We start from the raw sequence: 72,089 nt of genomic DNA on the forward strand, positions 1-72,089 counted from the left end.
GAGAGAGGATAGACCCGACCCCTGGGAGGAGTCTTGCCAGGTAGAAGGTCGATCGGACAATCCCAAGAACGATGAGGAGGAAGACGTTCAGACTGAGCTTTATCAAACACATCGGCAAATGAAGCATACTGAGGAGGGAGTCCCGGGGAGGACGATGAGATGGAAGATTGCTGTACTTTAAGAGGAATAACTTGAGAGAGACAACGATGATGACATTCAGGCCCCCAAGACGTAACTTGAGGGGTGCGCCAGTCAATCTGGGGAGAGTGACATTGAAGCCATGGAAGGCCTAAGACAATCGGACTTGTCGTAACAGGAAGAATTAAAAACGAAATTTCTTCATGGTGTAGTACACCAATCTGAAGGGTTACTGGAGACGTACTCTGGGTGATGAGACCATTGATGAGACGTGATCCATCTATAGCCGTCACAGTAATGGGTGTTTTTAAAGTGATCACTGGTAGGGACCATTGATTCACTAGTGATTTAGAAATGAAATTTCCTGCTGCTCCGGAATCAATCAATGCCTGTGACTCAAAGGATTTGGTAGCAAAGGAAATCGTAACATCGAAAGCGCAGACTTTAGATTTCATAGACAATGGAGAGGACTCCAGGGACCCTAACTTCACCTCTCCAGAACTAGTTAGGGCCTGGCATTTCCCGATTTCTTAGGGCAAGAACTGAGCATATGTGTGGAATCAGCACAATAGATACAGAGTCTATTCTTTACTCTTCGTTTCCTCTCTTCTAAAGATAATTTGGAACGTCCTATCTCCATGGGAATCACAGAAGGTGAAACTGGACGAAATTGAGGGTTTAAACGAAGAGGTGCTTTAGCAGAAGTTGTTTTCTCAGATTCTCTTTCACGAAATCTCATGTCTACACGATGGCAAAGAGAGATCAAATCTTCTAGTGACGAAGGAAGCTCTTGGGTAGTCAGTGCATCTTTAATTTTATCGGAGAGCCCCTGCCAGAAGGCGGCAACTAATGCTTCAGTGTTCCACTGAAGTTCAGAGGCTAAGATCCTAAATTGAATGACATACTGTCCTACTGTATGGGAGCCTTGTCGCAAACGAAGAATGCTGGAAGCAGCGGAGGTCACACGACCTGGTTCATCGAACACACTTCGGAACGTGGAAATGAATTTGGCACTATCTTGTAGAATTGGATCGTTTCTTTCCCACAGAGGGGAGGCCCAAGCCAGGGCTTGTCCAGAAAACAATGAGATAAGATAGGCCACTCTGGAACGATGGGTAGAAAAATTTTGAGGTTGGAGTTCAAAATGGACTGAACATTGGTTAAGGAAACCTCTACAAGTTTTGGGGTCCCCGTCATATTTTGACGGAGTAGGCAGGTGAAGCGTAGGAGCTGTAGACACCTGGGATGGCACTGGGGAAACGGAGGAAAGCACAGGAGCTTCAATACTAGCTGTAACAGTCTGTCCAGATGTTCCTTGGGAGGTTAACGATTGGTAACATTGAAGTAACAGCTGTTGGCGAGCATCCTGTTGCTCCACACGGCTGACCAGATGCTGCAGCATCTCTTTAGCAGTAGGTTCCGTATCTGGGTCTGTCATGGCCTGATCTTACTGTCACGGGCACTAGGAGTCTTTACCCAGGGATCACCAGGTGATAGGCTTACCAGAGCAGTATAGGTGGTAATATGGTACTCTGGTAGCAGGGTGATCACGGAACAGGAAATAGCAGATGATGAGATGCTCAGGAAAGTCTATGACTAGCAGCACTGGCAATATGGAGGTAGTAATACACGAGGAACTGTATGGACAAAGGACACGTGAAGGTAGTCAGTGGTCTGCGGTAGCAAGTTGTACCACTGCTATAGTGAGGAGGAATGTCCAACAGAAACGAGGAGGTGATGAGAGTCAGCGGTCTGCGGATAGCAAGTTGTACCGCTGTCTGAGTGAAGGAATGGAATCCAAGTGGAGGTATCCGGGGAGTCAGTGGTCTGCGTTAGCAAGTTGTACCACTGCTATGTGAGAGGATACTGGAACAGGTGAAACTGTAAACAGGAGTCAGTGGTCTGCCACTAGCAAGTTGTACTACTGAATATAAATGTGAGGAGGTGCACGGGGAGAGACTGCAACACAATATATACACGGGCACCTTGACTTTGATCCACAGTAATATGCACAATATAAATGTATAAATGACTGAACAACACTGCCAATATAGAAAGTCTCTTGAAGTAATCCGGCATGAGATAACACAGTCAATGATGGCAGTAGAGTCAGCAGATAGTACACTCCAGAGGAGAACCAACACAGTCAATGATGGCAATAGACTCAGCGGATAGTACACTCCAGAGGAGAACCAACACAGTCCAGCAAGGTATGCAATACACAGCACAGTCAATGGGAAGTATGCATACCGTGGTTCAGGAGAAGGCAGTCAGACAGGAGTGCAGAGATACCTGAAGGGCAGGAGGCCAGCAGGATACAAGTCCCTGGATGGGTGAAGCAGGGGTCTAGCAGGTGCAGCGCACAGGTAGGTAGACCAGCAGGGAACACAGGAAGGCGTGGAGAGCGGATCAGCAGTAGATGGATGAGTAGCGCTGAGAAGTAACAGCAGCGGGTCTCTGCGGGAACACGGAGGTAACCAATAGCAACCAGCAGGTGCAGTAACGATGGGACACCGGAGCAGAGTTGAACTGGAACAGATGATCACGGAGAGTAGCGGGTAGCAATAGTGGCAGCAGACTCAAGGAAACACGGTAGAGTAGACAAGGACTGAAGACTGAAGCGCACAGAGGCAGCGGATAGGAATCAGCTAAACAGTCACGATGAAACACAGACGGGTTGCAGGTTGAAGACTGTAGTGCACGGAGGCAGCGGATAGGAATCAGCTAGCAGTCACGATGATGAAACACAGACGAGTTGCAGGTTGAAGCCTGTAGTGCACGGAGGCAGCGGATAGGAATCAGCTGGCAGTCACAATCATGAACAGGTGAGTGGATGTGGTTGAAGCCTGTAATGCACGGAGGCAGCGGATAGGCATCAGCTAACAGTCCCAATGATACATGGTAGAGTTGAAGTGATTAGAAGACTGTAGTGCACGGAGGCAGCGGATAGGAATCAGCTCACAGTCACGATGATATAGTAGATGGTAGAAGTGGTATGGGAACCACAGTAGCAGAAGTGGTTTGGAAACCACAGAGGTAGAAGTGGTTGGAAACCACAGGAATCAGCAGGGCTGAATGAACAAGGAAACACAGGAACACCTTCAGAGACTCATGGGGAATGAGACTCCAAGATCAGGCAACGTGGTGTTGACCACAGGTGCTTAATATAGGGAGGTTGCCTGATCTGCCAATTAAGTTAAAGGAACATACACTGAAGGTTTGGAAAGGGCTGCGCATGCGCAGTCCCTCAGGATAGAGGACGTCCACGGTTCCTAATAGTCCGGGAAGAAGCACTCACAGTCCGGTGAGTGACAGGGACATTCATTGTACTGCAACAGCAATTCCAGCAACTAGTTCAGGATTTCGTGATTTGGTTGGTCTGCATCCTGTCCGCACAACAGCAGTTCCCAATAGGAAAGTGGACAGAGATGGTGAAGTTCCCTTAAAACATGTAGCAAAGCATGATCCATGGACTAGGTCTGAAATGTTTTTTAATTTTGTCTGATTTCCCTGATCCTAGAAAAGATTTGGCCAAATGTCAGAAGTTTATTAGATATTATGGTAATGTGTACGAGCCAACTAATAATGATTGGTGAGTATTATTGAAGACCTGTCTTCCTCTCAATACTGATATACAAAAGTTTATTAAGGATTGTATGTTGGAGGAGGATAGATCCTAAACAGAGGGTGATAACCATGAAAATATTAAACGCATAATTTCTTAGTTGGCCATATACTTTCCTACAATAGTGGACTGGAGTAAAATTTTTACTATGAAACAAAAGGATAGTGAAAATGCAGCAGGGCTCTGATAGCGATGGCCAAATACACTGGGGTATCAGACATAAAAGATAATGTACACTACAGGGAGGTTGCTGTTTCGGTTCTAATGGATGGCCTCAGGGAAAATTTGAAAACAAGGGTGCAAACTTCATTACCACACTGGAGAGGAATACCGTAAATGTTCTCAGGGAGTCAGCTAGTGGACATGATAGAAGTATAAATAAACAGAAAGAGACACTAAGTGATAGGGTAATGATGGTAAGTATCCCAGCACTAGAGGGACTGCACACACGACCACCAGCAGACAACCCACATAACAAGAAACCTAGAATATCGAGGTGTTACAACTGCCATAAAGAGGGACACATAAGGAGATACTGTAAAGAGAAACAATCATAGCCACCCACAAAGAAAGCGTACACAAGTCTCAGAGGTTTTTCCAACAGTCACCTGCATACCTCACAGCAGAAAATGTTTTGAGGAAGAACTATAGTCAACCCTATAAGTCAGGTCACACCTATAGTCCTACAACCAGTCGTGGTAAATGTTAAACTGTGGTAAGTATTACCGTGCAGGTTACTGATTTAAAAGTATACTTTGGTGATTTTGCTTGTTTGTTTTATGTTATCACATGTTTGCTTTCCTGATCGCTGGCCGATGGTAAAGAATGAAAATGTTTGTTTTGTTTGCTGTTTTAAGATAACTATCTTGTTTTTTCTTCTCACAGATAAGGGTACACAAAAGGAATATAGACTTAGTGCTTAATGGGGTGGGATAGAGAAATAGAAAAATTACTCTTGAAAGACAAATTAACAATGGATCATTGGAACACTCTTTGATTTAGGCTGCAGTGACTCGTGATAATTTGTTTGGCTGAGAATCATTATCCAAAAATGAAGTATGTACATACTTTGCTCCAAAATATTGTTTTATGTATCTCAGATGAGTTACCAAGAGTTAATTTTTTTTCCATTTCTCTGTTATAAGTCAGGAAGTCCGTTGCAAAGGTATATAGTTATGGTGATACCGAGTTCTTAATGAACAAATGACGGACGACACTGGATTGCACGGTTGATGTAAGACCCCCTAGTCAAGTATGGGGAGAGGTCATAGTTTGGTGAAAAGCTAAGGGGATTAGAGGAATGAATACAGCCATTGTCCCATAGTGTCCAATCCAGCTGTCTTGTTTGCTGTAAAATCTACCTTTTGCATGTCTGTTTGTTTTCAAACCCTTGTATTCAAAATCTTTGTATTCTTATTACTCATTGCTTTCTTACTTCTCATTTTTTTACATCTATGCTAGTATCTCTCTATCTTTCTCTCTCTTTCTCTCTTGTCTTGTATAGTGATATGAAAAGACATAGACACAGTCTCATTAATGGGGCTAAGACATTTTTTTTTTAACATAAGACGAACTCAGGGAGATACACACTAGATTGACATGAGTTACAGAAACAGTTAGGGGTTTGGTGTTATGTGTATAGAAGCTGCTAATGTTAAGCAAAAAGTTTTTTGTTGTGGAAATATGATTCATGCTTTTTATATTGCATATCTGCTTTTTGCCTCCTGTATAAAATGTGCCTTTATATTTATGCACAAAAGGTGGAGAGATCGCTAGAGGTTAAACATACAGATATGCATTTCTGTGTAGAACATTGGAGTAGGATTTTTGCCACAAGATACGACATAATGTGAAACTCTAGAAAATGTAGAATTTTCGTGTTTTATATTTTTTCACTGTTCGACAGACATGTAATGGATGCTGTTATATTTGAAGAAAGTGTTATAGAAATAGACCCCTTTGCCCTTCTCACTTAGTCAAGAAGCTAAATATAGAGTACTGAAAATGATATGTGAGTTGGCAGAGGGAAAATCGATTGCTATACATTGGTCTTCAGCATTTTTCTAGTCATGGGGGCGATGTTGAGGTGACTGAAAAATCCTTTATAGCAATACCAGCACATGAGTAGGACACTACATAGAGGACTTTATACAGTGACACAGTTACCAACTGAAGTAGCTGCTAGTAAAGTCCACACTTACACACACACGACTATACATGGCTGTCACACCAGGGTAAACATAGCTGTCAAATAGACAGCAGGGTTGTATGTGACAGCTGACAAATCTATGTTTGTTTTGTTTTTCGTTGTATTGTTTTAAAATGTGAACACACACACACAAACATGCACACATACACATATTAGTTAATATATGATGATTTGGGTTACCTGAAGAATTTCTCCAGGTGAAACGAATCCATGTCATCCAATTACCACCTTGCAGGATCCTGAAGTATAAACGGGTCTACTGATAAAATATGTCTAGGTAAAGGTGTATTGAAATGTGTCTAATGTATTACTATGTCAAGCTTTTGTTATTCAATGTGATAGCCCTAGAGTTATAATAGGTGATAGGGGTATTCATGTTATTGATAATAAATGTATAATGTATGAATAGTGGTAACAAATAACATACTTTTGATTAGCCACAAACCAGTGTGAACATAAAGTAACGGTACTAGGTAGAATGAATTGAATAGAATGAGAGTTAGAACTTGATTGAAGTGGCTGATAGCTTTGGCCACTAGTCCTTCCCCGCTATCAAGATCACTCCTAGGCTGCCTCTTAACCTGTTGACTTTTGAAAAGTTCTTGACCCCTCTTGGGATGAGTTCGTAACTGAGAGACAGTTTAGACCTTGAGAGTGAAGGTAAGCAGTAAGATGGCAACCGAGAACGTTCAAAACACTGTTTCCTGAAAAGTTACACTAACTGTCAGGATGTTGGACCAGGAGAGTAAGTTGTGGAACAGTAATTTCCTAGGCTCAGGTTATTTGACAGACAGGTACCAGGTGTAGGCTACCAGCATCACGACTTCAAAGGTAGCAGAGACACGCTGGTGCCCATTTCACCCACTGCAGAGAAGTCATCACCAAGAGAAGGGTCCAAGTGCACTCATGAATCTGTTCTGGAAGGCCTCGAATGCAGTTAGTAGCACCTGAGCCAAAGGCTAAGACAGTTGTCCAGCATGAAGTTGTAGTTTTTCCTGTTTTGTGTTTCTCTCATTTCATTCTCTTCTCAGGACGGTCAATTCTTTAAATTATTGACAGGTGACAGAGGCTGGTTCAGGTAATGATATTGAGAAATTGGGGATGAAGGATAAGTTAGTAGCACAATCGGTCCAGCTAATTACTCTATTCAATTCAGGGGAAAAAGGAAAATCTGGAAACCTTGGAGCTTGGAGAAAGTGTGAGGGGCTATTGTCTGAGTAGCATTACGTCCGTAAGTGTGTTGACCCCATAATTGAAGAGAGGTACATCCAGCGATGCCAGTCCAGTAATATTCGGACTACAGCAGGCATCCTTGAGAATGATTATCATTCTTGGGTGGTAAAGTTGTAGACCAACAAGTGCTGGGGGTGCTCTCATGTGCCTCAGTGATTATAACAAGCAGGACTAGTTCTCTTTCCACTAAATATTCCTAAGGTACTCAAATTATAGGTGGGAGGTCGCTAGGGGAAAAGTACGACACCTAGGTCCCTTAATCTGGAGTCTCCCAATGTTTGGCAAGCCAACCGCTATTTCACGTACAAAGAAACCTGAGTATTGGGAGACTGGGAAGAACGAACAGACAATAGCCCGCCCACAAGTGTTGATGGAAAGAACTGATGACATTATTAGAAGTGTGTATATTAACTCAAGCTGAAGGAGATTGTATATGACATTATTGATAGACATAGGATGATGTAATTGATGAACATGAAGTGTTTAAATGTATTCTGAGCTTAAAGACATGCGTTGGTCGGATGAACCTGTTAAACATGAAGAACTGTAGTAGAGTATGCTGTATTACTCATACAAGTTCTATTGTACTCTGTACCATTCCAAATAATGTGTTACATGTTTTATTGCACCCTTGAAGGGCATACAAAAGGTTATCTCCAAGCTCCAGAAGTATACGGTCTATAGTAAAAGAAGAAATCGTTTTGAGGATTAAGACTCTCTCTTATGATAACTTATTTAGATCTACAGACAGCATGGTCATACACCAAGGGGGACTTGCATTACATAGCAATGAAACGTGGTACTGAGATCCTGCATATAAAATATTTAAGATGGTAGTTTATTATACTATCAAACGGTGGAACTGTCGAAGTCGTATAATTGGATGAACGAAAGTATATTGGTTAATATTGTTTTATTGTGCGATTGCACTACACGTGGCATACTGCGATCGCACGGTAAAATACGCACGCACACCCTCGCATTACAACATTTAGTTATTTATATAATTCATATTCATGTTGGTTCCGTTATACAGTGATTTATGAGCAGATAGTATTTAGTTTATTATTAGTTTATATATTATGATTATATGTACACTTCAGTGTTATTTAAGAATCAGATTATAGGAAATGTGTAATGTCTGTTATCATTTTAATCCTCTATTCATCAGCAGCTGTCCGGTTTATTCGACGAAGATAACGCACAATTCATACTCTAGTTATTGATATTAGGGAATAAACCTTTAGAGTGATACCAACTGTAAAATGCTAATGGACTAGTTGTAACTGGTTTCTGAGCGGGAGAATCATCTGGAATGTTGACCCTCAGCCTTGGAGGGGGTTGTTTGAACTAGCCTATGACCTGTTTACAATGGACCCACCTGAAGTCTTGACCTATAGAAGCAAGCCACGTCATCTGCATTGTTCTCTCTGTAAGACTGAATGTATATAATCATAGATGTGCTCCCACTAGCCTCAGTCTACTCTGACCACAGTATTCTAGAGTGAAATACTGTCCACTGGTACCTGTGGGAGCGCCGTTAGCGCATGCGAGCGCGGTATGTATTTATCTCTTTTTGGTATTGGCTGTACTGTATAATAATCATGTATTGAACTGTTAAATTATTACATCTGCTAAAATAAATTACTTTGTGCATTGGAAACACAAAACAATCGCTTGGGCAATGCTTATCTGAAAACAATAGAATTACTTTAATAATATATATATATATATATATTTCTCTCTCTGTGTTTGGACACAAGGTCCAACACCTGAGAGAGGACGTAGCTAAAAATGTATTAGCTAGTAACCAGACGGCTAGGATTTTGTTTACGTTTTATTTTGTTTGAAAGCTGGTGAATAAACTAGCTGTGGCTGTTAACGTAAAACCTCTGTATTTGTGTGGTTTACTGCTGCTGTTCGTGGCTCATCCCCCAAGAGATGGCAATGAGCCCTGATGGTGTCACAATATATATATATATATATATATATATATATATATATATATAATTTAATTATGTCTTAATTTATAATGCTAATATCATAATATTAATACTAATGGGACCAACAAATAAACATTCATGTTATGCCACAAAGTAGAGCCCCAGTTGAAATTATGCCACATAGTAGTACCCTCAAGTCAAATTATGACACAGTAGTGCCAATCTGTATTATGCCACATGCTTGTGGCCACAATTCATTTTATGCCTCATTGTTGTACCCCAACTTCATATGCCGCATAATTGTGCCCTCAATTCATATTATACCTCATAGAAGAGCTCCCAGTTTATATTAAGCCACATAGTTGTGCCCCAAATTCATTCCATGCCCCATAGTTGTGCCCTTAACTTCTGGTATGCCACATAGACGTGCCCCAAATTCTTAGTTTGCCACATAGTTGTGCCCCCAAGTCTTAGTATGACACATAGTTGTACCCGCAAATCATAGTGTGCGTCATACTTGTCTTTGGAGTCAGCACACATGTCTTTCATTCCACAACGAAACCTGGGAGCTGCGTCACTAAAACAGCTGAAGATTGCCATCTTCGGCTCCATTAGTGAGGCAGCTGCGGAACTCCGACGTGCCAGATAAAAGTGGTCCATGTGCCACGTCTGACACGCGTGCCGGGGGTTGCAGACCCCTATATTACACCCTAATTACAACACACTGACAGCCACAGTACACAATTGCTTTCTGTATTTGTCAATAGCGTTTGGTGTAAAAATAGAAATGACAAATTATTGTAAACACAACCAGTGTATTTGTTAAAATGCACGAACTGGCACAAATCAAAATTTATTTTTTTCTGTATTTGAACTTGTAGCGTACAAATCCAAGACAATTAATTGTGATATCAACTGCTGTATCTCTTGAAACTAGAGATAAACGAAGTTGCAGCGAAATTTCATGCAAGTCAAATTAAGAGTGATTGATTCACAGTGGTGTGAAGTTCCATTTATATAATCTACGTTCAAAGTTCTGCTTGTTCCTTAGCATTATATGAAATAGCATATTACATTGTATTTGTACATTTTCTGGGACAATGTAGGTTAAATTATTCAGCTTTATGGTGTGATTAGAATAGAACTAAAAACACTTCCACCAATGAAGCATGCAAAATTTTACAACCAAAAGTAGAATCATGCAAATATTCAGCAGAACAGTTTGGTAAATTAAGTTCATCTTTAGTTGAAATGTGTTGGTCAATGTAAAAGCAATATTTTATTTTGTGAAATAATTATTAAAATGAGATAAAGGTTAGAGAGTTAGCATTTTGCAAGAGAGTTTCTTATTTCCAAAAACAGTTGAATTTTGTAACAGTTCAGAGTGGGCAGAACTTATAATGGAACTCACTTTGCCCAGTGTAATAAATAGCTTCAAACACTCAAAAATGCCAAATATAATGAATACAGCCATTTGTGATTAATCTAAGCTATAAGTAAGGCTAAACCAAGTATAATTTTAAGATAAAAACAGAAAATGTTTTATATAATGAAATGAATTGTTCACTGTTGTAAAAATTGCATATGCAAATTCTCCAGCCTGCCCACAAACCTAAGTGCGCCTATGGTTTGCGGAGACCAGAAAATAGTTGCAAAGACCAGAAAGTAGGCATGCACCATGAAGTGATAATCCAGATAGGTGCACTATTGCAAGTCCAAAGCTTCATTTTGGTTCACATTCTGTACAAGTCGCCAAATACTTTATTCTTTCTGGGTTTTCGTAATATTCCTAGGTGAGGACAAAATGCAGTTCACCAGAGACTCCGACCAAATGCTTTACTGGTATATATCGTGATCTATTAATTTTATTTTCAGGTAAAACGGACCAAATAGAATTTCTGGGGTTTCATATATCTCCGTGAGAAAACAATGCTCAACACCTATCAATAGGTAGAATACTCAAAGAATGTGAGTTTGAGTTTGTAATTAAAAAGAGTAACTCACGTCCAAAGAGGGGACTTTTAAGTTTCCGTCAGATTGTATTTCAATTCAAGTTTGAGACTGCAATCTGTTTTGAAGGCTGCAAGTAAATTTGATCATCAGCTTGAGTTTAGTTTGTTTATGTTACTGATCAAAATCAATGCTGTTAATTTCAGGAGTGCCTGAGCTGACAGAGCAATGATACATAATGCAGGAAGATGCTTAAGGGCATATTCAATTAAGTTCTGTGATCACGGTAATGTGTAGAGTGCGCATTACCAAAGGTAATACTGTATCGCAATAATGCGGATTTTCCTTCTCACCCTATGGGGTGCAAAGGAAAATCAGACTAATTGCAGTACCGTGGATGACCTTTTCGCCCCATTCCAGCGCGTTACCGCGATCCTGGGACCTAATTGAATATGCCCCTTAGAGTGATCAGGCAGAGTGTGAGGACAGAACACAATGCTGCTGGCATGGCCTGTATGTGAGCCAAGTATTGTCAGCATGGGTGCTTATTCTGAGAGACGCCCAAAGGGATCTGAGGCTGCATTTATCTGTGCCCCAAGTGTAAATGATGTTAAGAGAGGGTCAAAGCCATAGGCGAGTAAGCCTGCTAATGTCCATACTTCAAAAGTAGCAGCATGCTAGAGAGAGACAGTCACACGATGCATAAGTGTCAGCTCTTCAATCATGTGAGTTCAACAGAATGTAGAAATAGATAATGTGATTATTATTGCACTCCATATGTGATGAAATAGTGTAATGTGTATTACCAAGTAACCTACTGCAATTAAGCGATTTGTGTTAGAGTAGAGACATGTTAAGGACTATAAAAAAAGCATTTATTTTATTCAATCAACATGGCCTGGTATCCAATCCAGTGGACTAAGTGGGGGTGTATACCCTGGTATGCCATACTGCCACTTCTCCTACTGCCTTCATTGTAAAACTATCAAATTCCATTCACTTACATTCCAATTACATTTTTCTTAGCGCCACATCTAAATGTTCACTTTAATCAATAATGCCATGAGTAACAAAAGCTTATGAATACTAAATTTAAATACTAAAAGTGTAACATTATATCCACTGGGAGAAAAAAAATAAGATTATTTTAAGTTACTGAACATTGATTGAAGACTTTACCCAGTCTGTCCCTCTAAGCCAGCTGCTAGACAATTCTGAATTTCAAGTACCGTAGGTGGAAATCACTATGTAAATAATGAAACCATTAAGAATTATTGCAGATATAAAAATTCTGCAGAGGCGGAAAATTTTTCTTTTATAGCTTCAGTTCTGTAACCTCTCTATATAATTTATTAAAATGTATTTAAAATTACTAGCATAAATTTTTTGTGGTTTAGATCTATTATTCCATGCCTCATTTTATTTTTATATGCTGACACTGGCTGGTTTATTAGTTAAAATAATCAGGAGATTCTGCCAATAATAAAGCTAGGGGTCATCTCCAATAAGTCTTTGATAAGCTGGTCTAGCAAAGGCATTCCTCTGCATGGTAGTTGAGCTGGAAAGAGGTGCAGCAGGACTCTGCTTCTAAAGTAAACTGAAAGTAAAGTCAACTTTGGACTTGTCTTAATCATAGCCAGGTATCTACTAGAGAAAGGGCATCCAGCTCTAGATTACTTAATCTATCTGCCAATAAATCCTTTGTGAATTCAAAGAAATACCAGCAACATATTCCAATTAGGACATACAGGAACTTTGTAAAGCTTATAAAATGACTATTTTCATTTAGGCTCACCATATTGCACACAAAACAATGTTGTATTTTATTTGTATGTAGCACATAGCATGACTCATGTTATTAACTCAGAGAAACTTAGGGCTTTGTATGTTAGAAGTAGAGATGATAGACTTCTATCAAACATAGTTTCTTAAACCGGTTCAGTGAATTAGAACAAAAATTTGAACATTCAACAGAATTTCTGTAATATTAAATCTATTTACAAAATCAAGCTGATTTCAAGTAGAACATGGTTCAACTATATTTAGGCTAACTATATTCACCCCAAATGTAAATAAATCAATGTTTAATAGATTGGAGAGTTTGGGAAATGAATTAATGATTTATGACAATTTTGGCAATTTTACCTTCTGTAAAGAAAAATCACCCATTGATAGGTCTCCCCCATAGAGTGATATTGATTGGATATTGACCAAACTGAAGCATAGTGAGGAGAAGTAGTTTTAAGTAAAATTATATAAGGCTATGTGCTACTGAATTCTACAATAGATATTTTATGTATTAAAGGAGGACTATGTAGTGATAGCAGACAGTAATATCCACAACACTCTCTATCATAAGTACTTAAGCAGAGCCATAGACAAACTGTTTAAGGATTTGATTCAAGATTGCTTGCATACTCAGTCAATGTTCAGAAATCACAGGAGAATGGGGTATGTTCAAACAATATGGAGTTTATTGAAGAAATCAAAAGCAGACGGGAAAAATTCAGTAATATGACAATCTGTTTCAATGTACAATATGAACAGGAACACTGAAGATATTTCTGGTGCAAGAATTCACAGTCTTAGTCAATGTGAGGTAGCAAATAATATCTCTTGTAGCAAGGCTGGAGTCCACTAATAACTGTGAAGCTCTACTGGAGAGCAAAGAATCGTTGCCACAGTCCGCATCTGGGAATTTGAGTTGATGCACACCAGAATACAGGCAACAACAAAAGTAATGCCAGGAAGTAACAAAGTTGAATGAAGCAACCAGGCTTCAGGTGTCCAAAATGAACAGAGCCAGACCCAGAAAAACCGTATGGTGCAGTCCAGAAATCAGAAACAAATAAATGTTGAAATAGAGTAGGGAGCTACAGGAGCCAAGAAGCATGTATGTCAAGCACTATCACTGGGAGTGCATTTCAAATGAGGGCTAAAATAGTGAAGCCTATTAATCAGCTCCAAGGGGAAAGCACATCTGCACTGCAGCTCAAAACTAATTGAAAGCAGAAAACTGTTCTCAGAGGGAGACACCCCTGTGTAACTGAAGTGTATGGCAGATTTGAGTGCCCACAGTATGCCAGACAAATTTAACCCTAACACCCATAAGCACATATTTTAGGTAACTTGGAGAGACTTACCTCTACCCTCTTTCCACTTGAAGTTCAGATAAACAATTTAAAAATGATTGCAAAGTGGCTTGTGTCTTATTCTACACTACGATCCGCTGCCGAATGACGCGCAATCAGAAGAGATTTATACATTTGTACATTTGCAGCTGCTAGTTTCTGCACCAGTTGGATATAGTGCCGATTAAGGGGTTTCTATTTATTATTTTAATAATCCATTAACATCAATATAAGAATACTTGAGAATATGAATAAGCACAAGGTTCTCACATGATTTGTTGTAGCTATGTTGATAAATGTTCTTTTCTGTTCTCATAGAACATTTCTTTATATATGGAGATGTCTTCTCATTTATCACATACAGTAGCAGCTCCGGTAACACATTCAGTGGCTGCTGTGTATTTATAGATCCATTTACTACTTAAATATTGTTCCCAAGAGTAATTGTGTTCCCACTGTTAAAGCAAAGAACATTACATGTAAAATCTTTTACTGCTGAGTCTACCATATATAACACTATATTGGGATACCTATTCCAGCAGTGCAGATATGATAAATAGTTGTAATTTAGATAGCTAATAGAGTCCTCCACATCCACCTCTGTACCTGCCGGTGAGGTCAAATGTATGTAGTTCTTTCTTATCAGCAGCGCCCCTTCTTGATATAGAGTTCATATGTAATTTTCTGCAGTGACATAAGAAAAGACATAGGGGATTGTCCTGGCAAAACTAATTTGACAGTTACAGAGGAACAATTTATGTAATAAATTTCTTCTTACAGGCGCTGCAAATATTGACTATTGAATCATCTAAAAATGTATAGGGTTTTTTTTTTGCAGAGAATCCCTTAGTGTTTTTGGACAACTCTTTGCATAAATTGTTTGCAAATTATTTATTTTGAGTCATTACTTACACTATATAATTGCAAATATTTTACAAGAGCTTGATTCCTCGTCCTTACTTGCACCCCTGGGTGAGGACCAGTTGGCCAAGCATTCTCCTATTTTTTCTATTATGTGGGGAAAAAAAATCAGCCGCTCCAATAAGGCAGAAAACTAGAAACATCTCTAGCAAATGATATGTACATAGGCAAGCTGTCATCGCAGTCAGTACGCTTCATCACTGGATTCATGATAGCACTATCCAACTTTGTCACCTTCCCGCTCGTCATATTATAGTGGTGACAGAGTGAATTAATTATGTAATATTTTATCACATATTTATGCCTAGGGCATAGTCTCTAATAATGATAATTGTAGATCTACATTTATGCTTATTAATTTTTTGAGTAGAAAAGATGATATTGGCACAATGACAGATAGCAAGTGTTTTCAATCACTGTATCACAATGACTGAGTAACACTTTCAACTATCCCTCCTCCCTGATGAAAACTTTTAATTCTATAAAATAAGGGATTCCTAACAAAAAGCAGTTTTGATGTCTGTTAAAAAGCAAAATAAAATAAAAGATAATCTTTGTTTTAATTTTGATTTATGTTGGAAAAGTAATGGTGCCTGGGAATTTTGCAGTGACATGAATCCACATAATTCCTCATAGTTAAAGGGCATCCGTTCTATAGGTAGCCTGTTGGCCAGATTACCCTTCAATAACATTGCTTTGACAGGTGTTAGTGTAAACTTTCTGCTGCTGCTGAATATTAACTAGGGATGTGCACCGGCGACTTTTGAGGTCTCGTGTTTTGTGTTTTGGATCCGGATTTTCGTTATTTTTGAGGTTCGGATTTGTCTCGCAAAACACTTGACGAAAGGTCTCGGTTCGGATTTAAGGTATTGGATTCGGATTTTTTTTGAAAAAAACATAAAAAGTTTAAAAATCAAGTTTTTGGGCTTATTTTCACTCCTAGGCTATTATTAACCTCAATAACATTCAATAACAAGCATTTCCACTAATTTACAGTGTATTCTGAACACCTAACAATATAGTTATTAGTCCAAAACGTTGCAAAAAGGTATCTTTCTGGACTGCGTAGAGGAGTGGGTCACCACAATATCTTAAAAACCCTGAACTTTTATGATTCGCACCAATAATTGTACCTGGACTGCGTAGAGGAGTGGGTCACCACAATATATTAAAAACCCTGAACTTTTATGAATCGCACCAATAAATGTACCTGGACTGCGTAGAGGAGTGGGTCACCACAATATATTAAAAACCCTGAACTTTTATGAATCGCACCAATAAATGTACCAGGACTGCGTAGAGGAGTGGGTCACCACAATATATTAAAAACCCTGAACTTTTATGAATCGCACCAATAATTGTACCTGGACTGCGTAGAGGAGTGGGTCACCACAATATCTTAAAAACCCTGAACTTTTATGAATCGCACCAATAAATGTACCTGGACTGCGTAGAGGAGTGGGTCACCACAATATATATAATAAGAAAACCATCAACTTGTTTGATTCGCACCAATAAATGTACCTGGACTGCGTAGAGGAGTGGGTCACCACAATATATTAAAAACCCTGAACTTTTATGAATCGCACCAATAAATGTACCTGGACTGCGTAGAGGAGTGGGTCACCACAATATATTAAAAACCCTGAACTTTTATGAATCGCACCAATAAATGTACCTGGACTGCGTAGAGGAGTGGGTCACCACAATATATTAAAAACCCTGAACTTTTATGAATCGCACCAATAAATGTACCTGGACTGCGTAGAGGAGTGGGTCACCACAATATATTAAAAACCCTGAACTTTTATGAATCGCACCAATAAATGTACCTGGACTGCGTAGAGGAGTGGGTCACCACAATATATATAATAAGAAAACCATCAACTTGTTTGATTCGCACCAATAAATGTACCTGGACTGCGTAGAGGAGTGGGTCACCACAATATATTAAAAACCCTGAACTTTTATGAATCGCACCAATAATTGTACCTGGACTGCGTAGAGGAGTGGGTCACCACAATATCTTAAAAACCCTGAACTTTTATGAATCGCACCAATAAATGTACCTGGACTGCGTAGAGGAGTGGGTCACCACAATATATATAATAAGAAAACCATCAACTTGTTTGATTCGCACCAATAAATGTACCTGGACTGCGTAGAGGAGTGGGTCACCACAATATATTAAAAACCCTGAACTTTTATGAATCGCACCAATAATTGTACCTGGACTGCGTAGAGGAGTGGGTCACCACAATATCTTAAAAACCCTGAACTTTTATGAATCGCACCAATAAATGTACCTGGACTGCGTAGAGGAGTGGGTCACCACAATATATATAATAAGAAAACCATCAACTTGTTTGATTCGCACCAATAAATGTACCTGGACTGCGTAGAGGAGTGGGTCACCACAATATATTAAAAACCCTGAACTTTTATGAATCGCACCAATAAATGTACCTGGACTGCGTAGAGGAGTGGGTCACCACAAGATATATAATAAGAAAACCATCAACTTGTATGATTCGCACCAATAAATGTACCTGGACTGCGTAGAGGAGTGGGTCACCACAATATATATTAAAAACCCTGAACTTTTATGAATCGCACCAATAAATGTACCTGGACTGCGTAGAGGAGTGGATCACCACAATATATATTAAAAACCCTGAACTTTTATGAATCGCACCAATAAATGTACCTGGACTGCGTAGAGGAGTGGGCACTGGGCACCACAATAAAATATATAAAAAACCTTCAACAGGTCTGCATTACACTACACATACGGCTGCTCCTCCATCCTCTCCATCATATACATGTTGGAGTTTTAGCGTGTGACAACCTCTTGTTTTTGATAATGTCAGTGCATTTTGAATATTTTTCAATTTGCCCCACACCACTGAATGTACTTTATCTATGATACGCATCTATCTATCTTGACTGCGTAGTGTGGTGGCCCCGGTACACAATTTGGTACCGAGGCCACAATATAATTAAAAAACCCTCCACGTGTCAGAATTCCACCAAACAAGTATCTGGACTGCGTAGTGGGGTGGCCCCGGTACCCAACTTGATACCGGGGCCACAATAAAATAAATACACCCTCCACGTGTCAGAATTCCACCAAACAAGTATCTGGACTGCGTAGTGGGGTGGCCCCGGTACCCAATTTGATACCGGGGCCACAATAAAATAAATACACCCTCCACGTGTCAGAATTCCACCAAACAAGTATCTGGACTGCGTAGTGGGGTGGCCCCGGTACCCAACTTGATACCGGGGCCACAATACCTCCTCCAAACATGCTACAGACAATTCGTCATTGAGATCCCATCAAGTATGTTAAAGACAGACAGGGTCCAAGTGTTATTAGTTGACTTTGTAAAGAAAAAAACTGTCCCTGTTGCACATAGTCGTGCAATGAAGACTTACTTTTTCATTTAAAGGCACGATCTTTCAAGTGTAGTGTTTGTAAGTCTAAGTCATATTATACTTTTGGTAAAATTGGTTTTTTTTGTTCCTCTTTATGTTAATTAATTAGTAATAGAATTAAAGTAGGAAATAGAATTAAATAGAATTAAAGTAGGAAATAGAGTGGTATAGAGTTGTAGTGTGGTATAGATAGAGTGGTCCACACAATATAATAATAAAACCCTCAACTGGTCTGAATTCCACCAAACAAGTATCTTGACTGCGTAGTGTGGTGGCCCCGGTACACAATTTGGTACCGAGGCCACAATATAATTTAAAAACCCTCCACGTGTCGGAATTCCACCAAACAAGTATCTGGACTGCATAGTGGGGTGGCCCCGGTACCCAATTTGATACCGGGGCCACAATACCTCCTCCAAACATGCTCCAGACAATTCGTCATTGACAGACCCCAGACAGACAGGGTCGTAGTGTTATTGTTTGACTTTGTAAACCCAAAAAAATGTCCCTGTTGCACTTGCACATAGTCGTGCAATGAAGACTGACTTTTTCATTTAAAGGCACGATCTTTAAAGTGTCAGAAAGAGAGAGAAGACACAGGAGAGGAGAGTTGTAGCTGGGGACCTGGGGTGGAAGCTCCCAGGCTCCCCCAGCATTGCCTGGAAGTCTGAGCGTGGTGACTGAGCCAGGGCAAGGAATGTGTGCCCTGGATGAGGGGGAGAACTCCATGCCACTATAGTGAACCCAAGAGAGAGGGGGACACTGCACATGGAAGAGGCCCTGGAGTGAGGGCTGCTACAAGAGGCATGGTAGCTGTAGTGTCAGATCCTGAGGCTGAGAGTACACAGAGTGACGTGTCAGAGCACAGGAGACATTATCCCCGCAGAGGAGGGATGAGCTGCAGTTGAGAGGTCTGTTGTTGAAATAGGACATGCACACTTTAACAAACCAATCATTTCAGCGACAGGGCCTACCAAACAACTTTGACTGAAATGATTGGTTTGTTTGGGCCCCCACACCAAAAAAGCTATTCATCTCTCCCTGTACAGACTAAACAGGCTCTACTGAGGCAAGATGTCGTCCTCATCCTCAACCTCTGATTCCTCTCCCCCTACAGTGTGTACTTCCTCCTCATCACACATTATCAATTCGTCCCCGCTGGACTCCACAACCACAGGTCCCTCTGTAGTATCTGGAGGGCAGTGCTGTACTTCATTGAGGAATTGATTATTCATTTTTATAAACATCATTTTTTCAACGTTGTGAGGAAGCAACCTCCTTCGCCGCTCACTGACCAGGTTCCCCGCTGCACTAAAAACTCTTTCCGAGTACACACTGGAGGGGGGACAACTCAGGTAAAATAGAGCCAGTTTGTACAGGGGCTTCCAAACTGCCTTTTTTTCCTGCCAGTAACAATATGGACTGTCTGACATGTCTACTTGGATGGTGTCAGCAAAGTAATCATCCACAATTTTTTCTATTGTGACAGCATCCAATGCAGCGAGAGTAGACATGTCTGCAATGGTTGGCAGGTCCTTCAGTCCGGACCAGATGTTATCAGCATCCCCGCCAGTGCCTCTTTTGGGAAAACTGAGCTTTTTCCTCGCAGCCATAGATGTGGAAGAAAATGAGGGTGGAGCTGTTGGCATGTCACGGTCCTCTTCAGAGGACAATCTCCTGACCAGCAGGTCTTTGCACCGCTGTAGATTTGTGTCCGCCGGAAACAGAGACACAACATACGCTTTAAACCGAGGATCGAGCACGGTGGCCAGAATGTATTCCTCTGACTTTAAAAGAGTGACCACCCTCGGATCCTGGCAAAGCGTACGAAGGGCTACATCCACAAGAGCTACATGCTTGGTGTAATCGCAATGGCTTACCAGCTCCTCCCTCACTTTCTCCAGCTGCTTCTGCAACAGCCTGATCAGGGGAATGACCTGACTCAAGCTGGCAGTGTCGGAACTGACTTCTCGTGTGGCAAGTTCAAATGGCTGCAGAACCTTGCACAACACGGAAATCAGTCTCCACTGCGCTTGACTCAGGCGCATCCCCACTCCTTTGCCTATGTCGTAGGTGGCTGTGTAGGCCTGAATGGCCTTTTGCTGCTCCTCCATCCTCTGCAGCATATAGAGGGTGGAGTTCCAGCGCGTCACAACCTCTTGTTTGAGGTGATGGCAGGGCAGGTTCAAGCTTTTTTGATGTGCCTCTAGTCTGCGGTAGGCACTGGCTGAATGCCGAAAGTGTCCAGCAATTTTGCGGGCCACCGCAAGCATCTCCTGCACACCCCTGTCACTCTTGAGGTAATGCTGCACCACCAAATTAATGGTGTGGGCAAAACATGGGACGTGCTGGAAATTGCCCATATTTAATGCCCGCACAATGTTACTGGCATTGTCTGACACCACAAATCCCCATGAGAGTCTAAGTGGGGTAAGCCACTGGGAGATAATTTCCCTCATTTTCTCTAATATGTTGTCAGCGTTGTGCCTCTTATTAAAGCCTGTAATGCACAATGTTGCCTGCCTTTGCATGAGCAGCCATTTTGTAGATGCTGCTACTGATGCAGCTGTTGCTGTTGCTGCGGAAGGGGATGCATCTACCCAGTGGGCTGTCACAGTCATATAGTCCTTCGTTTGCCCAGAACCACTTGTCCACATGTCCGTGGTTAAGTGGACAGTGGGTACAACCGCATTTTTAAGAGCACTGAGGACACTTGATCGTACTTCTCTGTACATTTTTGGTATCGCCTGCCTAGTGAAGTGGAATCTCGAGGGGATTTGGTACCGGGGACACAATACCTCCATCAACCCTCTAAATCCCACTCCACTGATGGCGGACACCGGGCGCACGTCCAACACCAACATTGCAGTTACAGCCGCAGTTATACGCTTTGCAATAGGGTGACTACTATCGTATTTGGTGGTCATGGCAAACGACTGTTGGACGGTCAATTGTTTGGTGAAAGACTTAGCGGTCTTACGACTTCCCCTCTGGGAAGATGACCGACTAACAGCAGCAACAGCAGCAGTGGCAGTAGTAGGCGTACCGCTGCAGGATTCCTCGGATGAATCCCGTATTGAGGAGGACTCAGTCTGGCTGGTGACTTGGGCTGCAGGACTGAATCTGATGGAGATTGTGGAGGAAGTTGACGAGGAGGGTGTTGCTGGTGTGTATCCAACTGGACCACGGGATTTAGGTGTCCCTGTACCGATGAGGGTCCTAGCCCCAGTTCCTGAACTAACCACTGAACTATGAAGGTTATTCAGGTGACGTATAAGGGAGGATGTTCCTAGGTGGGCAAGATCCTTACCCCTGCTTATTTGAGCTTTACATAAGCTACATATTGCCATACATTGGTTGTCTGGATTTGGATAAAAATAACTCCAGACCGAAGAGGTGCATTTTTTGGTCTTCTGACCAGGCATGACGATGGGCTTTTTCATCCCATGGACATCAGCTGTTTCCCCCCCTGGTGCCTCATTTACAATAACCACATCACCATCCTCATCATCAAGTTCCTCCACAGCGCCAGCTACATCATCAATAGCCTCCTCCCGAGCCACCTCTTCCCGTACAGTGATGGGAAGGTCAGGCTTGACAACCACCAACACCCTTGGACTCGCCTTGGGGATTTGTGATAATTTCTCTTTAGAAGGCAGAGTTGTTTGCTGTTTTGTTGCTGACAGCATAACTCTCTTCAATTTTTTGTAGGGGGGGGGAGGAGGAGGAGGGCTAAGATCCGTGGGTGAAGCTGAACCACTAGTCATGAACACGGGCCAGGGCCTAAGCCGTTCCTTGCCACTCCGTGTCGTAAATGGCATATTGGCAACTTTACGTTTCTCCTCAGATGATTTTAAGTTTCTCTTTTTGCTACTTTTTCTTAACTTGGGCTTTTTGGATTTTACATGCCCGGTACTACGAGATTGGGCATCGGGCTTGGAAGACGACGTTGATGGCATTTCATCATCTATGTCATGACTAGTGGCAGCAGCTTCAGCATTAGGAGGAAGTGGGTCTTGATCTTTCCCTACTTTATCCTCCAAATTTTTGGTCTCCATTATATGTAGCACAAGATACTGCAGAATGTGTGAACTTGGTAATATTGCAGTACCAATGGACTTATAATGCTGGATTGGTTTTGCAAATTTGGTTATAATTATTATATATTTTATTTTTTTTTTAATTTTTTATTTTTTTTTACTTTTTTTTTATTTTTTACAAACTTGGGAATAATGGGGAAATAACTATGCCCTTAGAAGCACAGAGCACAGGACACAGCACCACTGGACTGAACAGGACACGGCACAGGACCCAGCAGCACTACGGAACTCAGCAGGACAGAGCACAGGACACAGCACCACTGGACTGATACTGCAGAATGTGTAAACTTTGTAATATTGCAGTACCACTGGACTTTTACTGCTGAATGTGTGAACTTGGTAATATTGCAGTACCAATGGACTTATAATGCTGGATTGGTTTTGCAAATTTGGTTATAATTATTATATATTTTTTTTTTTTTTAATTTTTTATTTTTTTTTACTTTTTTTTTATTTTTTACAAACTTGGGAATAATGGGGAAATAACTATGCCCTTAGAAGCACAGAGCACAGGACACAGCACCACTGGACTGAACAGGACACGGCACAGGACCCAGCAGCACTACGGAACTCAGCAGGACAGAGCACAGGACACAGCACCACTGGACTGATACTGCAGAATGTGTAAACTTTGTAATATTGCAGTACCACTGGACTTTTACTGCTGAATGTGTGAACTTGGTAATATTGCAGTACCAATGGACTTATAATGCTGGATTGGTTTTGCAAATTTGGTTATAATTATTATATATTTTTTTTTTTTTTTAATTTTTTTTTTTTTTTTACTTTTTTTTTATTTTTTACAAACTTGGGAATAATGGGGAAATAACTATGCCCTTAGAAGCACAGAGCACAGGACACAGCACCACTGGACTGAACAGGACACGGCACAGGACCCAGCAGCACTACGGAACTCAGCAGGACAGAGCACAGGACACAGCACCACTGGACTGATACTGCAGAATGTGTAAACTTTGTAATATTGCAGTACCACTGGACTTTTACTGCTGAATGTGTGAACTTGGTAATATTGCAGTACCAATGGGCTTATACTGCAGGATTGGTTGTGAAAATTTTGTGGTAATTAAAAAATATTAAAGTAGTTTTTGGTATTTTATAAAAAAACTTTTTTTTATTTTTTTAAACACAGGGGAATATTGGGGAAATAACTATGCCCTTAGAAGCACAGAGCACAGGACACAGCACCACTGGACTGAACAGGACACAGCACAGGACCCAGCAGCACCACTGACCTCAGAAGGACAGAGCACAGCACACAGCACCACTGGACTGATACTGCAGAACACAGCACAGCACAGCACAGCACAGCACAGCACAGCACAGCACAGCACAGAACTAAACAGCACAGAACTAAACAGCACAGAACTAAACAGCACAGAGGACCACCTAACACACCCTCCCTCTACCCTGATCAATGCCCGAGTGAAGATGGCGGCGACTAGCGGGGAATTTATAGGATCCGAGTATCGCGAGATCCGACAACGGGATTATGAGTCAGAGCCTCAGTTTCACTTTTGAATTTGGCGCCAATACCCGGATCTGTCTCGGATCCGACTCGGATCCGCAACGTTCGGGTGGGCTCGGATTTCAGAAATCCGAGCGCGCTCATCCCTAATATTAACACAGCAGCAGAGATTGGGTGATCATTCACATCAATCCTGTTCCAGTGGAACGTACAATAAATTTCCCTACCATACCGACACCTACAATAGGGTTAATTTCATCAGAAGCCAATTAATATGCCATAAATGCCTTTGGAGTGTGAGAGGAAACTGCAGCACCTAGAGGTAACCATTGCAAACACAGGAAGTTCATGCAAATTCTACACAGATAAGGTCCTGGTCAGAATCAAACCTATGTACCCAGTACTCTGAAGCAGTGATACTGACCACTGTACCATGGTGCTGCCCAATATTTGAAGGACTACGATGTAATGATAGATGCACTGATGGCACCAAGTGAAAGTGGTGGTAGAAAATAATGTATTGTCCTGGCTGCTGCCCTAGGAGGTGAAAGACTTTGAGCAGACAGAAATGGTAAATTCCTTTTTTTTATAAGTGGAATCAACATTTCTGGAGCTTGGGAAAGAGGTGAAATATTGAAAAAAAAAAAAGAGGAACATCACTGGGATTCTTAATTGACTATCATCCCATGAGGTTGAGCAGGTAAATCACTTGCTTAAACTAAATAGACCCAGACAAAAGACATCACACAACTTTCATGAGGGAAAGGCCCTGTTTGTTTTGTCAAGACTCATTACATTGAACCATAAATTGCCATATTCTGCAAGTGCTTCACGTTATGATTTGTGTCAAAGGGTGCTGTGTCTCTGCATGTAAAAAAAGAAACACCATACAGGCAATTTGTATGATTGTTATTGATGAGTAGGAAGGCGAATAGGTGAATTAAAGCTCTCTTCCTTGGGTGGCAAGAACAGATATGGACCAAACTTGCACTCCTCAGACAGATGAGATGCTAGGAGTCAAGTGCTATTGTATTTTTTTAAAAACCCAATCTCCTCATAGCCAGGTGTGGATTGGGAACTTAAATTGGCCCTGGAAAAAATTCTGAAAGTGGCTCACATGGGCGAGACCAAATCAACTGTATATGGGGCTAACACAAAAGTACGTGCCACATTGTTGTGAGGCTAATATATATTGATAAGAGAGAGTCTCAGGAACACTTCTCAGGATTGTATTCCTTTTTAGCAAGAGTTAGTGGTAACTCTCAGCATGTCAGTGGCCATCAATGGGTTAATCCTGCCCTGTCATGTGTGTTAACAACAAAGTACCTAGCTGTTAGTAAATACCCTTTCTTGCATCAATACTTCTGTGACAGAACGGACTGCCTATGCCACCCTGTCTGCTACGTTGCTGGGGACCGTTTGGGCTTGCTTTGCCACTGTTCCTTTCTTTCTTCCAAATGCGCCCCCTAACCATGGCAGGAGGGGCTAAAGCTGCTGCCACCACTGAACTCCTTTAGCGCCACCCAGAACCGCGTACTTCAGAGTAACTGTCGCTGCTAGTGTACCCCCTCATTGGACACCCGGGCTGGTACCCCTGACATCTTCCTGTAGTTCAGGGATGCTGTGGATGGTTTCCCTCTGGCCTGTCGCACTGTCCAGAGCTGCTGGATAGCAGGCAGAGCAGTGGAATTAGACGCTGGGTCCAAACCTCAGAACAGCCAGAAAACAGATTATATTTGGGTCTAATCTGCAGGTCACAGGAATTACAGCAGGGAAGAAATTGTCATAGCAGGATCTTGAGGCAAATTATGTTTATTAGCTCAAGTGTCCTTATAGGGACAGTTCATACACTAGTGTAAGTGACTAGTGATCTCCTGAAGTACAGATGGTATAATACATTACATGGTCAAACAGCTCTCCTTTTTATACAGATTCTGCCACAAATCCTGCCAGGGGGTAAGCTACCCCCCTGATTCGAGATGGCACCGCAAAGACTGAAATATTTCATTCAAAGATTAACATCAGATTGTGAAATGCTCTTTAAAATTGGATTTTAAATGCAATTTATACTTAACAAAATTTACACTAATCTGTGATATCCTAAATATCATTGGTCAGGGGTTTCCTTTCACTTTAACTAGGCAGAATACAGGTAACGACTCCTTGCTGTGTATTCAAGTGTCGGTCACTGACAGATGACAAAGATCTAATTAGCCTAATTGGGGTTTCCTCTAGAAAGGTTGAAACAAAAAAAAATACTTTCCTGCCCTGGGCTCAAAAATAAATACATTTTCTAAACACATAAATACATTTCCATTTCCATTTCCAAAAAAACCCAATACCTTTCTAATACACAATATAGAAAATAAGTACATTTGTAACTATATAAATTAGCGCTCTGCACTAATAATTTAAATATACTTATGCAATAAGTTATTTTTAAGTGATCCATTCACAACTTCTGGCCTTTTCCAGGGAAGTAGATTCAACCCTACTGTACTGGGGGTCCTTTTAGTGGATTTGATAGTAATTTTAGCCAAATCACAGTGTAGTATGTAATTTAAGCTGATTAATGGTATTCAATTAAAACACAACTTTCAGGTTTAAGATGCTCCATGTTTTCAAATTAAAGCTGCATACAAATCAGATATCATATTTTTCTATATAAAACATAAAAAAACAGAGAGTGTAGGAGCGCTTCTTTCTCCCAGTTTCTCCTCTTATAAATGTCAGCTAAATGATAGAAAAGTAATCATTTATTAAATTTAACAAATTGCTAAACAAAACAAACCCAATCACTTATTAATAAAACAGGATTCACCAAAAAAACACATGTGTTGAAGTATATATATATTGTAGCATTGACACCCAGCAGACATCAGTCATAACACAGCAAACCTTCGTCAGGATGACATCAGGCAACCTGACTCTGGCTAGTGCCAGTTTCCCTCTCTAGTCACCGGCCACTAGCTGACGTTGGTTAAAATGCACAAAACAGGTTTTTATACTTGAGACTCCTCCCACAGCCTTAGTTTGATGGACAGGCAACACTCCCACCTTGCCTTTAAAAAAGGAGTTCCTTGCAAGTGTTCTGTAATTCCTCTTCACTGCAGACACAGACAGTCAACTTTGTTGTTAGCTGTGGAAAAGACACTTTCAAAGCATGTAACATTTTCCGCAAAGCGGAGATTAAAATTAAATATAGAAGCCGGTACTGCCTGGGACTACATATACATAAGATATTGAGCAAACAGACCAGAACTGACAAGGGAGTGTATCAATTACAGTGGAGAGAGGAGGAATAACAGTTTACTGGACACCAGGATGAGGGAGAGAGGAGACAGACCTATGAGAGGAGTAGAGATGCTCAGGCTTGGTTCCTCAAGAACTGAACACACCCGAGCATAGCAGATCCGAGTACTGAGCCAGCTCGGTACTTTTGCGCACCTTCGGAATTGAAAACGACACAAAACGACAATGTTACATCATCCGGTCTCGGATCTCGCAAGATTTTGAATTCTATAAGTACCACCCTTCACAGCAATCCAGCGCCATTTCACAGAAGGACATAGAAGGGTTAGCACAGTTCTTGGCAGTCTCTAGTGCAGTTGGGCAGCGTCACAGGTAGAAAAGAAAAAGGAGGGGTAGCAGTGTTCTTCAAAGTATCCAGTGACATTCAGGAAAGCTCCATTGCTCCATTGCTAATTGTCATTGCTGAAATACAAATAATAGGTCTGGCAGGCTTGGTCTTCTAGATCTGCAGTCACATTGTACTGTGTTATATAGGTAAAAAAACAAAGATGAGAGCTACATTGCTCCATTGCTAATTGTCATTGCTGAAATACAAATAATAGGGCTGGTTGTGTTGTTCTTAATCTGCAGTCACATTGTACTGTGTTATCAAAATAGATTCACAGCAGTACACAGAAGACCAGAAGCACCAAACAGCTGCTGGCACCAGTCATGATGATAATAATCCCTCTACGTCATCTGCTACTGCTAAAGCCTATGTTAAAGTGCATAGTGTTTTTAAGTCAGGGAAACTAAAATGTAAAACACCTTTTACCTTGGTCAAGAAAAAAGGCCTGTAATCCAGGTAAAGTTATCTGCAGAAAAATATAAAATTGCCAACATGCCATTCTACACACGCAGTGGCAAGGAAAGAATGAGGCCTTCGCCTTTCTCTATGAGTGCTAGTTCTGCAACTGTCACTAAGGCTTCTTCTTGTAAGATCAGTCATGACCAAGCAAGACTTTGTCATTCAGACTCCAAGAGTGGTGTCCAAATACTTTTACGTGTGAAAGCTGAGCTGGAGGAAAACACTAAAGCATTAGAGGAAAATGTATGTCCTGATTCAGACATGACACAAATCCCTGAGGAGAGTCTATTCACGAGTGCTATGTGTAATCATGACCCATCTGATAGTGTACAGAAGGCCCCTTTCAGCATTTCTGCAGATGTGTGCATGAACAGCCCAAGTGTAGCCGGTGATACACAAATTGAGGATGCCACTTTGGAATTGCAACAGGATGAGGGGGATATTTGTGTAACTGACAAGGGGGCTAATGAGGATGTTGATGAGGATGATGTTGTTTGTGTAAGTCCTGCACCAGTGGAAGCAGTTCTAGCATGTGATAAGAAGAAGGCCATTGTCATGCCTGGGCATAAGACCAAAAAATCCACCTCTTATGTGTGGAATTATTTTTACCCAAATCCTGACAACAGTTGTCTAGGCATTTGTAGCATTTGTAAAGCCACAGTCAGTAGAGGGACCTTAACCATCTAGGAAACGTATCCATGTTAGGCCATTTGAAGAGAGTTCATGGCAAGCTGAAAATCAGAAACTTATGCTAAAAAAATAATAATAACAAGCAGTCCATCATCAACTAGGTCCCTTCTCTCAGCTAGATTGCGACGCCTTCAATTTAAACCCACAACACCGTCCTCATCAATATCCTCAGTAGCGATCGGAATTAGTCTGGCATCCAAGTTGCTAAGACCAGATGACTCCTCCACTATCCTGGATTCCATAGATGAAATTTTGAGCGTTAGTCCCACTGCTACTGTTGCTGCTGCTGCTGGGAGTGAATCTTCATCCCAGAAGTAGACCAAGAAGAAGACTACTAGTAGTTTACAAGTATTGATTGTTAAACAATCCTTTGCGAGAGGAAGCAAGTATGAAAGCTGTCACCCAGTTGCAAAGCGGATCACAGACGCCATGGCGACTATGCTAGTATTAGATCTACTTTCAATATCCACTATTAATGCAGCTGGTTTTAGACAACTACTTGAGGCCTTGTGTCCCTGTTACCAAATTCCACCATGACACCATTTTACTAGAAAAGCTATTCCTCACCTCTAACAGAAGGTTCGTAAAATTGTAATTATTGGGCTACAAAATGCCACTCTACCGACTGTACACTTAACCACAGATATGTGGACAAGCGGAACTGGGCAATCTAAAGATTATATGACCATGACAGCCCACTGGGTTGGTGATTCGCCTTCACCAGCATCAGCAGCATGTACCCAAGTATGTCACATTTTTCAGAGGCAGGCTACTCTGTGTATCACCGGCTTCACTAAGAGGCATACAGCTGACAATCTGTTACAAAAACGAAGTGATGTCATTGAAACATAGCTTATCCCACTTGGACTCTCCTCAGGATATGTCATTTCTGATAACGCCACCAATATTTTGAGAGCATTACAGCTGGGTGAATTTCATCACATGCCTATTTTGCTCACACAATAAACTTGGCGATGCAGAGCTTTTTAAAAAATGGCCCATAAAATATCTGGACATTTCCGGCATTCGGCAATAGCATGTAGGAGATTGCAACAGCTACAAGAGCAATTTAATTTGCCCTGCCACCAACGGAAGCAAGAGGTGGTGGCAAGGTGGAATTCCACCCTGTACTTGCTTCTGTGGTTGGAGGAAAAGCCGTCCACACTTACTCCAACAGCCATGACATTGGGAAAGGAAGGGGGATGCATTTTATTCAAGCGCAGTGGAGAATGCTTTCCGTGTTGTGCAAGGTGCTGAAACCATTTGAAGTAGTCACCTGTGAAATGAGTTCAGACACTACGAGCTTGAGTCAAGTGATTCCCTTAATTAGACTTTTGAAAAAGCAGCATGAGAAACGGAATGAGGAAATTAAACAAAGCAATTACGCTAAGTATATCGGACTTGTAGATCAAGAACTTTAGTCGCTTCGCCAGGATCCAAGAGTTATCAAAATCTTGAAATGATGCTCAGTTTAAGAGCTATATCTTCTCTTTGTTTCCAACTGACCAAGAGCTGAAGAAGCTCCTGGTGAGCAAGATGACAGCTCAAGTGTTACATGACAGAACGGCATCTCCTCCTTCAGTTTCTCACGGAAATGCTACTAGGAAAAAACTTAGCTTTCCCAAGAGACCCAGGGATGATGCAGATGACTCAGCAGAACATTTTGACATTTGGTCTGGTCTAAAAGAATTGATCAAATAACATGACACCTCTGCTGTAACTCCACCTGTTCCTACTTTCAATTTCCAAAGGATGGTGGAGGATTACTTTCATGACAGCATAGAAATAGACACATCAGACAGTCCCTTTACATACTGGAAGGAAAAAAAGGGAAATTGGAGACCCATGTACCAACTCTCTTTTCACTGCCTAAGGTGCCCAACCTCCAGTGTGTACTCAGAAAGAGTTTTCAGCACAGCCAGGAACCTTGTCAGTGAACGGCGTAGGAGGCTACTTCCTCAAAATGTGGAAAGATGATGTTCATAAAAATGAACTTCAATTTCCACTAGGAAGGCCTTTCCCGCCAATTACATAAAAATACTGAGACTTCTGTAATGGTGGATTCCAGCGGTGATGAATTATTAATGTGTGAGGATGATGTACAAACTGATGAGGGTGAGGATGAGGCTGAGGATGATGACAACAACATCTTGCCACAGTAGAGTTCATTAACAGCACTGTTACCTTAGGTGCCTTAAAGCCATTGTTAGCTTGCATTGTGGGGGCCCAAAATAACCAAGCACATTAGCCTTAAAAGTGGCACTCCTTGTCACTGAAGTGCTTGGTTTGCTAAAGTGTACATTTCCTTTTTAAGATCCAACATAAGGGTGGGTGAGAGGGCCCAAGGGCAATTCCATCTTGCACCACTTTTCCTTTCAGCTACAGCTCTGTGCCAATGTTACCTATATGTGCTATATACTGTTGTGTGCTTTGCAAAAATCTTAGACACCCATTGCTGATGCAGATGACTCAGCACAACATTTTGAGATCTGATCTTGACTACTGTAAAAGAATTGACCAGAATTAGTGACACCTCTGCTGTAACTCCACCTGATCCTACTATCAACATCCAAAGAATGGTGGAGGATTTATTTTTTAATTTTTTTGAACGGTATAAAGACAACAGTTTTATTAACAAAGAACAACATTGCTTGCAGAAGTAATGTAAGCATGGATGTCTAAATAGACGTAAATAGACGTGTATATGTATTACCTTGCACTTTACCTTGCACTTTGCTGCCGTTTCATCAGTATTGCACAAAGTGTTTGTAATCTGCACTTTACGTCAAAGTTACCTAACTATATTATATTTTTTTACAATGGCTCTTTTTAGTGTATTGTCTGGCACCCTGGATTGGTCTGGGTCTGATAAAAGCATGCATCCCAGGGGGGAGTCAGCATTCTTCACCATGTATTAGCTGTAGAATTACCACAGTTATCCAAGGAATGGGTGGAACATTAAATGAGCCGAAACTGATGGAAGGACAATTTCATCTTGCACCACTTTTCTTTACTGACACTGCTGTGTTGCAAAACCAGAACACGGGGGTCAGTGAACTTCTCTAGTGAGGAGGAGAAAACTAACTGAGACAGATCTGTGAGAAGACAGCTATATATTAATAAGATTAATCTATTAGGAGATGTACAGTATTTATATAAAGTTCTATATTTGTGGAGATCAGTGTTTATGAGAAAAAGTATCAGATGATAGAAATATATGTATAGAGAATTATCACGGTGGCTAAGTGGTTAGCACTTCTGCCTCACAGCACTGGGGTCATGAGTTCAATTCCCGACCATGGCCTTATCTGTGAGGAGTTTGTATGTGCTCCCCATGTTTGCGTGGGTTTCCTCCGGGTGCTCCGGTTTCCTCCCACACTCCAAAAACATACTAGTAGGTTAATTGGCTGCTATCAAAATTGACCCTAGTCTCTCTTTCTCTGTCTGTGTGTGTGTGTTAGGGAACTTAGACTGTAAGCTCCAATGGGGCAGGGACTGATGTGAATGAGTTCTCTGTACAGCGCTGCGGAATCAGTGGCGCTATATAAATAAATGATGATGATGATGATGATGATTTATGAAGCCAAAGCGTCAGTGAGGAGAAACACCATTTTGAAAAAACAACCCTCTGGGAAAAGAAACAGTGAGAAAAGCAGTATTGGAGTAATCAAAACCTGGTTCTTGTGAATAAACTATCATTTCCTTATATTAATTACATAAACCTTAAGTGAAAGGGAGATATATATTTAACACCTGTATCAGTATAAATATTTAATTGAAAGACTGGAATATAGATGCATTCAATATACCATCATGTCTCATTAGAAATTCTGATTTCAGAGACTGAATTTTATAATAATTTATTATATAGGAGCTTGTGATTTCCACTGCATTTTGATTTCATGTGCTTTTTGTTTAAAGTGTGGAGTTAGATGCAATAAGGAGTTGAATCCAGTACGGGGTTTAATCTGGTAAATGGCTAGCAAAGGTTAGCACTTTCGAATTCAATGTAGGCTATAAGAAGTTAAGTTAATCATAATAAGATGAGTGGTAGCAGGCTTGATGATCTCACTCAATGCATATTTTGTCATATGTATGCACACTTGGAGCAATTGTTCCAAGGTTTATACCTCTGTGTGAAATGTGAGCAATACTGAGAGAGACTGCCAACCTGGAGCATAGTTTACAGCTCAACGTTGATGCGTTAGCTAAGCAGGGTGGAGCAAAGACAGAGGAGGATGCACAGGTAGGCAGCTGGGTAACAGTTACTGGGGTAGCAAAGGAAGGAAGAGGCAGACCAGTTCTGAGCTAAGCATTCAGCAGATTTGCCAGATTGGATGAAGATACTGTGGAGGACAGTTCTGAATTGGTAGAGTTGGTTGAGATTGCTTCCTCTAGCAACCAGGGGAACGGTCTCTCCAGCATAGAGGGGACCAAAGTTACTCAGGGACCCAGGCAGATTGTGGTGGTAGGGGATTCAATTATTAGGAAGGTAGATAGGGCAATATGTTACCGGGACCGTGCATGCCCGAACATTGTGTTGTCTCCTGGGTGCTGAGGCTCGGCATATTGGTGGACAGATTGTTGGGAAGGGCTGGGAATGACCCGACGGTTTTGGTGCATGTTGGCACCAATGACCGATATAGAGGAAGATAGGGTGTCCTAAAGTATGATTTCAGGGACATAGGTCACAAACTTAAGGCAAGGACATCCAAGGTAGAATTTTCGGAAAAACTACCTGTGCCACGCGCTAGTCCAGGGAGGCAGCGGGAGATTGGAGAGGTTAATGCGTGGCTTAAAGATTGGTGTAGGAAGGAGGGATTCTTAGAGCACTGGGCTGATTTCTCGGTCAGTTGCCATCTTTTTTGTCGAGATGGATAGCACCTGAATGAAGAGGGGGCTGCTGTGCTAGGGGAGAGGATGGTTAGAAGGTTGGAGGAGGTTTTAAATTAGGCTTTGGGGGGGGGGGGGCGGCAAGCAAGTATGTATGGGATGGACATTGAGAATAGTAAGGAGGAATTTAACAAGAGTCAAGGGGGGAAACGTAAGCATAGCCGATATGGAGAGGTCTTTTTTAAAATCAAAAAGAAATACTTAAGAGAGGCAATAGACTTAAGTGTATGCTTGCAAATACAAGAAGCCTGACAGGTAAAATGGGGGAGTTAGAACTGGCAGCAATGAATAAGTAGTATGATATTATAGGTATTAGACTTGGTGGGATGATACACATGACTGGGTAGTTAACTTGGAAGGCTATACTCTCTTCAGGAGGGATAAGGTAAATAAAAGGGGAGGAGGAGTGTGTCTTTATATTAAGCCAGAGTTAAAACCAAGTATTCAGGAAGTTATTTATGAGAATATTGGAGATAATATAGAGGCATTGTGAGTGGAAATATCCAGTGGAAGAAAAAGTTCAGAGAAGTTGCTGATAGGGATACGCTATAAACCCCCAGATATTAGTATGAGTGAGGAAGCACAACTTCTACAGCAAATTTAAAAGGCTACACAACTAGTTCAAGTTTTACTTATGGGGAATTTTAATTATCTGGACATTGATTGGAGTACTGAGACCTTGTGGTACAGCTAGGGAAAATAGGTTTCTGAGCACGCTGAAAGACCATTACATGTCCCAAATAGTAGAGGAACCAACTAGGAACCTGACTATACTGGACCTAGTAATAACAAATAATATAGACGTAATATCAAATATTCAAGTAAAAGAATACTTGGGAAACAGTGATCATAATCTGGTCTCATTTGAAATTAGTTTCCAGAAGCAACGGTATAAGGGATCAACTAGGACTTTAAACTTTAGAAAGGCAAATTTTAATATGCTAAAGCAGTCTATAAAGTGCATAGACTGGGATACAGTTTTTGAAGAAAGAATAAGGAAGAAAAGTGGCCTGTTTTTAAAATGTTGCTGGAAACATACACGTATAAGTTCATTCCTATGGGAAATAAATGTAAAATAATTTATTCTAAACCAATGTGGCTAAATAAAAAGGTAAGGTGCATTTAAATTGTTTAAGTCTGATGGGTCTGAGGAGTCCTTCCGTAGGTACAAGGAATGTAATAAAACATGCAAAAAGGAAATTAGATTGGCTAAATTAGAAAATGAAAGGCAAGTTGCAAAAGAAAGTAAGACAAACCCCAAAAAGTTTTTTAAGTATATAAATGGCAAAAGGATTAAAAACGATAATATAGGATCCCTAAGAAGTGAGATGGGTGAATTGATAAATGATACTAAGGAAAAAGCAGAGGTATGAAATACTTTCTTTTCTTCAGTATTTACTAGAGAGGAACAAATGCAGTACCATTAATTAATACTTGGCTGACAAAGGAAGAAGTCCAAAGGCGACTGAAGAATTTTAAGATAAATAAAGCTCCAGGTCCAGATGGCATACACCCAAGGATTCTTATGGAGCTAAACTCAGAAATTGCTAGACCGCTATTCTTAATGTTCATGAAATTCAATCTCATCAGGCTCAGTACCAAGGGATTGGCGAATAGCAGATGTGGTGTCCTTTGAAAAGGGGACAAGATCCCAACCAGGGAATTACAGACCTGTAAGCCTGACATTAATAGTGGTGAAACTACTGGAAGATACATTAAAGGATAGTATTCAGGATTACTTGGTGCGCAATAAGATTAGTGGGAATCAGCATGGATTTGTGAGGGTTAGGTCATGTCAAATTAATCTAATTAGTTTCAACAAGGAAGTTACTGGAAACTTAGACTAGGGCAGCACAGTACATATGGTCTACTTATATTTTGCAAAGGCCTTTAATACAGTGCCACACAAGAGGTTGGTTTACAAAATTAGGGAACTGGGTTTAGGAAACAACATTTGTACTTGGGTCTAAAACTGGTTAGAGACTAGGGAACAGAGAGTTGTGATAAATGGAACATTTTCTAATTGGTCAAAATTTTTAAGTGGGGGTACCTCAAGGTTCCGTGCTGGGGACAGTCCTTTTTAATATATTTATTAATCACCTTGGTGATGGTTTAGAGAGCAAAGTTTCCATTTTTGCAGATGACACTAAACTCTGTAAGGTAATAAAATCAGAGCAAGATGTAGGGACTTAAATAAACTGGAGGATTGGGCGACCAATTGGAATATGAGGTTTAACATAGATAAATGTAAGGTTATGCATTTAGGGATCAAAAACAAGTGTACAATCTGTAAATTAAATGGGATAAATTTAGGGGAATCTATAATGGAAAGGGATTTAGGAGTGTTCGTTGACAGTAGACTTAGCAATAGTGCTCAATGTCAAGCAGCAGCTGCAAGGGCAAATGAAGTATTGGCATGCATAAAAAGGGGCATAGATGCATGGGAAGACAGTGTAATATTGCCACTGTATAAATCGTTAGTAAGACCTCATCTTGCATATGGAATGCAGTTCTGGGTACCACTCTACAAAAAAGATAATTTTGGAACTAAAAAGGGTTCAGATAAGGGCAATAAATTTGATAAAGGGTATGGAGTAATTAAGTTATGAGAAAAGTTTAGCCAGTTTAGGCATGTTTACATTAGAAAAGAGGCGTCTAAGAAGAGATATAATTACTATGTCCAAATACATTAAGGGTCAATACAGAGAACTTTCATGGGAACTTTTTACCCCAAGGACTATTTACAGGACATGCGGTCACCCCCTAAGGTTAGAGAAGAGGAAGTTTCACAACCAGAAAAGTAAGGGGTTCTTTACAGTAAGGGCAGTCAAGATATTTAATTCACTGCCAGGAAAGGTTGTGATGGCAGATTCAATAGATATGTTTAAGAAAGGGTTAGACAAATTCTTAGCGGAAAAGTGTATCCAGGGATACGACCGTTAATTAAAGTGAAGGATATTTCTGGATATAGGGAAAAAATAGGACTGCAATATTGGGTCTGGAGGGATTTTTCCTGATTGAAACAGATTGGCGGTTGCTTAATCTGGATCAATTTCAAATATAAGTGAGGGATCGCAGGAGATCCAAAATAGGTTGAGCTTGATGGACTGGTGTCTTTTTTCAACCTCATCAACTATGTTACTATGTTACTATATCATCTGCATCATTAGTGATATGGAATTCAAATACATATCTGAAGAAAATAAAATGTACATATAACTAAGTGAGAAGTAGCTACCAATGGTATTATAATTGCACCAATGACAGCATGCCCTGTGTGGTATATTGCAAGAATCAATACTGTGAACTGTGAAGTTTTAAGTGTGTTATAAATGAATTAGTTAATATTTATTCTAATTAAAGAGGGTAATTTAGTATTACTTTCAGGCTATTATAAAGTAATTTAGTATTCTATGATCTATATAAAGGTGTTAGACATTGTGATATTTTATAGTGATTTTAATTATTATTTATTCCCTAATTGTATATCTATGTAAAATATATATTTTCAAAATTTTGATGTAAAAGAACAATCTTATTGTGTGTGGTTACAGGGGGTACTCAAGTCCCTCCTGGTGGTCATCACATTCATGTTCATACATACCTAGACTAAGAAGACTGAGAGACACTGCGGATGAATACACACATGATGATTTTACATGTACACCCATCAACATGAGTAAGGGTGTGTCACCTATCACCTATATATATATATATATATATATATATATATATATATATATATATATATATATCTACTATATAAAATCCTAGTGTCACTCACCGGACCATGAGTGCCTCTGTGCTGGTGTGGGGTTCTCTATCCTTCCTGCCGGCGCCTGTCCTGAGCCACGGCCGTCCGCCATCTTGATGGACTGCGCATGCGCAGCATCCATGAACTCTTGTGACCTTGCTTTTAACCTAATTGGTGGATCAATCACCTCACCCTATTTAAGGCACCTGTGGCCATGGTATCGTTGCCTGATCTTGAGTCTCATTCCCTGTGAGTCTCATTCCCTGTGAGTCTCATTCCCTGTGAGTCTCTGAAGGTGTCTCCTGTGTCCTGCTCGTATCTTCAGTTTCCTGCTGGATTACCTGCTCTGCTCATCGGCGGTTCCCATACCCGCTACTGACCCCTGTGTCCTGCTCGTGTCTTCAGCTGTCTGCTGGATTATCTGCTCTGCTCACCTGCGGTTCCCATACCCGCTACAGTCTCTCAGATCTCCTGCTGTGCCTGCATATCCTCGTGGGACAAGCTTCTCTACTCAGCAGTGGTATGCATACTTGTTATTGGCTATCAGCTGTTATCCTGCATATCCGCTTTGGACAAGCTTCTCTACTCAGCAGCGGTATCCATACCCGCTATAGACTATTAGCCGTGCGCTGCATATCTGTTTGAACAAGCTTCTCTACTCAGCAGCGATATGCATACTTGTTATTGACTATCAGTTGTTATCCTGCATATCCACTTTGGACAAGCCTCTCTACTCAGCAGCGGTATACATACTCGCTATAGACTATTAGCTGTGATGCTGCATATCTGTTTGGAACTAGCTCCTCTGGTCTCCAATTGTATTTATACAGTTATAGACTCTTATCACTCCTCCACTTATCCGCACCTGGACAAGTCCTCACCTCATCACAGCAGTGGTACAACTTGCTATGCGCAGACCACTGACTCTCCCGCTACCTACCTACACCTGGACAAGTCTTCCCTTCACAGCAGTGGTACAACTTGCTATACGCAGACCACTGACAGCTCCCGCTACCTACCTGCACCTGGACAAGTCTTCCCTTCACAGCAGTGGTACAACTTGCTATCCGCAGACCACTGACTCTCCCGTTACCTTCCTTCACCTGTTCACGTCCACTCTACTCTCCTACCAGTACAGCTAAAAGTCGCTGACTCTCCCACCAGTATAGCTGCAAGTCACTGACTCTCATCTATTCCATTGGCATTCTCTCTCCATCTGCTGTTATATACGTTCCTACTATTCACCCTACTGCCCAGAGGACCGCTGTGTAAACCCCGCCCCTCTGGTAAGCATTATCAACTGGTGAATCCTGGGCAGAACTCCTAGTGCCCGTGACACCTAGTGGCGTGTGTCTGTGTGTGGAAAAAAAAAACCAAGCTGCAGCGCCACCTGCTGGGTGAAGTTATACACTGACCTACTAAATTCTTAGTGTGTATGGGAAAAAAACTCAGAAAGGGCTGAAATTTGCTGCAGCACCACCTGCTGGGCCGAGTTATACACTGACCTACTAAATTCTTAGTGTGTGTGTGTGTGGAAAAAAAAACTCAGAAAGGGCTGAAATTTGGTATACTAAGATGTATTTAATTTGTTAATTTAATTTGTTAATTGTTAAAAGTGTTTATAAAGATTTAAAAAAAATATATATATATTTCTTGAAGGAGAAGTGACAGTTGGGAGTGGTTGGTGGTTGCCGGGGGTGACAGTTGGGAGTGGTTGGTGGTTGCTGGGGGTGACAGAGCGAGAGGAGAGTGATACTCAGGACCACTGAGAGAGATCCCTGTGTCTGGATAGACATCTGGATAGATGTGGCGATAAAGATGAAGGATGAGGTGATGGAGAAAAATGATGAGGTGGTGACATGTGGACAAAACCACGTTAAAAAAGGGCGCTTGCGTCGGGAAGTAACGCTCTTCCCCTGAGGAGGCCTGGGCTATGGCCCAAATGCATGACAAGAACCTTTTTAACACCTTAAGTAGCTTGATTTGACTAGAATGCATGAGTATCATGCATGGGTTAACTAGTATATATATATATATATATATATATATATATATACACACACATATATATATATATATATTTAGAGAGAGAGAGAGAGATATGTATATACATGTGTGTGTGTGTGTATGTATATATATATATATATATATATATATATATATATATATATATACATTCATTCAGATAACAGAATGAAACAATAGTTGTGCTGTGAAACACGCACACCTCCAGAGATTTCATTTGGAACATTTGTATAGAATAGTCCCTTCAATCAGAGGAAAAAGGTATCCTGTGTAATGTGCAATAATTAGTTCAGAAGCTGTATATACTCCAAAAAATTCTGTGGCATAAAGCGTATTTTATCCTGGCCACTAAGGAATTAGTGTTTAACACTTTCTCTGATGGGGAAGTTTGAGTGGTGATGGAAAACGGTAAAAACGGAAACATTTTTACCTTCCAGCAAATTATCAGATAAGCAATGTCAATCTTTAGCTGCAAGACGTAGGCAGCACAGAAACCATTCAGCATGGGAGTGTAGTTTCAATAAAGATTTCTTTTGATTCAATAAAAACTTATTCTTTCCTTACGCATTGAATGATTTGCGTAAAAGCATGGAGTTTAGGAGATGTTGTGTATGGTCCTCAAAACGCAAAACACAGCATAGTCATAAAAATCCAGAATGATATTTTAAAAAATAATAAAACAATAATATACCTTTGTGACCACACATTTCAAAACTATGTTCAAAAGCTTGTAAGAGTCATTTGCTAACATTCTTAAATTTTACTCCTCGTTGCATATGCTGTTACGAACAATAATCGGCATCATTTTAATTTATAGGATTGCAGTATAAAAGCTTAAGGATGCATGTAATAAAATGCATTCTACACAGTTAGAATAAGGAACCTCGTTAATAAGTGTAGCGATTCCACAATAGCTTAGTGTCCTTGTTATCATAAATGAAGAAAATCATTCAACACATACATCAATATGTCACCAATCAAGGATCTTGTGTGTATATATTATGCAACAATTGATGTTGAGCAAAATATTTAAAGATTAACCCAATATGGGTATAAACGGATATGGAGATTAGTAAAAATAGTTTACATGAGGAAGAGGATGTGTGTGCACTCAATGATGAAAATAATTCTTGTTTGGGTTGCTGCTTACCACCTGAAAAACAGTGTGGCAGATCACAGAGCACAGTCCATTCCACCAGTCTTTCCTGCATAGGTAAGCAGGGGGACTGAGGGGGGTACAGATTACCGGGTCCCTGGAATGCCTGGAGGGCCTGGCCTTCACCTGAAGCAGCCAGATATTTTTTTAGTACACTTTTTTTTTACCATCGGGGGATGCGTGACTGGTGTGGGGGGGGGTGTATGAGATTGGTTAGGGCAGTGGTTCCCAAACTATTTCAACTCGCGGCACCCTTAGAATCTCCATAATTTTTTCAAGACACCCCTTCAAAATAATTCCCGAGCAGTACCGTTTTATAAGTAGTTGGGTCAAAATAATGTAATAAGTATTTAGGTCAGGACAGAAACACTTAGTAAGCTATTTGCAAAAATAATAGACATAAATCCAAGGGAAAAGAATATTTTTATAGATTTTTTTTTCAATTATATTTCTGTCAAAGAATAATTTATAGCTAATACTAAGGAATAAAATCAAACAAAATAAAAAAAAAAAAAATCGTACAAAAATCATCACACTGTGCTCCTTCAAGATCACACTGTGCCCGTTCATCCACACACTCTGTGCACTCCTTCATCCACACACTATGTGCCCTCCTTCATCCAAACACTCTGTGCCCTCCTTCACATTCTGTGCTCTCCTTCATCCACACTCTGGCCATCTTCATCCTCACTCTGCCCCTCTTCATCCTCACTCTGCCCCTCTTCATCCTCACTCTGCCCCTCTACATCCTCACTTTGCCTCTCTTCATCCTCAATCTGTCCCCTCCTTTATTCCTTTACCACTCCTTTGCTGTTTCTTATCACCATTACCCCTCCACTTTCTTTACTTACCTTCTTTCCTCTATTTCTTCTGTCTTCTCTTCTGTCTTCTTATAAATGCGTCGGTGCCTGGGACCCAGCATCCTCCTCTCTCCTGCCGCTTCTCAATGAGTATGATGACGTCATGCCCGACATTCAGTAAGAAGCGAGGAGGGAGGAGGATGCTGGGTCCCAGGTGCCGCCGGATTGTTAAGTTTTTTTTCTCTTTTCTTCCTGGTCACGGTAATCCGGTAATCCGGTGGCAGCACCCCTGGGAGCCGCGGCACACACTTTGTGGGGGGGGGGGCTGTCAGCTGCTCCCGCTCACCACATAGCCTATAGAGTGTAAACTTAGGAGCTCTAGGATTATGAAATCTCACAAAACTAAGAGCTTCCTTGCTCACTCTGCAGGATGTTTCCACTCTGCACCAGCACAGTACAGGTAAGTATGCTGGGCTGGTGGGGAAGGGTTTCATAATGTGTCTGTGGAAGGGTTATAATATGCCTGGGGGTGTTACATGATGTGTCTGGGGGGGTGATGACATTTGTTTGCGGAGGTGATGTGATATGATGTGATGTGTTTAGGGGGTGGCTGTAGAATGGCGTGTTGTGGCTGAGGGATGGCATGATGTGGCTGTGGGATGGCATGATGTGTCTGGGGGGGCATGATGTGTCTAGGAGGTGGCTGGATGTGGCATGATGTGCCTGGGGTGTAGTGTGATATGGCATGATGTGGGTGGGGGGTGGAGTGATGTGGCTGACAGTTGGTGTGATGTGGCTGGGGGGGTGGTGTGATATGAGGAAGGATGGTGTGATGTGACTGGGGTGGTGTGAAGTGGCTAGGATGGTGGCATGATATGACTGGGGGTGGCCTGATGTGCCTGGGCAGTGCTGTGATGAGGCTGGGGGGGTGGCATAATGTGGCTGGGGAGGGCATGATAAATGTAATGTTTTATTATAATGTATGCTGCGTCATCTGTGTTATGTACTGTGTTCACTTATTGCTCGGTTTTCAATATTTCATGTACCTATACATTTTCCAAACAGGTCCCAACATTCCAGGATGCATACAAGAATTCAGTGCCAAGTTGTGAAAGCTGCAATAACAGGTAGGTGAGAGCAACACCATTTTAATACACAATATGTCAAAGAGGTGCAGCAACGTCCAATGTTAGCCATGCCCCGATGTTTTGACTACGCCCCCTTTAGCAGCACCGTTGCTGCGCGGTGGCAGACAGCCTTTTCCGTACCCATTTATGGAGGGGGGCAGCAAAAATTTAACTGGCGGCCCGGATCGAATGCACACACATCTTCATATGAACTGAATCTCCTTATCAGTTTATACCCATATCAGGTTAATTGTGATTCATTTTGCTCAACAGCAATTGTTGCATTCTATACACAAACAAGATCTGAATAGTGTAAACAACGATTGAGTAATCTAACCTCATCTTAGGTATACAGATAAGATTATATATAAAAATGTAACTCCTCTTAACCAAAATAAATTGTCAGATAAGTAAAATAAGCAAGTCTTGGTACAATTTAACTTCCTCTTATGTATATATGTATATATATAAGACTGTATCCAAAGCCATTCCTCCTCATATGTACAGATTGTTTATCAGACGATATAAACAATATGAGGCATAATTTTACATCCTCTCTAATGTACAGATAGGATTACATCCTCATAAATATATGTGTCACACCCCGGGCGATCGGGCTGCACATCCGATCCCCGGCGCTCTTACCTGGTCCCTCCTACTGCTCACTTTGTTCCGGCCGCCGCCATCTTCATTGATCTATTCATTCCCTCTGCTCCATTCCCATTGGCTAATGTTTTTGGCTCCAAACTTCAAAAGGCACCTCCTCCTGATGTTTGGTGCATGTTCTTTTAGTTACCTCCAAGGTGCTAGACATGACTTCTTTTCTCCTGCTGACGACAGAGCTGACACTCCATAGTGTACTTGCTGCCATTCCAGTGGCTCCTGTTGTCCCGCAGAGCTGACTCTCTACAGAATATTTCACCACCACTCCAGTGGTAATCCGTTGTTCGCAGAGCTGACACTCTACACAAAATTTCACCGCCACTCCAGTGTTAATCTGTTGTTCGCAGAGCTGACTCCATACAGAATATTTCACCGTCATTCCAGGGATAACCTGCAGACCACAGAGCTGATACCTCACAGCGTACTTGCCGCCATTCTAGTGGTAACCTGTTGTTCACAGAGCTAACACTCTACAGAGAATTTCACCGCCATTCCAGTGGTAACCTGCTGATTACAGCACTAACACTCCACAGTGCACTTGCCACCATTTCAGTGGTAACCTGTTGTTTGCAGAACTAACACTCTACAAAGTACTTCACCGCCACTTCTGTGGTAACCTCTACTACTACTCTTCTGCTCGTGTTGATCGCCATTGCTGACCATCTTTGCATATTCTCCTAAGGAGTTTCGTCTGGTTCTCCTAGTAAGGGCCGCGACCTGCGGGATTGACACAGCAAAGGCCAAACCGCCTTGCGACGGTTCCTGGTAAATACCGTCTCCCCGTTAGACTCCGCGCCTTACTTGAGTAGTGCAATCTAGGCAAACCGAGGGATCCATTTTTGAACCGTGACAATATGAACTGAATTGTGTATAATGTCATATTTCCTCCTAGGTGTAGATGAATAGTCAAATAGATAGTCAAGATTTACTGCACACTGCTATGGGGGAAATATACAATCCCCTTGAGGTGTCTAATTCCTATGGCTGCTGAGAATGTTGTATAACAGCCTTTTGGTTATACATTGACAATGGCTGCAGCTGTACTTTAGGCATGATAATTTTCATGCTAACAATCACTAATTATTGGACAGCTAAAAAGCTGAAAAACAAACAATACAATAACTGTCCCTAAGGGAATTACCTTATTACATTTGAAATAAATAGTGGGAACATGTAGAGCCAATAATTTAGATGACAGTTTACTGTGAGAACTATTCAATCCATGCTAAGACAATTAACTCTATCCCTATATATAATACAGAGTATAGTTTTTCACTATTGGATGATCTTTATTATAAAACGCCAGTAACTCTCACCAACTTGAACTGATTCAGGTGGTTGAAATATCATTATTTTATGTGACAGCAAGCAATACACAGCAATATAAAGTAATAATATAAGATACTATTAATATAATGTACAGCATAGTGAGGCATGGTTTGGTTTATGATATGCCATTTTAACTAACAGTTTTTATTTTTCACTATTTTCCCAGCACTTGTTAGTTTTTAATTGTTTTGCTACTAGTGATTATTTAGGACCAAATGGGAATCCTTTTCTTCTTCTTTTAATGAATTTGTAATAAAGGACAAGTTTTTCTTTGATGATATAAGAAATTCACAGAGTGCAACATGTATGACTTGTTCTTTACTCTGGGTATATATATTACTCAGTGTTTTGGGTGCATCACCCGAATCTCAATATCTCTCACATATTTGAAGCTGAATATAATCAATCGGGGATGTGAAATCCTGGTTCAGTGGTACTGTGTATGGTTGAATATTTTATATAGACAATAGTAGTATATGTGTGGGGGAGGGGCCAGGGTCACTAATGGGATGAATCTGATTCTTTTTATTGCCAGTTTCTCAATTTGTGAAAAAAAGACACCACATACTGCAGAGCAACCTCCCCGTTTACAGAGGAATGAATATGGGAACACTAATGACAACCTAAAAAGAAAAGGTAATAGTCACTCCAACCAGATCTAGTCCCAATATCTTGTTGTTTCGTTGTTTCTGCCATGGCGCAACCTGGGGTGCCTATAGCGGGGAGAAGAAGGGAGAAGAAATTCACGAGGAAACTCTGCCTGAAGAAATTCTTCAAAAAATGCGTTGAGGAAAGAAAAGAGGAACTAAACGACAACACCAAAGAAGACCCCTCATACGTCCACACAAACCTTAACACCAAGTCTAACTTCTTTCCGCAACACATGAAAGGGGCGTACATAAAAACCTTCGAAGCCCTAGTTGAAAAAGACCTCAGCAACTAAAAGACAAAAAGGTAAGATCTCCTAACCTTTCCCCACAGGAAAAACAAGCTCTCAAAGATCTTAAGAGAAACATAGACATTGTCCTGAAACTAGCCGACAAAGGAGGAGGAATAGTCATCCTGAACAAAACAGACTACCTAGAAGAAGCAAAGAGGCTCCTCAATGACAAGACCACATACAACCTACTGCAATCTGACCCCACAAGCAAATACCAAAAAGAGCTGCAGAAACTACTGAACAAGGGCTTAAAGGAAGGAATATTGAACAAGAAGGAACACGCCTACATCTTCAAACCACACCCAAGGATCCCATTGTTCTACTACCTACCGAAGATCCACAAAAATATTGAGAAACCATCTGGGATTGAATCACTTACCAGCAACCTATCAGAGTACATTGACCAATTCCTACAACCTCTGGTAAGCGCACAAAAAAGCCACCTCAAAGACACGACACGGATCCTGAAGATTCTACACGAAATCAATTGGAAATAGAACTACACCCTAGTCACCTGCGATGTGACCTCCCTCTACACCATCATCGACCACAAGAAAGGCTGCGAACACAGCAAACACTATCTAGAAGAAAACCCTAACGTTTCAACCAATCAAACAAACAGATTTCATCCTAGAAGCTGTATCCTTCATCCTTGACCACAACTATTTCTGGTTTGAAGGTGACTACTACAAACAGACAACTGGAATCGCAATGGGGACAAAATTCGCACCAAGCTACGCGAACATCTACATGGCAAAGTGGGAAGACGACATAATCTGGAACAACAACCCCCCCCCACACCAACATAGCAACATGATCAAGATATATAGATGACATCTTCTTCATATGGAAAGGAAACGACAAAGACCTCTCCTCCTTCTTCAACTATATCAACACCAACAACCTGAACCTAAAATTTACCTCAAACATAAGCAAGAATCAAGTAGAATTCCTGGACCTCACAATCTACATAGAAAACAACCGTATCCAAACCAAAACCTACATGAAGCCAGTTGACTACAACAGTTACATCCCAGCAAATAGCAACCACCATAAGACATGGCTCAAAAACATTTCCAGGAGGACAATTCAGAAGAATCAGAAGAAATTGCTCCTGCATGAGCACCTTCAAAGAACAGGCTGAAAAAATGAAACAGAAATTTATAAAAAGAAATTATGACCAAGAACACCTAAACAAAGAACTGGAAAAAACAGAAAACCTGGAAAGAGAAGAACTTCTCTTCTACAAACCCAAAGAAATGAAAAAAGAAAACACACCCCTTTTCATCAGGAACTACCACAGCCTGTTAGGAACCCCTCCAGCCGGCACAACACAACCCGGAGTCTACTCTGCCAGTCAGGTGTTCACTGGAGCCCCTGATGGTGGGGACAGACTGGGCTGCAGACTGACAGAGGGTCGTGAAGTGTGTACCGGCTGGGGAGAACCCAGGCATGAAGAGTCAGGTCCACGCAGAGGTCAAAGGCCGGTAGCAGGTATCAGCATCGATGAACAAGCTGAGGTCAGAGGTCACAGGCAAAGTAGCAGAACGGGTAAACAAGCCGAGGATCAGGGTCACAGGAAACACGAGCGAAGTCCAATACAAAGCCAGGGGTCATACACGGGGAGTCAAACGTAGATATCAGGACACAGGAACAGGAACAAAGCAGGTCAGCAGACTGGAGCACAGAAGCTATAACCGGCAATGAGGCAGCAGACCTCATTGCCTTAAATACCCAGCTGAACCAATCACAGGTTGAACACACTCCTGCAGGTAATAGAGCAGTCACTAATAGAGCCAATCAGGGCTTGCCCCTGGCCTGCACAGTTGCAGGCTAATGCCTGTAATTGCCTCCTATAATCTGCCCATATTAATTAGCCCACAGGCTATAGAACGCTGCGCCCGGCTTCCTCCTATTGCCGGGACGCAGCTCTGAAGCTTCTGCTGGTTGCCCCGGCAACGGCCGGGTTATGGCCGGAAATGACGTCCCGGTCGCCATGGCAATGGCCGGGACGCGGGTGAGTGAGTCGCGGCGGCTGGGCACCGCCGCGGCTCGTAACAGTACCCCCCGCTTGAGGAGGGGTCGAGGGACCCCGACATCCCGGTTTTCTAGGGAATTTTTTGAAGAACTCCTTCAGTTTCTTTGGGGCATGGAGTTGTCTCTGCGGAACCCAAGATCGCTCTTCCAATCCGCGATTCCTCCATTGTACAAGGAAATGCACCTGTCCTTGAACTTTTTTAGAATCAAGGACCTTTTGAATCACGAATTTTTGTGGCCCACTGGAACCTCTCCCAGGCACACTTGAAGACTGGGCTTGACCAGGATAAAGCACTGGCTTCAATAGGGAACAATGAAAGGTGTTTGGAATTCTTAACGAGCCTGGAATTTTTAACCTAAATGCGACGGAGTTCACCTGCTTGATGATAAGAAACGGCCCGATGAACTTAGGGCCCAATTTCTTGCAAGGTTGTCTGAGCCTGATATTTTTTGTAGACAGCCAGACTTTCTGGCCAACCTTAAGGGAGCAGGGGATACGGTGTCGGTCCGATTTTTTTTTTTGCAACAAGTGAGGTTTGTTTTAACGATGAATGTACTTTCTTCCAGACAACTCTGAGATCCCTGGCAGTGGAACGGATCTCCTGGATACCAACGGACTGGAGTGAATACAAAGAGTTAGATCTGGGGTGGAAACCATAATTGCAAAAGAACGGAGAGGTTTTGGTGGATGAGTGACAGGAGTTGTTACAGGCAAATTCTGCCCAGGGCAACAAGGAGGACCAGTTGTCATGGAACTCCGATATGTAGCATCGCAAGAACTTCTCCAAGGACTGGTTAACCCTTTCAGTCTGCCCATTTGACTGAGGGTGGTATGCAGATGATAAACTGACCTTGATTCCCAGGAGGGTACAGAATGATCTCCAGAACTGCGCTATGAACTGGGAACCCCGATTGGAGACGATGTCTGTAGGGAGTCCATGGAGGCGGAAAATGTGTTGAATGAACAAGACTGCCAAATCTCGAGCAGTAGGAAGCCTAGTGAGTGGAATGAAATGCGCCATCTTGCTGAACCGGTCTACCACGACCCAAATGGTATTGTGTCCCGCAGAGGGTGGCAGATCGACTATAAAGTCCATGGACAGATGTGTCCAAGGTTTAGCAGGGGCGGCCAACGGAACTAACTGACCTACTGGGCGAGTCCTGGGAACTTTGTTCCTGGCACAAACTTCACAGGACCTGACGTGACTCTTGACATCAGCAGACAGAGACGGCCACCATACAGTACGGGAAAGGATTTCCAGTGTTTTGTAGACTCCAGGATGCCCAGCAGTCCGACTGTTGTGTGCCTCAGCAAGGACTGTCTTCCTTAGATGAACTGGGACAAACAAACATCCTACCGGAGTGTTATCAGGAGCCAACCTCTGGAACCTTTGTAAGGTACAGCTCAAATCTTGGGTTAATCCGGCATGAATCATAGACACAGGAACAATAGGCTCTGAGCAGGTGACCGGAGCATGATGTGCCAGGAAACTTCTAGACAGGGCGTCCGCTTGAATATTTTTGGAACCAGGACGATAGGTGATAATAAAGTTGAACCGAGTGAAGAACAGCGACCACCGAGCCTGTCGGGGGTTCAGACGTTTGGCTGACTGTATATACTGTAAGTTCTTATGATCCGTTATAACGGAGATCTGGTGTGCAGCGCCTTCCAACCAGTGTCGCCATTCCTCAAAGGCCCATTTAATTGCCAGCAATTCTCGGTTTCCCACGTCATAGTTGGTTTCCGCTGATGAGAACTGACGGGAAAAAAAGGCACATGGATGTAAGCGGTGGGTCTGGGGGTCTTTTTGTGACAAGACAGCCCCAGCACCGACGTCAGAAGCATCTACCTCAAGAACAAACGGTACCCTAGGATCCGGATGTCTGAGAACCTGAGCAGACACAAAAGCTTTCTTCAGGGTTTTGAATGCATTTATTGCCTGTTGTGACCAAACAGTTGGATCACCTCCTTTGCGGGTCAAGGTGACAATAGGAGCCACGATATCAGCAAAGCCGCCAATAAACCTCCTGTAGTAATTGGCGAATCCCAGGAATCTCTGGACCGCCTTGAGGTTATTCGGTTGAATCCAATCCAGAATTGCTTGGACCTTGGTTGGGTCCATGGAGAAACCTTCTGAGGAGATTAGATAATCGAGGAAGGATACCTTCTGGACCTCGAACTCGCATTTCTCGAGTTTCGCGTAGAGGTGATGTTCCCGTAATTTCTGTAGGATTTGTCTGACATGACCCTGGTGCGCAGACAACGATTTTGAATATATGAGGATGTCATCAAGGTAAACAACAACAAAGTGTCCCAGGAACTCACGTAACACCTCATTAATCAAATCCTGAAATACGGCAGGAGCATTACTCAGGCCAAATGGCATGACCAGGTATTCGTAATGGCCCGAGAGCGTGTTGAACGCCGTCTTCCACTCATCACCTGCTCTAATACGTATGAGATTATAGGCTCCACGAAGATCAATTTTTGTGAAGATAGTGGCTCCTCTTAATTGATCAAAAAGAACGGAGATGAGGGGAAGGGGGTAGGTGTTCTTAACCGTAATAAGGTTCAGCCCTCGATAGTCGATACAGGGTCTGAGTCCACCGTCCTACTTGGGTACAAAGAAACACCCTGCTCCTACTGGGGACTTGGATGGCCTGATGAAGCCCTTCTCCAAGTTTTCGTCAATATACTCCTGCATGGATTTGGTCTCTGGACCGGAGAGAGGATACAAGCGTCCCTTGGGTAATTAAGAGCCCGGAATGAGCTCAATGGCACAGTCGAAATTTCGGTGCGGTGGTAGTGTGTCAGCAGCCTTTTTGGAGAAAACATCCCAGTAGTCATGATACTGAGAAGGGAGCTGCTCCGGAATAGACTGAATAATACGTAGAGTTAGTGTCAAGCAAGACTGTGTACAATGGGGGCTCCACTGGACAATTTCTCCTTTTGTCCAATCCATGACGGGGTTATGGCAGGATAGCCAAGGATGGCCCAGAATTAAAGGAACCGACGGACATTCGATAAGACGTAAGACTATGGATTCCGAATGGAGAGCGCCAATGTTCAACTGTAGTGGTGGGGTCTCCCAAGTAATCTTGCCGCCTGGCAACGGACTACCATCTAAGCCACATACCGTAATGGCAGATTGGAGTTTAATCCGCGGAATCCCAGCAGAGCGGGCAAACTCGATGTCAAGGAAGTTGCCAGCAGCTCCACTGTCAATGAAGGCTGATAGTTTCGTAGAACGAGCACTGAACGTGAGCTGTGCAGGGACCAATAGTGCATTTTTCGGGGAAACGATCTGCAGACCTAAGTGAACTTTCTCCTCGTTCCCAAGGCATGCTCGTCCCGACTTGTTTGGGCAAGAACGGGAGAAATGGCCCCTTGTGCCACAATACAAACATAAGCCTTGTGACCGTCTCCTGTCTCTTTCTTCAGAGGAAAGACGATATGCTCCCAATTGCATTGGTTCCTCACCAACCTGGGAGATAGGAATGAAGGTGGATGGAGGTGATGCTGTTTCCTTTTCAGTTTTCCGCTCCTTATATCTCCTGTCAATTTTAATGGAGAGGTGCATCAGATCCTCCAGAGAGCTAGGAGACGGGTATTGCACCAAAGAATCTTTAATCTGTTCGGATAGGCCGACACGGAACTGACTACGTAAGGCAGGGTCGTTCCATCCACTATCAGGTGACCATCTACGGAACTCAGCGCAATATTCTTCTGCCGACCGTCGGCCTTGATTCAAAGACCGTAGATGAGCTTCCGCGGAGGCCACTCGATCCGGGTCATCATACAGTAGACCCAATGCCTCAAAGAACGAGTCTACGGACTGCGTGGCAGGACTGGTCTGTGGCAAAGAAAACGCCCAGGACTGGGGGTCACCTTGTAGAAGGGAAATAGTAATCCCAACTGCTCTGAACCGGAGGAGCGGGGTCTCATCCGAAAATAGAGCTTGCAGCTCTCCCTGAAATTCCGAAACAGGGTTCTATTTCCGGAGAACCGATCCGGTAAATTCATTTTGGGCTCACAGATGGGATCTAGAGTAGGTTGTGAAGCTTTTGTGGCTTCTTCTTGAACAGACATACGCTCAGCCAATCCCTGCATCCTCTGATACAAGGACTCAACATGGCCTGCTAGGGTTTGTGCCGGAGACGGTGTGGATCCACTTGCATCCATTCTGACCTTGTCTCCGTGAGTGGGCCGGTTATAATGTTAGGAACCCCTCCAGCCGGCACAACACAACCCGGAGTCTACTCTGCCAGTCAGGTGTTCACTGGAGCCCCTGATGGTGGGGACAGACTGGGCTGCAGACTGACAGAGGGTCGTGAAGTGTGTACCGGCTGGGGAGAACCCAGGCATGAAGAGTCAGGTCCACGCAGAGGTCAAAGGCCGGCAGCAGGTATCAGCATCGATGAACAAGCTGAGGTCAGAGGTCACAGGCAAAGTAGCAGAACGGGTAAACAAGCCGAGGATCATGGTCACAGGAAACACGAGCGAAGTCCAATACAAAGCCAGGGGTCATACACGGGGAGTCAAACGTAGATATCAGGACACAGGAACAGGAACAAAGCAGGTCAGCAGACTGGATCACAGAAGCTATAACCAGCAATGAGGCAGCAGACCTCATTGCCTTAAATACCCAGCTGAACCAATCACAGGTTGAACACACTCCTGCAGGTAATAGAGCAGTCACTAATAGAGCCAATCAGGGCTTGCCCCTGGCCTGCACAGTTGCAGGCTAATGCCTGTAATTGCCTCCTATAATCTGCCCATATTAATTAGCCCACAGGCTATAGAACGCTGCGCCCGGCTTCCTCCTATTGCCGGGACGCAGCTCTGAAGCTTCTGCTGGTTGCCCCGGCAACGGTCGGGTTATGGCCGGAAATGACGTCCCGGTCGCCATGGCGACGGCCGGGACGCGGGTGAGTGAGTCGCGGCGGCTGGGCACCGCCGCGGCTCGTAACACAGCCATCACAGGAAATTGGAAAACATCCTAAGAAAACACTGGCACATCCTACTCCAGGACGAACAATAAGGAGAATATATACCACCAAAACCATGAATAGTAAACAGGAATGCAAGGAACCTGAAAAACATGGTAACGGCCAGCTTCATCCCCAAAAACGAAAAAAAGAACAAGGAAACCTGGATAAAAGAAGGTAAAAGGGGATTCTACCATTGCAACAGATGCATGGCATGCAGAACAACCAAACACAGCTCCACCAAACCAACCAGCAACTTCAGCCCCAATTCAAACGGAAGCGCACATAAATTGAAGAGAAAATGACCTGCGATTCCACAGGAATCATCTATCTCCTTGAATGCCCCAGCGGACTACAATACATAGGAAGAACAATTAGGGACCTGAAGACAAGAATCCAGGAACATATAAGAAAACATAAGAAAAGGAGTACAGAACCACAGTGTTTCAGGTCGAAACATAATCAAGACCCCACAGGACTTACATTCACAGCCATAGAATTAAATCCTCATAACAGCAGCCCCCCCCTCCCCAGGAGAATCATCATATTTCTTAGCATTAATCACAATATCAGTTTCTAAGATGGACACATCTGTACCCACCCATCCAAGGAACTACGCCATGACCACTATCAGTGGTCACTACCACTATCCATATCCATATCACCATCCCAAAAATCGCAGCACATCAAACCCCCGCCCCATATCCCCCATTGTCAAGCACCCTATCTGCGGCATATCTCCATATTAAAGCGAGCTGTGCATTATCCTCAAGAGCATTATGCAAAACATCCCCAATATATTAAATTTATGCACCAAGCCCCACCAATGTCCCCTCGCTAAAAATAAATCCCCCCGTACACACCACGCACTGTCACCATTGACTAGCCAGCCCATCCCTTTTTGTCACCCCCCCATAGGTTAAGATGCAGCATAAATTTTTCCTCTGAACCTCAGCCACCCCACCCCAGGACAATCACACGATCTCTCAGCACCTACTCCCAAAAAGTTTCCAATATAGACATACTTCGTACCCACCCATCCAAGGAATAGCGCCATGAACACAATCCTTATAACCATCTCCAATCTCGCAGCATATTAAACCCCCCCATCCCCCACTGACACTCACCCTATCCGCGGTGATTGCCCTAATAAAACCATTCTGTATCATCACCCTCAATAGCACACGTAAAACATCCCAAACATAGTCAATTTATGCCCCACCAGTGTCTCCTCGCAAAAAACAAATTCCCTCATAAGCACCACGCACTATCAACATCAATCCAGAATAATATCCCTAATAATATCCACTATCAAAAACTATACAAATATAAATAAAATGATTCCAATCCCACCCCATCTCCTGCCCATTCCCTATTCCCCTCCCCTCCAGCTTCCCGATTGGATGGATCACCAGAACTCTGGAATAAAAGGATCAGTAGACTTACAAAGCCACCATATCCCTGACGAAGTCCACGGACGAAACGCGTTGGTAATAGAAGGCAGAACTCAAAGTAGAGGACCAAAAGATTCTGCAAGCTGTTAACCACCCTATAAGAACTCTTTCTCACCGAACCACAACCGCTGAGAGAAGGCAGGAGATACAGCGGCTGACAACATCTAGCAGTGGAACGCACTGGCGCCTGTGCTTTCCACTCACTGCACCATAAGTGTGGCATTTGGAACGCATATGCATTCCAACTGCCGAACAAGAACACCGCTCGGCCAGGCTACCGCATCTCCTCCCTGATTCCTTGGAAGATAGAAAAGGGCAATTCATCTGCTCCACTCCAGCACCAGCCTATTTAGGCACCAATACAAACTCCTCTTATAAGAGCAGCCTATGAAGAGCAGATACTGATACCTCCACATCCCACCCACAACACAGTATATCTAAACTAGATACGCACATCACATCGCCCAGCAACACACACTCTTCATTGCCATTATTAATCCAACACACATATATTAGAGGATTCTAGTATATCATCCCCTTATGCCCTGAACCTATACAACAACTTACTCTCAAAAGTATCACCTTGAAACAACCAAGTCTCAACTCTGAGCCCCCAGGATAACCTCCTATAATATACCCTATGACAGGGGCCTCCCAAATAGTGCTATTTGGTAGCACCAATACCAGATACTCTCTGAGCTATAAACAGGAGTGATCCTCTGTAAATACCCAAATTACAAGGCTATAAACTTAGAGCTATAAACTCAGAGCTATAAACATCCAATACCACCATAATATCCCAGGGCTATAAACTCCTGACTAGCAGTCAGCGGTTAAAAATCCACGCACAATATACACCGCATAAGAGCTATAGATGCAAAGCAAAAGGGCTACAACATTGAAAACTGCAAAACGAGATATAATCATCTGCTATATTCACTTGCACCAAAGTATATTGTCTATACCGCTTCTACTGCTACCCCCCATAACCCCTCTTTTTCTCCTCCCTCCCTCTCCCACACCTTCTTCTCCCCGCTATAGGCACCCCAGGTTGCGCCACGGCAGAAACAACGAAACAACAAGCAACTCTCACGGGAAACAGAACGCTCGGATCACCCGTAACGGCAGCAACAACCCCCAGAACACACAAGTCAAGCGCAGATGTCCAAGGTAAACCCCCTAAAAAGGGTCTCCGCCAACCACGTCTTAGTCCCAATATCTGTCTGTCCCATCATGGCAGTTATTGGATGTGTGTGAATAGGGTCAGCAATGCTTGTCTGCAGGGAACTGACAAATGGCCTGGTGAAAGAGCTTATATTTCATTTCTGTAACCATGTGACCCTGCATTGCTTTTTGTCCTTTTAAGACAAACTTTTGAATGAATTCACAAAGTAATGACTCCCAAAATCCAATAACAATGGTCATTTTGCTTAATGTAACCATTAGTATAAGCAAAGTTCTATTTATAATAATAAAAATAACTCCTACTTAAATGGTGGCATTGTGATGTGGCAAATTTAGTTAACTATAATATAACTTGCTTAATATTCCTGTACCTTTAAAACAAATGTGATGCAAGTTACTGTATTGCTCTTTTCTCATAGGGAAAACAACATTTGTATGCCATTATAACCAGCTGGATGTAACAGAAAATTACTACTGGCTTCACCTAGGGGAAACGAGTGGCCCAGTTTTCATCTTAAAAACAGCAACATGAGCCAGTGGAATTCCATGTTGCTACCATTAAGTGTTCAAGGCAGATAGCCAACGATCCACTGGCAAAACACTCTCGATCTTAATGTAATATCAGTGTCCAGCATATGAGGTTCTGTTTAATATACAGTATATTGCATATTATAACATTGGCCTAGAAACTATGCCATAATAAAGCATACATCTTGCTTATTTTAATCATATACTATCTTTTGCTAGACACCCCCACACTTGTCATTCACTCAGACGCTAGGAAGCAGGAAAGGCTAAAACAGTATTTCATGACGATATAAGCAGCTTATATGCAACTGATCAATGTACACCGATGACAATAATGTATTGTGAGCAGATGTACAAATAAGCAGCTTGAGTACCTTACTCTGCCACACATATAGCTTATGTGATAGAAGATGTAAAATTCTACCATCCATATGTGATCATGTCAGCTTTAGCTTTATCAAAATGAGCCACTATAAAGCATATTTAAAAAACAAATTACATATTTTTATCATAATATGTTTAATGTCACCCGGTGCTGTGGGGTTCTGTGGCCTTTTTAAAAACCTGTCCCTCTAAACCTGCTATGTCAAGTAATTTTATAAATGACCCTAAACATGTTTTAATGTTACTTACTTAATATGCAAGATGCCGTACCACATTTTATTGTACATTCCTGTACTTTGCATTCTTATAAGTTAAACATTCGGATTTCAAACCATGCCATTTATAACTCAATGATCCTAACCTGTTTGCAATGGAACAATAACACAGTTCTGCTGAAAGCTTCCTGCTACAGTGACAGCATCAGCAGAATGTCAGTCTGGGAATACATCAGATTTAGTAAAAAAGGAGATGCCACAGTGTCAATTTGTAACATATTTGTCAACATTTTAAATAAATTTGCAGGGACACTTTGCACCAAGGCAAGAGTAACTAAACATGTCACACATGGCACAGTCTAACCCATCATGACATATTTACTAAACTTAAAATGTATTAAGATCTGATAACGAGAATAGGAAATGAACATTGCACTCAAATTACAGAATAACCTCACCTTAAATTTTAATACCCAGCTGATCCATATTGAAACATTTGTGGGGGGGGGGGATTTGAAGGGAAAAAACTCTAAAACCTGGGCCTCTACCTGTACCTGTAAATTAGGGAGAACTGGCAACTATAGTATCGTTGTCTGTATCAGTATGTATGTGCGTGAGCGTGTGTGTGTATAGTGTATAGTGAATTCAAATGTGTACAAAGGGGCAGATTAGCCATAGGCCTTAGAGGAACTTTTTCCAGTAGCATGAAGCTGCCTGGATTCTGTTTGCTTTATTTTTTTCCTGTTTGATTTTTAAAAGAAAATTATATTTTTATTTTTCAAATGGCGGTGATGTTAGTAAGAATCACAAGAATCTTCATGGTAGGTTCACGACTGCCTTAATCTCTCCCCTTGTCTTATTATCAATGAAGAGGCCATGCTGTAATGCTCTGCCCCTATCTCCTCATTAATGCTATCTCTTCTCACTCTGTGTAGGGATCCCCTTCTTCCCCCATAATGCTGTGGGGTGTAGCAGCAACCCGATGTAGTGTTTTTGTCAAGGCTCCAAACAGATCAGCAACAAGGAAGTGGATGTGGAATAAGGACTGGGTATAATTCAATGGAGTTACTGTTAAGACTAATTGGGTTAGTTTGATTATAAGAGTTCAGGGTTTAATTAGCTTAATGAAGATAACTAAGATGAAGGGGTTCTTTTGCTTACTAAGAGAGGCAATAAGAGGGTAATGAATAGGAATGTAATTCATTGATTATGTGGGGTTAAATTAATAAAGGTAATGAAGGAGTTAATGCTTATAGAGGGGTTAATGATGTTGAATGGGGTTGTTATGATGATGCTGAAGGAATTAATGATTTTGATAGGCTAATGTTATGTCTCACAGGAGACAACTACCAGCCGGTATTGCACTGGCCTTTCCAGGGCGCGGAGTCTAATGGACCGCTAGGCGGGATGGTTTTAGCTGCCGGAGGCCCGCAGGTCGTGTATGGTAGAGAGGTAGCTGGAGGGTGAACAGTGTAACGGACTTACTTGATCCCCGTCGCTCCGTCCAGATGCCGCACTTCCGGGATCGGCGGTCACATGACCGCAACCCAGAGGCGGGGATTTTGAATCCCTGTCAGCATAAAAACCTCACTCTGACACTCGCTGAGTGTCAGAGCAACACTTACCTGTTCCTGGCTCCTGTACTTCGTGGATTGCTGTTTCTTCCAGTCTCCAGTGTCTTTCTGTGTGCTGATCTCTGCCTGTTTGACTACCCTGGCTCTCCTATCCCTGTGTACCGACTGTCACTCACCGGACTGTGAGTGCCATTTCTACTGTGTTCAGGAACCGTGGCCGTCCGCCATCCTGAGGGTCTGCGCATGTGCAGCCCTTATGAAACCTTCAGTAACTGTTGCTTTTAATTGATTGGATGATCAGGCAACCCTCCCTATTTAAACCACCTGTGATCATTACCTGTCACGACTAGTATAGCGTACCTGCTATCGTTGGCACTACTCGGAGGAAGGCGCGGAGTCTAACGTGCCCCTGGTGTTCACCAGGGACCCCCGCAAGGAGGTATGGACTTGGCTGCAGGAAACACGCAGGTCGCGGTCCTTCAACGAGTCGGATAGCGAAGCACGAGAGGGATATCAGACAGGCGGGTTCAGCAATGATGCGGATAATGCAGGTACACAAGGAGAATACAAACGGGGTGTGAGTCAAGCCGGGTCGATAACGTTCTGACAGCGAGGTACAAAGGGAGATCCAAAGGGGTAGTCAAGGCAATCCGGGTCACAATGGTCACAGGCAAACGGCAATAAACTGGAGGAAGGCAAGGGTCAGGAAACAGATAGACACAGGAACACTGGAACGCTGGAGGACAGGAAAGGACCTGAAACTCTGGCACAGGAGGTGAGGTCAGAGGCACTTAAATAGGGCTGCTAACCAATGCCCTCAGCACTAGTGGTGCTGTAATAGCTGTAGCGCCGTAGCGCTAGTCATAGGGCAGCGCCGTAGCGCTCTATATCTGCAGCGTCCCGTTGCCTAGCAACGGAGACGCTTCTGGGTCTGGGCTGGCCGGCTGGGAGGAAGGGGAAATGACGCGTCTGGTTGCTAGGCAACCAGACGTTCTTGTATGGACGGGCGGGCGGCCGCCGAGCGGCGCCTGACAGTATGCCCTCCTCCTTCTCCCCTTGTTTGGAGGAATCTCTTGAGTAATTGAGGAGCGTGAAGGTCCGGTTTATCCACCCAAGATCTTTCTTCCGGGCCAAATCCCTTCCAGTGCACAAGGAACTGTTGTTGCCCGTAGCGAATGCGGACATCCAGGATCCGGCTGATCTCAAACTCTGTTCCAGAGGAGGTTTGAACCGGAGGAGGTCGAGATGGAGGTACAAAGAACCTGTTAAGCACCAATGGCCGGAGTAGGGACACGTGAAAAGTATTATGACATCGTAAAGAAGCCGGTAGCTTTAGTTTAACACACACTGGATTAATAACTTGTGAGATGATGTAAGGACCAATAAAACGTGGAGCCATTTTCATAGATGGTACTTTGAGTTTTAAGTCTTTAGTGGAAAGCCATACTTGATCCCCTACCTTCAATAGGGGAGTAGCCCTACGGTGGCGATCTGCAAAGATCTTATGGTGCTGTGATGCCTTTTGTAGAGCTGCTTTGGTTGTGGCCCAAATGATAGAGAATTCTCGATAAAGTGAGTCCACCGCTGGAACAGAGGAGGAAGAATTGGGAAATGGATCTGGGATAATAGGATGCATCCCGGTCACAATAAAGAATGGAGAAAACCCGGTAGATTCATGGACATGGTGATTGTGTGAGAATTCTGCCCAGGGAAGAAATTGCGACCATCTGCTTTGATTATCAGCGGTAAAGCAACGGAGAAAAGTCTCTAAATCCTGGTTGATCCGCTCGGTCTGACCATTGGTCTGGGGGTGATATCCCGATGAGAATTTTAACTCCGTACCCAGTTTTTTACAGAAAGCCCTCCAGAACCGGGAGATGAATTGCACTCCCCTGTCAGAGATAATTTCCTTAGGGCAGCCATGAAGTCTGAAGATCTCCTTGATAAATGTGGATACTCCTAAACCGGCCTCCCTGCTACCGTTTAGGAGGACGGGTTTCCCGGTTTCTTAGGACAGACCTTGAGAACATGTCCGGAATCGCCACAGTAAAGGCAGAGACGCTGCCTGAAGCGCCTCTCTCTTTCTTCTGGGGATAAACGAGACCGTCCTACTTGCATGGGTTCATCCATAGGCAAAACTGGGTTTTGAAATTGAGGAGCCAGACGAGGAACCACTCGCTTAGGGATAGGACGTTCCTGGGTGCGTTCTTGATAACGTAGGTCTACTTTAATGCATAGCGCAATTAGGGTATCAAGATCAGAGGGGAGATCCCGAGAAATTAGTTCGTACTTAATACGGTCGATTAGACCTTGCCAAAAAGTTGCGACCAACGCCTCGTTGTTCCATTTCAGTTCTGACGCTAAGGTCCGGAACTGGATGGCATATTGCCCAACAGATAAGTTGCCTTGACGCAGGTTCAGCAAGCTGGTGGCCGCAGAGGCTACTCTCCCAGGGTCATCGAAGACTCTCCTGAAAGCTTCAATAAAGGAGCCGGTGTTATTAAGAAGAGGGTCTCCATTTTCCCACAAAGGCGAAGCCCAGGCTAGTGCTTGACCACTCAGGAGGGAGATCATAAACGCCACCTTCGTTCGCTCTGAAGGAAATGCTCCTGCATTGCACTCAAACTGGATGGAGCACTGGTTCAAGAAACCCCTGCATTTCTTGGGATCTCCATCGTATTTTTCAGGTGTGGGGATCCGCATGCCAGAAGTTGCAGTGGATACCGTAACCACACTGGCGGACGCCCCTGGGGCGGTGGTAATGGCAGGAGCAGCAGGCAGGGAGCCTTGTAAGGCATCGAAGCGTGTAGCGATACCTTGAACACATTGTAGGAGATGTGCTTGGGCTGCTTCTTGCTGTTCTACTCGCTGAGCCAAATGAATGAGAAGGTCCGGGCTGAGGGTTCCCCCGTTCCTTCGGTAGTCATCGCCAGAGTTTACTGTCACGACTAGTATAGCGTACCTGCTATCGTTGGCACTACTCGGAGGAAGGCGCGGAGTCTAACGTGCCCCTGGTGTTCACCAGGGACCCCCGCAAGGAGGTATGGACTTGGCTGCAGGAAACACGCAGGTCGCGGTCCTTCCACGAGTCGGATAGCGAAGCACGAGAGGGATATCAGACAGGCGGGTTCAGCAATGATGCGGGTAATGCAGGTACACAAGGAGAATACAAACGGGGTGTGAGTCAAGCTGGGTCGATAACGTTCTGACAGCGAGGTACAAAGGGAGATCCAAAGGGGTAGTCAAGGCAATCCGGGTCACAATGGTCACAGGCAAACGGCAATAAACTGGAGGAAGGCAAGGGTCAGGAAACAGATAGACACAGGAACACTGGAACGCTGGAGGACAGGAAAGGACCTGAAACTCTGGCACAGGAGGTGAGGTCAGAGGCACTTAAATAGGGCTGCTAACCAATGCCCTCAGCACTAGTGGTGCTGTAATAGCTGTAGCGCCGTAGCGCTAGTCATAGGGCAGCGCCGTAGCGCTCTATATCTGTAGCGTCCCGTTGCCTAGCAACGGAGACGCTTCTGGGTCTGGGCTGGCCGGCCGGGAGGAAGGGGAAATGACGCGTCTGGTTGCTAGGCAACCAGACGTTCTTGTATGGACGGGCGGGCGGCCGCCGAGCGGCGCCTGACATTACCTAGTTGCCTGATCTTGGAGTCTCATTCCCCATGAGCCTCTGAAGGTGTTCCTGTGTTTCCTCGTGTATTCAGCTTCAGCTGATTCCTGTCTACTACGATTGTGGTTTCCAGACCACTTCAACTCTCCTGTGTTCATCGTGTCTGCACTCAGCTGATTCCTATCTGCTACTGCTGCCGGATTCCAGTCCGCCTCAATTCTCCTGTGTTCAGCGTGTCTGCTCCCCGCTGCCTCCGTTACTACTGCCGGGTTCCAGACCGTCTCAACTCTCCTGTGTTCATCATGTCAGCTCTCCACTGATTCCTATCTGCTACTGCTGCCGGATTCCAGACCGTCTCTACTCTCCTGTGTTCAGTGTGTCTCCCCTCCGCTGCCTTCGCTATTACTGCCGGATTCCAGATCGCCTCTACTCTCCTGTGTTCAGCGTGCCTTCCCTCCGCTACCTCCGCTACTACTGCCGGATACCAGACAGCCTCAACTCTCCCGTGTTCATCATGTTTCCAGTTTTACTTACTACTGCTTCCTGGGTATTGCTCCGTTGATTACCGGTTACCTTCCGTGCGCTGCACCAACCTGATTACCGCTTCCATCCTCCAGTGGTCTCTCCTCCTGCCGGTGTTCAGCTGTTCAGGTATCCCTGCACGTCTCCTTGACAGCCTGCTCTCCTGAACCGCGGTATGCATACTTTCCATTGACTTTGCTATTATATTGCATATCCGTCTGGACTGTGTTGTGTTCATCTCCGGAGTCTTCCATCTACTGAAGCTATTGTTACTATTGACTTTGTTTCTTATTACCTGGATCTCTATAGTGACTTTTTATACTTCAAGCAGCGCTTGTCAGTTATTATTGTATTGTGGTTATCATCGTGGGATCAAGTTCCGTGTCCCCGTGTATCCTCTGCATTCCATTCATCTCCTCGTGCCCCTCCTCACATATATATAGCAGTGGTACAACTTGCTGTACGCAGACCACTGACTCCTGTTTCCCATTGACACCAGCTTCAAGTATCCTCTCACATAAGCAGTGGTACAACTTGCTGTACGCAGACCACTGACTTCCCCGTTACCTACTTGCACCTGGAATCCATTCTTTCACTATAGACAGTGGTACAACTTGCTATACGCAGACCACTGACTTTCACTACCTCCTCGCTACTCCTGGACATTCCTCCTCACTATTGCAGTGGTACAACTTGCTGTACGCAGACCACTGACTCTCCTCACGTTTACTTGTCCATCTGGTTCCTCGTGTTCATACATCTAAGTCCTTACCAGTTGCTGCTAGTCATAGACTTTCCTTTTTCCTTGAGCATTCTCTCACCATCTGCTGATTCTCCTGTTCCGTTGTCACCCTGCTACCAGAGGACCATAGTACCAGCTATATTACTCTGGTAAGAACATCATCTGGTGATATCCTGGGCAAAGACTCCTAGTGCCCGTGACACCGACCCGGCTTGCTGACCATTCTTCTGTTCTTGTGACCCGTGTACCGAACCTGGCTTGTTGACTCCGAGTTGCCTCCTGATTCTGCCTGACTCCATTCCTGTGTACCGAACCGGCTTGTCTGACTCCGCTACCTCCGCTCCACTCCGCTGTACTACATCTTGGGGCGAACCTGAGGACCGCGACCTGCGACTCCTGGCAGCGAAGCCCACCCCACTTTGCGGCGGTTCTTGGTAAACACCGGGGAGATCGTTAGACTCTGCACCTCAGGTAAGCCAGCGCTAATCAAGATTAGTAGTAGAAGTATCCAGAATCTGTTAGTTTGCTCTGACCATGGATGCCGCAGCTAAAGATCTGTTGGAGCATTTAGTGGGAAGGATGGATAAGCAAGAAGCTAACCAAGAGCAACTTTTAAAATTAATCAATAGTCTATCTACTCGGTTGGATGTTGTCCAGAACACCCTAGTGGCTGGTGGACCATGTGGGCCGGCAGTGGCCCCTGAACCTCAGGCCGTAGCCGCAGCTTCTTCCTCGCAGTTACGGATACCTAACCCACCCAAGTTCGATGGGGACCCCAAGTATTGCAGAGGATTTTTAAATCAATGCTCCATACAATTTGAGCTATTACCAGGGAACTTCCCTTCCGAAAAAATGAAAGTGGCCTATGTGATTTCTTTATTGTCAGGTCAAGCCTTAGCATGGGCTTCCCCCTTATGGGAGAGGGATGATCCCATTCTACATAACTTTAGCGTCTTTTTGTCCACTTTCAAGAAAATATTTGATGAGCCAGGAAGGGTGTCTAATGCCGCTTCCGGCTTATTACGACTCCACTAGGGAAACCAGTCTGTGGGACAGTATGCGGTCCACTTCAGAACTATGGCCTCTGAACTTCGCTGGAACGATGAGGCCCTAGTAGCTACATTCTGGCAGGGCCTTTTAGTCCGAATCAAAGACGAGCTGGTATCTCAGGAACTCTCTACGTCTTTGGATGATATTATCTCTCTCTGTGTAAAGGTTGATTTGCGTTTCAAGGAACGTAATTCCGAGAAGGAACAGTCTCGGCGTAGTATGATTCGCTTGGCCCCCAACTTCCAAACCCCTGTTCTTCCTCCAGAAGAGCCCATGCAACTGGGGAGGACCCTCCTGTCAGCCGAAGAAAGGGAGAGGAGATTTCGGAACAAGTTGTGTTTATATTGTGGGGAGAGCAGCCATCTTCTGAGTTCTTGTTCTAAACGCCCGGGAAACGACAGGGCCTAACAAGTTTAGGAGCTGTATCATTGGGCCTCTTCTCTCAGTGTCAGTCAGTTCCCAGTAGTAATGATTGCCTGTCTATTCCCATTTCCCTTCAGTTAGGACAAAAGACTTTCCCGCAGTCGGCTCTTCTTGATTCTGGAGCCGCAGGAAATTTCATCTCTGCCGCAGTAGTTAAACAATTCATTATTCCCACACAAGCTTTGGAACAACCCATCTCTCTGATGGCCATTGATAGGGGAAGAATTCCTGAGGGGTCCATTCTGGTATGCACCATTCCCCTCCTGCTTCAGATAGGAGCGCTTCATCGGGAGAAGATTTATTTTCTAGTAATTCAGAAATCTACCAACCCAGTCATCCTAGGACTTCCATGGCTTCGGCTCCACTCCCCCACCTTAGACTGGAAATCAGGTCACATATTGTCCTGGGGACAGTCCTGCTTCTCTCACTGCCTTCAGAGAGTGGTTCCTCCGAATAGTCCCAGACGTTCCCAAGAATTTCCTGTGACTCTTTTGCCTGAACCATACTAAACCTTTTCTGATGTTTTTTGTCAACAAGAGGCCACTAGACTTCCTCCTCACAGAATCTGTTATTGTGGCATTGATCTGATACCTGGTAAACCCATTCCCAGGGGCCGAGTTTACCCCCTTTCCCTCCCGGAGTCTAAGGCTATGGAGGAGTACGTCCAAGAAAATCTAAAAAGGGGCTTCATCCGCAAGTCCGCCTCCCCAGCTGGGGCTGGCTTCTTCTTCGTAAAAAAGAAAGATGGGGGTCTCCGCCCTTGCATTGATTACAGAGGCCTGAATGCCATTACCGTTAAAAATCTGTATCCTCTGCCACTGATTTCCGAATTGTTTGACCGGATTAAGGGTGCCACCATCTTTTCTAAACTTGATCTCAGAGGAGCGTATAACCTCATACGCATTAAGGAGGGGGATGAATGGAAAACGGCATTCAACACCCGAGACGGCCACTTTGAATACCTGGTCATGCCCTTCGGGTTATGCAATGCCCCGGCCATCTTTCAGGGCTTTATGAATGAGCTTTTTCAAGACCTCTTGTATCAATCCGTAGTCATCTACTTGGACGACATCCTCATCTTTTCTCATCATCGCAGTCATGTACTGGAGGTCCTCTTTCGTATCCGGGAAAATCATCTGTTTTGCAAATTAGAAAAATGCACCTTTGAGCAGAAACAAATTCCCTTCCTGGGATATATTATTTTTGGCACCGGTCTACAGATGGATCCCACGAAATTGAAAGCCATACTTGACTGGCCCTAACCTTCGGGTCTTAAGGCCACCCAACGCTTCCTAGGATTTTCCAACTATTATCATCAATTTATCAAAGGGTACTCTACTCTCGTGGCTCCCATCACGGCATTGACCCGTAAATCTGCTGATGCTAGTATTTGGTCCACTGAGGCTATCCAAGCCTTTATATTATTAAAGTCTCTTTTACATCTGCACCCATTCTTCAGCAGCCGGATTGTTCACGTCCATTTGTCCTGGAGGTAGATGCCTCTTCCGTTGGCACTGGAGCCGTACTGTCACAGTGAAGCCCTTCTGGAAAACTTCATCCCTGCGGATTCTTTTCCCGTCGCTTGTTACCTGCTGAGAGGAATTATGGGATTGGCGACAAAGAGCTCCTGGCCATCAAGCTGGCTCTCTCCGAATGGAGACATCTACTAGAAGGGGTGCAATTTCCTATCACCATATATACCGACCATAAGAATTTGCTTTACTTACGCACTGCCCGATGTCTAAACCCTCGGCAAGCAAGGTGGTCCTTATTCTTCTCACGCTTTGATTTCAACATCACTTTTCACTCTGGATCCAAGAATACAAAGGCAGACGCATTATCTCGCTCTTTTGATCCAGCCGACATGGAATCCTAGGAAGACAATAAATTCATTGTAGATCCCTGTCAAGTATTGGCAACTACACACCTGAACAAGGGTTGTCCTCCGGGCAAAACATTCATCTTGCCACGTCTACGCACTCGGCTCCTTAACTGGGCTCATCACTCTCTCTTCTCTGGGCATGCCGGCATCCGCAAAACCTGGGACTTGTTGTCCCGAAGTTACTGGTGGCCTTTTTTGCTGGACGATGTGAAGAGATTTGTTTCTGCTTGTTCCAAATGTGCTCAACACAAGACCTCTAGGAAGAAGCCTTATGGATGGTTGCTCCCATTACCCATTCCTGATTACCCGTGGTCACAGATCTCCATGGATTTTATCACGGACCTTCCTCCTTCCAAATCCTGTACTGTGGTGCTAGTGGTCACGGATCGCTTCTCTAAAACAGCTCACTTTATTGCTCTTAAAGGCCTTCTTTCTTCCTCCTCCTTAGCCGATAGTTTTATTAAAGAAATATTTCGCCTCCATGGCTGTTCTCAACATATTGTGTCCGATCGGGGATCACAATTCATATCAAAATTTTGGCGGTCTTTTTGCAATAAGTCTGGAATTAAGCTTGACTTCTCTTCCGCACATCCCCAGTCCAATGGGTCTACTGAGAGAACTAACCAAGAATTAGAAAAGTTTCTAAGAATATTTATCTCAAGTAACCAAGATAACTGGGTGGATCTTCTCCCTTGGGCCGAGTTTGCCCATAACAACCATTTCCATGAGGCCATCTCTAACTCCCCCTTTTTTGTTCTTTATGGCTGCCATCCTAGACTACCCACCTTCTCTCAAATCTCATCTTCTGAAGGTCCTGCAGTGGACTCTCTGTTTCGTAACTTCTCCGCTATTTGGGAACAGACCAAGATAAATTTAAAGAAAGCAACCACTCGTTCCAAAAAATTGTACGATAAAAGGAAGAGAATGACCCCAAGTTTTTCAGTCGGTGACAGGGTATGGCTATCCACCCAGAACATTCGTTTAAAGGTTCCCAGTAAAAAATTTGCTCCCAAGTTCATTGGGCCATTCGCTATTTCTGAAATTATTAATCCCGTAGCCTTTAGATTGAGTCTGCCTCCCTCTTTACGCATACCCAATGTCTTTCATGTCTCCTTGTTAAAACCGATGGTAACCAACAGATTCTCCACCTCATCCAGAACTCCTCCTCCTGTTGTGGATCGGGATCAAGTCGAATACGAGATTAAAACTATCCTAGATTCTCGTAAAGTTCAAGGTGCTATACAGTTCTTGGTGGATTGGAAGGGTTATGGCCCTGAGGAGCGCTCATGGGTAAGAGCCATTGATCTGCATGCTCCCCGTCTACTTAAATCCTTCCATAAAAAATTTCCTTTGAAACCCTATTAGGTGTTCGGAGTCCACCTTTATGGCAGGGGGTACTGTAACGGGCTTACCTGATCCCCGCCGCTCTGTCCGGATGCCGCACTTCTGGGTTCGGCGGTCACATGACCGCAACCCAGAGGCGGGGATTTTGAATCCCCGTCAGCATAAAAACCTCACTCTGACACTCGCTGAGTGTCAGAGCAACACTTACCTGTTCCTTGCTCCTGTACTTCGTGGATTGCTGTTTCTTCCAGTCTCCAGTGTCTTCCTGTGTGCTGATCTCTGCCTGTTTGACTACCCTGGCTCTCCTATCCCTGTGTACCGACCCGGCTTGCTGACCATTCTTCTATTCTTGTGACCCATGTACCGAACCTGGCTTGTTGACTCCGAGTTGCCTCCTGATTCTGCCTGACTCCATTCCTGTGTACCGAACCGAATTGTCTGACTCCGCTACCTCCACTCCACTCCGCTGTACTACATCTTGGGGCGAACCTGAGGACCGCGACCTGCGACTCCTGGCAGCGAAGCCCACCCCGCCTTGTTCTTGGTGGTTCTTGGTGAACACCGGGGAGATCGTTAGACTCCGCACCTCAGGTAAGCCAGCGCTAATCAAGATTAGTAGTAGAAGTATCCAGAATCTGTTACAAACGTTTCAGAGAATTCAATAAAAGGCTACGTCAAGATAGGTAATTAGCAGATTATCTGCATAGAGGTGGAAGCCAAATGTACCTTGCTGTCTAGTAGAGAGGCACGAGGAGGCAAACACAAGAGGATAATGAGTAGACCCGGCCCCTGGGTGGCACTTTGTCCAGTAGGAGTTCAATACTATAATCCCAGGGTCTGTGGGGAGGTAATTTCGAAGCCTCTTTCTCACTGAACACGTCTGAGAAAGAATGATATTGGGGAGGAATGCCTGGGAAGACTTGGGAGGAAGAAGCGCCCTTGGGTGGAGGCCTCTTTACCTTCGGAAGGCAACGGGAGTGGCAGGCTGTCCCCCAAGCAAGAACTTCAGCTTTGTGCCAATTCAGAGTAGGAGAATGAAGTTTGAGCCAGGGAAGGCCTAACACTAAAGGATTGATGGCTTCGGGAATAACAAGAAAGGAAATGGTTTCTGTATGCAATGCTCCAATCTGAAGAGAGAGGTTAACAGTACGTTCCCTAATAGATCCCCTATTATTTGACTGCCGTCTATAGCTGTGATGACCATGGGAGGATCCAGGAAAAGGGTGGGTACCCCCAATTTACGGACAATGGCAGCACTTAAGAAATTTCCTACAGCCCCGAAATCAATAAGTGCCGGAAGAGAAAGTGGAGTATCCTTGAAAAGTAGAAGGATCTGAACAGAAAAACAGGAATCGACAGGAGACGTAGGGGAAACACCTAACCTGGCCTCTCCGGAACCGATTAAGCTCTGTCGTTTCCCGGCCGCTTGGCACAAGTACTCAGCAGATGTCCAGGTTCCCCACAGTATAAACATAGATGGTTCTTGTAGCATCTCTCTCTCTCTTTCTGAGAGAGACGTGTTCTGCCTAATTGCAAAGGCTCTTCTACATGAACCATAGGGCTTTGAAAGCATGGGGCCAAGCGAAATCCTGAACGAAGGGACACCTCCTTCTCTTGGGTATGTTCACGGAAATTAATATCTATTTGATTCCAGAGTGAAACCAAAGCATCCAAAGGCAGGAAGTTCACAACCTGCTAATTCGTCTTTAATCCGTTTGGACAGTCCCACCAAAGCCTTGTCATTCCAACGGAGTTCAGCTGTCCAAGGGGAAGTGTTTTCTGGCGAAGGCATAGAAGACCAGTAGGAGCACTGGACACCCGTCCAGGTTCGTCAAAGATGCGCCGTAAAATCTCCAGGAAAGCGCCACAATTGTGTAACAGAGCGTCGTTATGTTTCCACATAGGAGATGCCCTGGCTAGCGCTGGTCCAGATAATAAGTATATAATGTAGGCCACCTTAGTCTTTTCTGTAGGGAAGATCCTGTGCTGAAGCTCAAACTAAAAAGCACACTGGTTTAAAAATCCACGGCACACCTTGGGATCCCCGTCAAACTTGGGAGGATTAGGAATACGAAGATGCAGGAGGAGGCGCCACAGTGCTACTAGGAGGAGGAGCAGCCTGCGTGGGAGAAGAAAAAAGCTGTGGTATGCCTGCCTGGGCCGAAAGGATATTTTGGAGAGTATCTAAATGACTTAATATACTATGAAGAAACTGCAACAACTGGGTTTGGTTCTTCTCCTGCTCTTCAACTCTAGCAGCCATAGGCTCCATCAGATCTCTAGCAGAAGGGTTCCCAGATGCATCCATATTAATGGTCAGAGCAAACTGTTATGTCTCACAGGAGACAACTACCAGCTGGCATTGGCACTGGCCTTCCAAGGGCACGGAGTCTAATGGACCCCCCGGTCTTCTCCAAGAACCGTCACAAGGCGGGATGGTTTAGCTGCTGGAGGCCCGCAGTTTGTGGCCCCTAGGTGGTAGAGAGGTAGCTGGAGGGTGAACGGTTCCGAGAACTCAATAAAAGGCTACATCAAGTTGGGTAATTAGCAGATTATCTGCATAGAGATGGAAGCCAGACGTACCTTGCTGTCCAGTAGAGAGGCACGAGGAGGCAAACACAAGAGGAGTCAGGAACTGTAGCCGGGTCGGTACACAGAAGATCAGCCAGTGCGTGTTGCCAGGGGTTCAGTAAATGAAGGGTTAATCAGACAAGCCGGGTCGGTACACAGAGGGTCAGCCAGAGCGTGTTGCCAGGGGTTCAGCAGAAGAATGGTAATTAGAGAAGCCGGGTCGGTACAAAGAGCATCAGCCAGAGCGTGTTGCCAGGGGTTCAGCAGATGAAGGGATAATCAGACAAGCTGGGTCGGAACACAGAGGATCAGCAGGATTTCACAAAGAGAAGTACACAGGGAAGGCACAGGGATCAGAAGCAGCCAGACGCTAAGCACACTTGTTGCTCTGACACAGTAGAGTGTCAGAGTGAAGCCTAAGGAGATTTGAATTCCACGCCTCTCAGGTCACATGATCGCGGCAGCGCTACCCAGAAGTAGAGTGCCGGAGCGATCACCGTGACAAGAAGGGCCTTACAGTTAATTAATGATGGGGAGGTTGATACTTTTTGTATTGTACCTCTAATGATTTCGTCACATATACTGGTATCAACGACTTCTAACCCCAAACACCTTTTTAACACATTTAAATCTCTTCTCAATCCTCCCACCACAAATCCTCCGATTACCATCAGTGCCCAGGATCTTGCTTCCTATTTCAAGGACAAAATAGATGCGATCAGACTTGAAATGGTATCATCTCCCTCAACAAGCAATCAGCTCAATTACTTTGTAGCACCCTCTCACACTTTCTCTTCATTTGATCCCACAAATGAAGAGGAAGTTTCTACTCTCTTCTCATCTTCTTACTCTACCTCCTGTTCTCTTGATCCCATTCCCTCACAAATTAATAGGGCCCTGTCTCCTGTGCTCATTCCCCCTCTAACCAAAATCTGTAATCTATCTCTTTCTACTGGTATTTTGCCATCACTATTTAAGCATGCAGTGATAACTCCCATTTTAAAAAAACAAAATTCTGACTCAAACTCTCTCTCAATTTACCACCCCATCTCTCAGCTCCCTCGCCTAACACACTGTCTTACAGCAAACAACCTACTGAATTCTCTTCAGTCAGGCTTTCTCTCTCAACACTCCACAGAGACTGCGCTGACCAAGGTTGTCAATGACTTGATCATAGCAAAAAATGAAGGCCATTACTATCTTCTAATTCTCCTGGATCTCTCTGCTGCATTAGACACTGTTGACCACTCTCTTCTCATACAAATGTTACAATCCCTAGGTCTTGAAGACACTGTCCTATACTGGTTCTCATCCTACCTATCTAATCGCTCTTTCAGTGTTATTTTTTCTGGATCCAACTCTGCTCCGCTTCCTTTATCAGTTGGAGTATCACAAGGCTCAGTCCTAGGTCCTCTGCTATTCTCTATCTACACCACTTCTCTTGGAAAACTAAAAAGCTCCTTTGGATTTCAGTAATATAAATATGCGGATGACACACAAATCTATCTATCTTCTGTTAGGATCCCCAACAGCCAGTACCACAAAACCTGGAGTCTACTCCGAAAGTCTGGTGTTCACTGTTGCCCCTAGTGGTGGGGACAGACTTGGCTGCAAACAAATGGAGGGTCGGGAGATGGGTACTGGTTTGCGGAGAACCCAGGAATGGAGAGTAATGGCAGACCGTATTTCCCTATGGGCTGCCCACATAGCACACCTGATGATTAGCACGCGCGCCCGGCTGCATCTAATGCAGGGACGCTGTGCTCTGCCCTGCAGCCAGGACGAGTCCCGGAAGTGACGTCCCGGTCGTCATAGCGAGGGCCAGGACGCGGAAGAGAGGGTCGCGGCGGCTGAGCACCGCCGTGACTCGTAACAGTACCCCCCCTTGAGGAGGGGTCAAGGAACCCCGACATCCCGGTT

Source organism: Mixophyes fleayi, chromosome 4, assembly GCF_038048845.1.
Source record: "Mixophyes fleayi isolate aMixFle1 chromosome 4, aMixFle1.hap1, whole genome shotgun sequence".
Classification (NCBI taxonomy): domain Eukaryota; kingdom Metazoa; phylum Chordata; class Amphibia; order Anura; family Limnodynastidae; genus Mixophyes; species Mixophyes fleayi.